General features: G+C 41.9%; 1 pseudogene; it reads right to left on the bottom strand.

The window, feature by feature from the left end:
* Positions 1-27200: 27200 nt before the first annotated feature.
* Positions 27201-32611, bottom strand: LOC102957172 (annotated as a pseudogene).
* Between the last annotated feature and the right edge of the window lie 39478 nt (positions 32612-72089).

Below are 72089 nucleotides of genomic sequence, written 5' to 3'. Positions count from 1 at the left end.
CCCTGGCATGTAATTCAGGAAAAAACCTCAGGAATTGTCTGTGCATTGCTGTTAATTTCCTAATATTTTTATGATTAGTTGCAATTCTTGTAAGTCTTAGAGGTTTTTTTTTTTAAAGAGTCTTATTCTCCATGTTACAATATTTGAAATATATGTGACATTTGGGGTGTTCGTTTTGATTGACTTTTTTTGATTTTTTTAAATATTTATTTTTGAGAGACAGAGAGAGACCAAGCACGAGTGGGGGTAGGGCAGAGAGAGAGAGGGAGACACAGAATCTGAAGCAGGCTCCAGGCTCTGAGCTGTCAGCACAGAGCCCGACACGGTGCTCGAACAGTGAGATCATGACCCGAGATAAGTTGGGCACTTAATTGAGCCACCCAGGTGCCAAACCTGTTTCTCTTCTTTTTAAATAAATTTTATAAAAATGTTTATATTTATTTTAGAGAGAGAACGAGAGAGTGTGAACAGGGGAGGGAGCAGAGATGGGGGACAGAGTATCTGAAGCAGGCTCTGCACTGACAGCAGAGAGCCTGAAGTGAGGCTCGAACTCACAAATCATGAGATCATGACCTGAGCCGAAGTCAGACACTTAACCGACTGATTGAGCCACCCGGGCACCCCAATACATTTCTATTCTTTAAGAAAAACAAAAGACGGGGTGTCTGGCTGACTCAGTTGGTACAGTGTGCAACTCTTGATCTTGGGGTTGTGAGTTCGAGCCCCACTTCGGGTGTGGAGATTACTTAAGAATTTTTAAAAAAACAAGGAAAAAGAAAGCAACCTTCTCTTGTTCAATAGCACAAGACTATGCCAGGCATTTAGTCAGAGGCAGTATCTCAGACAAGCAGTATTTAAAAATGAATTGAGATATATTTCCTGTATATGCTTGGTCTTCATCCACAGTTCTCCAAACTCTTGGACTCTTCCTGAGCAATAAGAGCAATGGGGACATCTTTTGTTACAATAGTTGGTCTCTTGTCCTCAGTTTCTGGAATGCATCAGAACTGTAGATGTGAGGGGCGCCTGGGTGGCTCAGTCCATTAAGCGTCCAACTTTGGCTCAGGTCATGATCTCCAGGTTTGTGAGTTCCAGCCGAGTGGGGCTCTGTGCGGACAGCTCAGAGCCTGGAGCCCGCTTCGGATTCTGTGTCTCCCTCTCTCTCTGCTCCTCCCCAACGGGTGCTCTGTCTGTCTCTCATAAATAAACATTAAAAAATTAAAAGAAAAAAGAACCATAAAAGTGAAATGGGTGTTGTGTTATTCGTAACGTGCCCCTTTCCATCACAACTGGGTTTAGTTTATGTTAATTAGGTGACTTTTGGAAAGTGCTTTAGGATGGGGGTGAACCAGTGGGATCCAATCAGGAAAAGAGGGTTGGAACTTTGAGCCCCACCCCCTGATTTCAGTAAGGGGAGGGGTTAGAGGTAGAATAAATCACCAAAGGCCAATGACTTAAAAATCATGCCTGTGTAATGAAGCTTCTGTAAGAAACCCCCAAGGAGGGGTTTTGGAGAGCTCCTGGGCTGGTGAGCTTGTGGAAGTCCCGAGAGAGTGGAGCACCTGGAGAGGGCATGGAGGTTCCACACCCTTTTCCTACACCTTGCCCTGTCCACCTCTTCCATCTGGCTGCTTCTGAGTTACATCCTTTTATAAACAAACTGGTGATCTAGTAAGTCAGATGTTTCTCTCAGTTCTCTAAGCTGCTCTAGCAAATCAGTCGAGCCCAAGGAAGAGGTCCTGGGAACCTCTGATTTACAGCGAGTTGGTCAAGTACAGGTGATAACCTGGGCTTGTGACTGGCATCTGAAGTGAGGGTGGGGGGGCCAGTCTTACAGGACTGAACCCTTAACCTGTGGAATCTGATGTTATCCAGCGGTGGGTAGTGTCAGAATTGAACTAAATGGTACGACATCCAGCCAGTGTCCTGAGGATTGTATCCCCCAAACACACACATAATGGAATTTTGTCCAGGAACCCAAAAGTTGGGGTAAATAACCCTAGAGACTAGAGCGTAGATTAGGCAAGATTTTGGAATGCCACACAATTTGTTGTTAAGTAACTCTTTTATTGAACAAACCTTTTATAAAACATCAGGAAGGTGCATGAGTCATTAAAGTACAGCTTGATGAATTTTCGATGATAAACACTCCCCAGTACCTAGTACCTAAATCAGGAAACAGCATGTGACCAAGTCTCCAGAGGACCCCTCCTGTTCTTTTCCATCACTACGTCTCTCAAGGGAACCACTACCTTGACTTCTAATGCGCTGTTTTCAACTTCACAGTAGAATTCTACAACATATGCTCTTTTGAGTCTGGCTTCTTTTTCTCAACATTATCTTTATGAGAATTAACCATGTGGTTGTGTGTAGCAAGACTTAGTTCATCCTCCTTACTGTATATTAATTTATTATATGAATATACAAAGATTTATTTATTCTACTGTTGAAGACCTGAAGTTTCTAATTTTTACAGTGAATAGTCATGGCACAACATTTTTGTTCATTTCCTTTAGGGCATTTACAAACTCATTTTTTTCTGTTAATGTTTAAAAGTTTATTTATTTATCTTGAGAGAGAGAGAGTACAAACAGGGGATGGGCAGGGAGAGACAGGATCCCAAGCAGGCTTTGCTCTGTCAGCAGAGAGCCCAAGGGGGCTTGAACCCACGAACCCTGAGATCATGACCTGAGCCCAAATCCAGAGTCACACGCTTAACTGACTGAGCCACTCAGACACCCCACATGCTTATTCTTGTTTGGCATATACCTAGGGGTAAAAATGCCGCATAAGAGGGTACCTGTGTGTTCACCTTAGGAGATACCATTAAGTTAATGGTTTTCTAGTGTTGTAGTCCTGCCAGTAGGGCAGGAATGTTCTGATGGTTCCTCATCCTCACTGATGCTATGTAGTATTGGTGGTATTTTTATTTTAGGCATTCTAGTGGGCATGTAATACTGCCACCTCACATTCCTTTACGTTGTCCTGATGACTGATTATTTTCATATGTTTATTAGCCACTTAGATACCCTTTTTTTGTGAAGTACCTGCATAATATTTTATTCTCTCTCCCCCCCCCCCTCCCCCCCATTTCCCGCCTTTTATTTACTGATTGAGAGAGTTCTTTATGTAATCCAGAGTGAATCCTTTGTCAGGCATCTGAATTTCAGATATCTTCCTTGTACTTTCAGTGGTTTCTTTTAATGAAAACATTTGAAATCTTGATTTGTCAAGCTTTTTCTATACGGTCAGTTGTTCATATGTTTGTCCTGTGTAAGAAATTTCTGTTTACTCAAGATATCAAGATATTCTTCTAGGGTATTTTTTGTTTTCTTCTAGGGTATTTTGTAGAAGCTCTACTTGTTTATCTTTACAATCTAGATCTATAACCCATCTGAGATTCTTATGTCTATTATAAAATAGGGAGCCGAGATTATCATGACACTGTTTATTAAAAAGATCATGCTTTCTTCACTTAACTGCAGTGTCACCTTTGTTAGGAATGAATGACTTCATGTATGGCTCTGTATCTGCATGCTGGTTTTTGCTTCATTTGTCTGTTTGCGTGTATTTCCAATGCTTTAACGACCCAGAGCGCCATAGTACATCTTGATACTTGCTTATGTTAGTCCTCCGACTGTTTTCCTCAAGATTGTCTTGGCTCTTCCTGACGTTTTTCGCTTCCTGTTTATTTTATTTTATTTTATTTTATTTTATTTATTTTATTTTATTTTATTGAGAGAGAGTGCGTGCATGTAGAGAGAGCACGAGCTAGGGAGAGGGGCAGAGGGAGAGAAGAGAGGGAGGGGGAGGGAGGGAGGGAAGAGGGGCAGAGGGAGAGGCAGAGAGAAAGAGAATCTCAAGCAAGCTCCATGCTCAGCACGGAGCCCAACGTGGGTGTCAATCCCACAACCCTGGGATCATGACCTGGGCTGAAATCAAGAGTCAGATGCTTAACTGACTGACCCACCCAGGTGCTCCATTGTTCTTTTAGATTTGGAGATCAAATTATGCTGGCCTTAGGTGCTCCCGTAGGTAGCTCAGTTGGTTAAGTGTCCAACTCTTGATTTCGGCTCAGGTCATGATCTCACGGTTTGTGAGTTCAAGCCCTGCATCTGGCTCTGTGCTGACGGTGCAGAGCCTGCTTAGGATTCTCTCTCTCTCTCTACCCCTCTCCCACTTACGCGGTTGTTCTCTCACTCAAAATAAATAAGGTAAAAAAACCCAAAAACCTAACAAATTATGCTGGCCTTATAGAAATGAATTGGGATTTGTTTTCTCATTTTTTTTTTTTTCCTGGAAGAGTTTTTCTAATGCTGGTGTTATTTCTTCCTTACGTATCCAAAAGAGAATTCAGAAATTATTATTAGGGTCTATGTATTTTTCTGTTTTGTTTTTTTGTGGAAAGATTTTAAATTCCAAGTTCAGTTTATTTAATACATAAAGTATTCTTCACATGTTCATCATGTGTCTGTTTTAGTAATTTATATTATTTAAAATTAGATCATTTTGGTTAAATTGATAAATTTATTAACACAAAGTTATTGTATCCTATTTTATTTATATTGTATTGCATTTTAATATCATTAGACACAAAGTGATGTCTATATTTTCTTTCCTTATACTGGTTATTTGCTTTGTCTCTCTCTTGCTATGGATTCTTCACCTTATTAGTCTTTTCAAAGAATCAACTTTTGAATTCATTGATTTCTGTATTCCAAGTTTATATTTATTTCATTATTTTCTTCTATTATCTTAGTTATTTTCCTCCTCCTGCTTTATTTGGATTAATTTGTTCTTTTTAAGATTTAAACTTCTTGAGGTAAATAGATGTTTCAACTTTTCTTCTTTTCTAATATATGTTTTAGTTACATGCCACAAGTTTTTTTAAAAAAGTTTTTTCTTTTAATGCCAGTATAGTTAATACAACGTGTTATATTAGTTTCAGGTGTACTGTATGGTGATTCAGCAACTCCATACGTCACCCAGTGCTGATCACAACAAGTGTACTCCTTAGTCCTCATCACGTATTTAACCCATCCTCCCACCCACCTCACCTCTGGTAACCATCTGTTTGTTCTCTATAATTAAGAGTCTGTTTCTTGATTGTGTCTCTCTCCACCCCCTCTTTGCTTATTTATTTTGTTTGTTGAATTCCACATATGAGTGAAATCGTATGGTATTTGTATTTCTCTTACTGACTTATTTTGCTCAGCATTATACTCTGTAGCTCCATCTGTGTCATTGCAAATGCAAGATTTCATTTTTTATGGCTGAATAATATTCCATTGTTTATATAGACCACATCTTTATCCATTCATCTCTCAATGGACACTTGGACTGCTTCCATAATTTGGCTGTTGTAAATAATGCTGCAGGAAATATAGGAGTGCACATATCCCTTTGAATGAGTGTTTTTGTATTCTTCGGGTAAATACCCAGTAGTGTAATTGCTGAATTTGTAGGGTAGTTCTATTTTAACTTTTTGAGGAACTTCCATACTGTTTTCCAGAGTGGCTTTACCAGTTTTCATTCCTGCCAACAGTGCACGAGGATTCCTTTTTCCTCACAGCCTCACTAACACCTTTTGTTTCTTGTGTTTCTGATTTAAGCTATTCTGGCAGATGTGAGGTGTTATCTCATTGTGGTTTTGTTTTGCATTTCCCTGATGGTAACTATTGTTGAACGTCTTCTCATGTGTCTATTGGCCATCTGTATGTCTTCTTTGGAGAAATGTCTGTTCATGTATTCTGCCCATTTTTAAATTGGATTATTTGTTTTTTGGGTGTTGAGTGATATGAGTTCTTCATATATATTGGATACTAACCCTTTATGTGATAATGTGATTTGCAAATATCTTCTCCCATTCTGTAGGTTGCCTTTTAATTTTATCAACTGTTTCCCTTGCTGTGCAGAACCTTTTTATTTTAATATAGTCCCAATAGCTTACTTTCGCTTTTATTACTCTTGCCTCAGAAGACATATCTAGAAAAATACTGCTATAGTGTATGTCAGAGACATAGAAATTATTGCCTGTGTTCTATTCTAGGATTTTTATGGTTTCAGATATCATATTTAGGTCTTTAATCTGTTTTGAATTTATTTTTGTGAATGGCAAAAGAAAGTGGTCCAGTTTTCCTAACACCATTTGTTGTAGAGACTGCCTTTTTCTCATTGGATAGTCTTTCTTGCTTTGTCAAAGAGTAATTGACTCTATAATTGTGGGTTTATTTCTGGGCTTTCTATTCTGTTCTGTTGATCTATGTGTCTGATTCGTGCTAGTACCATACTGTTTGATTAAATATAACTTGAAGTCCAGAATTATGATACCTTCAACTTTTCTTTTTCAAAATTTTGGCTATTTGGGTTCTTTTGTGGTTCCATACAAATTTTAAGATCTTTTTTTCTAGTTCTGTGAAAAATGCTGTTGGTATTTTGGTAGGGTCTGATTAAATCTGTAGATTGCTTTGGGTAGTATAGACATTTTAACACTATTTGTTTTTCCAACCCATGAGGATAAAATGTCTTTTCATATCTTTGTGTTATCTTCATTCTCTTTCACCAGTGTTTTATAGTTTTCAGAGTACAGGTCTTTTACCTCTTTGGTTAGGTTTATTCCTATGTATCTTACTCATTACTTTTGATGCAATTGTAAATAGGATTGTTTTCTTAATTTCTCTTTCTGCTGCTTCATTATTGGTGTAATAGAAATGTAGCAGATTTCTGTACTTTGATCTTGTATCCTGTGACTCTACTGAATTCGTTTATCAGTTCTAGCAGTTTTTTGGTGGAGTCTTCTGGGTTTTCTACATATAATGTCATATCATCTGCAATAGTGAAATTTTACTTCTTTCTTGCTAATTTGGATGCCTTATATTTCTTTTTGTTTTCTGATTGCTGTGGCTAGGACTTCCAGCACTATGTTGAATAAAAATGGTGAGAGTGGACATCCTTGTCTTGTTCCCAACCTTAGGGGAAAAGCCTTGGTAATGTTGATGTTAGCTGTAAGTTTTTCATATATGTGAATGCCACAAGTTTTAAGTGTCAGATTTTCAATATCATTCAGTTAACATATTTTCTAATATTCCTTCTGATTTATCGTTGAATGTATTGTTTAGCAGTTTATTATTCAATTTTCAAACATTTGTGAATGTTCTTGTTGCCTATTAGGTATCTTATTAGGTATTTTTAGTTTATATCTGGTGCCATCATAAAACCCATTTCAAATAATGTCCGTCCTGTGAATTGTGTGGATGCTTGGAAGCTTGCTTTATGTAGGTCTATATGGTCAGTTTGGTAAATGTCCCACATGCGTTTGAAAGTTACATATTTGTCAGCATGTTTTTTCCTCCTTTTGTGGAATTTCAATTACATATATGCCTTACTTTTTCACTATTGTCCATTTGTTTCTCATACTCTTTTTTTTTTTTTTTGTATTTTTGACTTTTTTTTTTTTTGATCCCTCTGTGCTTCAATCTGGATCATTTCTGCTGGTACCTCTTTTAGTTCACTCATCCTTTTATAGCTATATGCAATCCATTGTGTCTATTTATTGCATTTCTAATTTCAGTTATTTTATTTTTTACTTCAGAATTCCCATTTGATTCTTTCTTAAAGATTCCATTTATCTGACAATGTTCTATATCCTGTCATCTATGTTCTTGAAAACAGTAACACAGTTTTAAAATCTAATAAGTGGGTCACTTGTGTATTTGTTTCTATTGTCAGTTTCTTATTCTTAGTAATATTTACTAAGTAATTTTTTTAGTAATTCTGAGTCCAGTTTCTTATTCTTACCAATTATTAAACAAACGTTAGACATTTTACATGAAAAAAAATAGAGGCTCTGATTACATCACCATGTTGAATGTGGCTTTTCATTCTTTTTGAGTTGCTTGTCAAAGTTAATGAGTTTAAGATTGTGGCATCATGGCAGGATGATGGCACTTCAGTCAATACTAGAGATGCATTCACATTATGTCCATGCATTCACTTTCTTTCCCTCTCCACTGCTGCAATCCTGGATTGGACCCTAATTATATCTTATTTAGAGTTCTGGCCAATATTTCCATTTCTAGTCTCTTGACTCATTGCAATCTGGCAATAACCATTTGATTAAGTTTTGCAAAATCCCCTCTTGTCACATCCCTCCTTCAATGACTGAATCCAGAGAACTAAGATCCAACCAGAAAAGCCTACCATGTTTTCTTCTCTGACGGATTTCCAAATGTAAGAGAGGGCAAAGAGACGAACAAAATTGGAAGCTGGACATATGTCCTAACCTCCTAGCTTTGTGTTTCTAGTATAGTTGTGAACGGAACTCTGCCTTGTTTAGTGATAACTGATGTTTTTTCAGAACATCATTCCCTTAAGAACATGTTCTTATCAGGAGTTACCTTTTGGGGAAACAGTTCACTCTTTAAATTTGTTACAATGAGCATAATTTATAGCAAAATAAAAATTTTCTATTAAAATGGAGGAATACTTCACAGTCTTTCTTAATTATACAAACAGTGTAGGGTTTAGCATCGCTTGTTACTTGTGTATAATATCTCAATTTAAATACCCTCTGTCTCCAGGTACAGAGAAGAGTCATCACACAGGAAGAAATTGTAATTCAAAGTAATTTTTTTCTTTTAATGAAAGCACATTCCTCTCTTCACCTCTGTGACTATAGATTTGATACTCTATGTAAATGTGTCTTGTAAACTCTAACGTGCTATAAAAATGAATGCTATTTTACTTAATAATTAACATTAATGCTAATAAAATATTGTCCCCTATTAAAATGCAAATGCTCTAGGGAGATGAGACATTAAACCAATTATGCATGACTTGGTGAAAAATATTTCATCAGCAGCATTCCTGTGCAATAAATGAGGTGGTGTGATGGAGTAGAGGAGAGAGAGAGAGAGGCAGATAGGGACGGAAAAGTCAGGCCCAAAAGTTCTTCAGGACAGAACTGCATGGAGGACCTGGGTGACTGGGCAGCAGATTGTTATAATCACCTGGGGGGCCTGTTTTCACCAAGTCATTGAGAAAGGGGGGTAGAACTCATGTCCTAAGTTTGACTTTTCGGTGGTGGTTTCTGATGGGCTCCGTTTCCCAGTCAATACCCTGAGAAGGTTGGAATAAGGTTTCCAACCGTGATAGTCTCCGACAGAATCTGTGATGCAGTGATTCAAGGGTCCATGACAAGGAGGTAGTCTTATTAGGGAGTCATCTAATGTAGTCCTGGGATGGTTGGGAAGGCTTTCCAAGTAAGGGCCTGAAAATCTGAGAACGAGTTATCTAAGTTGAAGGAAGAGGAGAGGGAGACCCAGGGGAGCGTTTCTGATAGAGTGAAAGGGAGACCAGCAGAGGGAGAGAGACAGAAAAGAGTACACAAAGGTGAGGAGGAAGGGTAACAGGGACAGGTGATAACACACAATTATGTTTTTGTGTTGAGTATATGATATGACAGTAGGGGCTGGCAGAAAATAAGAGGCAGGACAGGTAAGCAGGAATGAAATCACGCTGGACGTCTTGGCTGATGTAAGGTGTTTGGTTTATTAGTCTAAAAGCAGGGGTGAGGGGCGCCTGCGTGGCTCAGTTGGTTGAACGTCCAACTTTGGCTCAGGTCATGGTCTCAAAGTTCCTGAGTTCAAGCCCCACATTGGGCTCTGTGCTGATAGTGCCGAGCCTGCTTCAGATCCTTTGTCTCCTTCCCCTGTGTCCCCACTTCCAAAAATAAATAAGCAGTAAAAAAAAAAAATAAATAAAAGCAGCAGTGAACTTTGATGACTTTTAAGTAGGGGCATTTCAAGGATACTGAAGGGGAATCGGTGAGCCTGTGGAGATCTTTCATATCTTATTATGGAGATGGAATTGTCATTTTTGGTCAAAGTTTAAAATTTTCTCCTTCCTTAAAAAATAAGAGTTAGGAAGTGTTAGATGGGGGTCTAAATTTCAAACGGACGCTGTAGATAAAGCTGCTAGCCTGGCACCTGTTCCATAAAAGGCTTTCAAGAAAAGGCAGCTGGGAAGGTGACCACGATGAAGGTCATTCTCTTGCCCATGTGGGACAGCTCGCCTCTCACCCGTCAGAAATAGAGGGCAGACTAGACATTACAGCCTGCCCTTTTCTCTCACGTTTCCTAGTAGTTCTAATCCACACATTTCTCTTCCTACTTCTCCTCTCTCTTCCCTCCAGCTGAAGCCCTAACAGGAGTTCTAGGTAAGCCCTGAGAATTTCATGTGGCAGTCATTTTTCCACTGGTATATTATTTAGCTTTCTAGGAATACCTTAACTTGGGAACTGTGTAAGGTGCTCAGCAGGTGGGACTGGGCATTATTTCCCCTGAGAGACTGCATGATGGAGAGCTGTGAAGTCTGGGAACCTCTAGAAAAGCTATTGGTTCCTATCTCCTAGATGCACACAGGAAGCTTCCAGTAGAATTTTGGAGAAAAGACGGTGAAAAGCACCAAAATGAGGTGATAGATGTTTGAGAGGTGTCAAAGGGAAGTGATATTTCTGATGCAAATTTATATGGCTTTTAACTATTTTCAGCTTTATTTGCTACTCCCTGTAGCATTTATTTACTTTGTGGGTTTTAAATGACTGATCAATGTGAACTTTATTTGGACTTGTGGTCACAGATTATTTTGAGTGCTAGTGAATTTTTGGGGAGGATTACATTTGAAAGATAGACACAATATGCAAATCCTCAGGTCCTGTGTACAGTAGAAAGAAAGGTAGGAGGCGAGGAGGAAGGAAAGGAAATAACATTTTGTGTACCTACTATCATGCAGGTGTCTAAGCGCTTATATATATTAGCTCGTTTAATTGCCACAGAAATCTGCTAACTTAGACATTTTTGTCCATTCGTTACAGATGAAAAAGCTGAGGCTCAGATAGGTTAAGAGACAGCCCAAATTTACACAGATAGGAAGAAATAGAGCTGGAATTTGATCTGATGGAGTAGATATCCATGTTGTTTCCATTGTCAATTTGGGAAGTCATTTGGGTACCATGGATTTCTATAGCAAATAGTGAGAAATGGCTGTAGTTATCACCTTTTGGGAGGAGTTAATATTCACTGGTTTTGTATTCCTCCCTTTGAATTTGACTAAGGTCACTGGGACTCTCTGAGTTTCAGTTTTCTCATCTGTGAAAAGATGTGACTGGATGAAATTAGTGACTTAACATTTTTTTTATTTGTATTTTTTAAAGTTTTTTATTTTTGAGAGAGAGAGAGAGAGAGAGAGAGAGAGAACGAATGAACGAACTGGGGAGGGGCAGAGAGAGAGGGAGAGAATCCCAAGCAGGCTCCATACTGTCAGCGTGGAGCCAGATATGGGGCTTAATCTCACAAACCGTGAGATCATGACCTGAGCCAAAATCAGGAGTCAAACCCTTAACCAACTGAGCCACCTAAATTTTTTTTAAATTTCAAATTCCAGCATACTTAACTACAGTGTTATGTGAGTTTCAGGTGTACAATACAGGTTCAGCAATTCCATATATCACCCCGTTCTCATTGCCACAAGTGTACTCCTTAATCCCCATCACGTGTCCTCCCCCTCCCCACCAACCTCACTTCTGGTAACCATCTGTTTTGTATAATCGAGAGTCTGTTTCTTGGTTTGTCTCTATCTCTCTTGTTTTTTCCTTTGTTCGATTGTTGTGTTTCTTAAATTCCACATATGAGTGAAATCATGTGGTATTTGTCTTTCTCTGACTGACTTATTTCACTTAGTGTTATACTCTCTAGCTCCATCCAGGTCATTGCAAATGGAAAGACTTCATTCTTTTTTATGGCTGAATAATATCCCATTGTTTATATAGACGACATCTTCTTTATCCATTCGTCTCTCAATGGATACCTGGGTTGCTTCCATATTTTGGCTGTTGTAAATAATGCTGCAGGAAACATAAAGGTGCATGTATCCCTTTGAATTAGTGTTCTTGTATTCTTTAGGTAAATACCCAGTAGTTCCTATTTTTAACTTTTTGAGGAACCTTCATACTGTTTTCCAGAGTGGCTGCACCAGTTTGCATTCCTACCGATGGTCCAAGAAGGTTCCTTTTTCTCCACATCCTCGCCAGCAGTTATTTCTTGTGTTTTCCATTTTGACAGATGTGAGATGTGAAGTGATATCTCTGTGGTTTCGATTTGCATTTCCCCGATGGCAAGTGATAATGAACATCTTTTCGTGTGTCTGTTGGTCACCCGTATGTCTTTGGAGAAGTGTCTGTTCGTGTCTGCTGCCCATTTTTTAATTAGATTATTTGTTTTTTGGGTGTTGAGTTGTATAAGTTCTTTATATATTTTGGATACTAACCCTTTATCAGATAGATATGCCATTTGCAGATCTTTTCTTCCATTCTGTAGGTTGCCTTTTAGTTTTGTTGTCTCCTTGCTGTGCAGAAGCTTTTTATTTTGATGTAGTCCCAATAGTTTATTTTTGCTTTTATTACCCTTGCCCCCGAAGATATGTCTAGAAAAATGTTGCTGCAGCTGGAAAGTAGGGATTTTTAAGTTGTGATATGTAGAGTGCCAGGTCACCTTCCAAGGAACTCAGGCTACTAGGGGAACAGATGTTCACATCGGAGAGGTTGTGGGGGTGGTGGTGAGCTTAATGGCTCCCACCTCAGAAAGAGCTTATCTCCTTCTATCTCCTTTATATATTAGTCCACGTTATACTTTTGAAGAAAGGATTTCATGGTCAATGAAGATAAAAAGGGAAGGGGACAAATAGTGAATGCTACCTGGTTTGCATCTTTCGCCCTTGTTATCATCCATGCTCCTGGCAATAAATCTGAATTGACAAGCTTTAGGTCTCAAAGCCTGGAAGCTCTTGAGAGGTTCAAACAATGAAAGCTTGTGACCATCAGTGGACTCATTTCTGTGAAGAAGGAACATAGCTAGGAGGAGGTAGAATGTACAGGAGGAGAACTGAGTTGTTCACTGGCTCTCAGTCAATTTGCTGAAAATCCATTTGCCAAAAGGCAATTCACCAAAACATCAATTCCCTGTAAACCTGTTCAGTGAAAATAATTTTGCCGAAAAGCTCAACTGGCCTCATTCCCTGAAAACTGTGAAGCAAATATTTTAAACCAGATCTAGGACGGTTTTCTCTGTTTCCTAGCAAGAGTGGATGAGTTTTGCTTAAGGACTATAGCAGAGGCAGGGCTTGGGGAGGGGAGGGACTGGGGCGTAAGGCTGCAAAAATAGCAAAGTTGATAAAATTAAAGTCTCATTTTCAGAATACAAAATGTTGATTGTTTTGAAAGTTCAGAGACAAATGTAAAATGCAAGAGAAACTGACATTCAAATTAGCTGGATTAACGAATCCATATAAAAAGTGTGCAGTGACATTTGGAGGTTTTTTTTCACTTCTTGGCTATTACAAGTAATGCTGCTATGAACATTCATGAACATTCATTTTTCCTTCTTTAAAAATTTTTCTTGTAGACAACTTGCTTTCATTCCTCTTGGGCAGATACCTAGGATTGGAATTGCTGGGTCATATGGTAAGTTTATATTTAACTTTTTAAGAAGCTGTTAACTGTTGATCATTGTGGCTGTAACATTTTACATGTCACCAGCAATGTATGAGGGTTCTCATCTTTCCACGTCCTTGCCAACTCTTGTTTTATCTGACTTCTAGTTTCTAGCCATCCTCCTGGGTGTGAAGTACTATGTTATTGTTTTGATTTGCATTTCTTAGTGAATAATGATGTTGAGCATCCTCTTATGTGCTTGTTGGTTGTTCCTGTACCACCTTTGGAGAAATGTCGATTCAATCCTCGGCCCATTTTTAAATGGGGTTGTTTGTCTATTTATTATTGACTTGTAAGAGTTCTTTATAGTCTCCAGGTACAAGTGCCTCATCAGATATATGATTTGCAAATATTTGCTCCCCTTCTGTGGAAGTCTTCTCACTTTATTGATGGTGTCTTTTGGGTCACAGAAGTTTTCAATGTTAAGTCTGATTTTGCAGTTTTCTCTTTTGTTGCTTGTGCTTTTGTGTCGTATCTAAGAAATCATTGCCTACCCCACAGTCATGAAGATTTTTCTCTTGTGTTTTCTTCTAAGAGCTTTAGAAGAAGAAGAGTTTTAGCTCTTCCATTTTGGTCTTTGATCACCTTTGAGTATTGGTGTATGGTGTGTAGGTGTCCAAATTCATCTTTTTTGCAGGCGAATAGTCAATTGTCCCAGCAACATTTGTTGAAAACATTTTCTTTCCTGTTTAATTTTCTTGACCACTCTGTAAAAACAGTTGACCATAAATGTAAGGTTTATTTTGGGGCCCTTAGTTTCATTGATTTATATGTCTGTCCTTAGGTCGGTACCTCACCGTCTTGATTAGAGTAGCTTTATAGTAAATTTTCGAGTTGGGAAGTGTAAGTCCTTCAGCCTTGTTCTTAGTTTTCAGTATTGTTTGGCTCTTCCGATTTCTGTAAAAAGAGCTAGCACAGCCTTGTTTTCCTTTGACAAATCCCAATTTGTCCAGGTGTTTAATTCTTTTTCTGTGTGTCTGTATGGTTTGCTGATATTTTGTTGAGAATTTCTTCATTGCTTTTTGGCTAGTTTTTTGTTTTCACTGAACTATTTTCTTTGTGCTCTTAATATTATTCTCACGAGGAAGTGGGCGAAAAACAAATGAAGATTCATTGAAGGTGACCATGTTGGAAGAAACTTTTCTATAATACCCATGTGCTTTGGGACAGGATGGAGGTGGGGGTGAGACTAAGTCATAATGTTTCACATCCACCCTTCTCAACAATCCCTCAGTCCTGGGCTTTCAGATAGCATCCTATAGTGTGTACATGCAGGTGGCCTTTGCCTACAGGAGTTAAGCAGAAGATTTTTCTTTTCCACAAAACTTTGTTTCCATTACTTACTATGGGCTCGGTCTTGCGTGCTAGGTACTTTACACGTTATCCAGTAGAATCTTTATTCACCTTGAAACACATGGAGGCCAGATAATTTGTTCAAGGTTACCCAGTGTAGAAGCAGCAGGGCAAAGATTCAGGGCTGCTGCATGTAAAACTTGTGCTATTCTCCATGCTATGAAGGGGAACTCTGCCTTCTCTTTCCCTCCCTCCCTCCCTCCCTCCCTTCACCTCTCCCTCGCTCCCTCCCTCCCTCCCTCCTTCTCTCTCCTATTTATTCAAGTCACATTTATTGAGCCCTTACAATAATACAATAATAATACAATAATAATAGTAAAAATTAATATTATGAGCTAATATTTATTAAGCACTTACTATGGAGCAGAAGATATGTTTTCTCCTTAATGATTATGAGTATATTTAATTCTTATAAATACCCGTGAAGTATATTCTTTCATTGGTTTCATTTTACTGTTGGGAAAATTGATGTATCAAGAGTTTACATAATCTGTCCAAAGTCACAGAGCTACTAAATGATGGAATGGGGAGTTGAATCCAACTAAGCTCTTCAATGATGCATGCTGCAGTTATAAAGAAAATATAACAAATACACTAGGCTGATAATGGGTAAATGTTTTTAAATGCTGCTTAAGAGACTGAAGAAAATGATCAAAGTACGCACAAGCTGTCTGAAATAACTAACTGTGCTCAGAGAACCAGTGGAAGGACTCTCCTAAGAATATGGTAATTGGTCATGATTTTATTTTATTTTTATTTTTGAAAAATGTTTATTTATTTTTGAGAAAGAGAGAGAGTGCGCATGGGGGAGGGGCAGACAGAGAGGGAGGCAGAGGATCTGAAGCAGGCTCCGCGCTGTCAGCACAGAGTCCAGTGCGGGCCTAGAACTCATGAACTGTGAGATCATGACTTGAGCCAGGTGCCCCTGTCATGATTTTAGAAGAAGAGCAGGAGTTTGCTAATGCCTGGCAGGGGCAAGGAGAGGTCAAGTACTTCAGGCGAGAGGAGCTGCATGACAAAAGGCAGAGAGATGAGAAGACAGCGAAGATGGCCATCATCTTCCAAGCGTGGTGAGAAATTGAGAGCAAAGCAGTGCAGGACTGGCGGGGGAGCAGTGAGCAAGCCCGGGAGCATCGCTGGTGCCAGAGCTGGGCTGCGAAGGGCTCACGCCGACGTGTCAGCATCAGAGCACCATTTCTGAGCACAGGAATGACATGCCCACGGTGGACTTAGAGCAGATCCCAAGGCAGTGGCCAGGAGACCAGGGGAGCGGAGCCTGGCCATGGCCGGGGAAGAGGAAGGAAGTTGATACAGGGGGAATCTCATTTCTTACTCTGACAACACCGTGTGAATCTGGGGCGGCTACTTGTTTCTATTTGGGGGGAATAATGAAACAAATTGTGTACAGGATTTAGAGGTGGGTTCAGTTGGCTTCCATTCCTAACTTCCCACAGCTTGGGTGTGGTGTGAGTCCCTGGGCTGATCTCATTACCTGTCTCAAGGTAGGTTTCTGGAACAGAGGTAGAAGTACCTGGCTCTTGAGGAGATGCTCAGTATAAGGTAGTTACATGGCATTATCTTCAAGTACTTCGTATTTACCTGGGATTAAAAATACATGGGGTGTGTGTGTGTGTGTGTGTGTGTGTGTGTGTGTGCGCGCGTTTTAATAGCTTTATTAGACTATAGTTTACACAACATAAAATTCACCCATTATAAGTATCCAGTTTATTTTAGTAAGTTTATAAAGTTAGGCAAGCATCATCACCACAATCCATTTTGAAACACTTCCCTCATTCCAGAAGTTTTCTTGTGCCCGTTTACAGTGAATTCCTGCTCACTCCCACCCATAAGCATCCATGATCTGATTTCTGTCTGTACAGATTTGCCTTTTATAGACATGTCTTACAGATTAAACACGTTAGTCATTCTAGACATTTCATGTAAATGATACATATAGGTTTTTTTTTTGCATTTGGCTTCTTAAACTTTGCTTAATATTTTTGAGACTCATCCATGTTATAGTGCATATCATAGCCTGCTACTTTTAGTTGCCGAGTGGTATTCAGGCACATATGTGGATAATACTGCATTTTGTAAATGCGTTCATAAATTGATGGGCATTTGGATGTAAAGTGTATTTTTGTACACCATTGTGTGCTACTAGATCACCAGAACTTTCAAATTAACTGAGATTTATTTTCCTTTGATTAAGAGTTTTGAAAAAAGCAGATAACCATGTGGCAAAGACCATATGAGAGACATAGAAGGGAAATTTATTGTCTGTTCTATCTAGCCACGTCTTTATCACCTACATATCTATCAACCATCACTGTTTATTTTAGCATTCAGGAGCAGAGGAGTAAAGTAGACATGTCTACCTGTAGCTCTCAAATCCTTAAAAAAAATTCTTTTACTTATGTGATATCTACAGTAGCCCTCCACCCCCCCCCCCCCCAGCTGTGGTTGCAGGTACCCACAAGCAGCCACCTTCAGCCACCTTCAGGAGGCAAATCATCCTTCTGACATATCGTCAAAAGGTAAACAGTAGCCTAATGCTATGTGATAATGCCTATGTCATTGACCTCACTCCATCTCATCATGGAAGCATTGTATCATCTCATATCATCACAATAGGATGGGTGAGTACAGTTCAGTAAGATACTTTGAGAGAGAGCCCACATTCACATAACTTTTACTATAGCATATTGTTATAATTTTTCTACTTTATTATTAGTTTTTGGCGTTAATCTCTTATTGTGCCTAATTTGTAAATTGAACTTTATCACATGTATGTATGTGTAGAAAAAAATGTAGCCCATATAGGATTGGGCACTGTCCATGGTTTCAGGCATCTGCTGGAGGTCTTGGAACTTATTCCCCGCAGGTAGGAGGGGACTACTGTATCGCTGAGTTATTCAATTTCATTCATTTTACTGTGGCTGCTAACCATCATGGTGGTCTTGTTCACTTGAAGAATATTTCTCACAATAAGGTCGGAAACTAAAAATACATTTGGTTGATGCAGAGACAAGATGGAAATGAAATCCACCAGAATTCTTTTCTTTTTCATACTTCAGGCTAGTGGTATTTTGACTAGAGTAAGGAGGAAGCCTGTTTCCCTCCATCACGTGTGGCTTGGCTCTACTTGCACCCGTCACCCTGTTTTGAATTTCTTGTTCGCTTGTGTGTTTCGTTGATTAGGCCTTTACTTCCCAGGGGGTTAATTTCTAATTTTTGTAAATCTGACCCATGGTGCGGTCCCTGACATGGTAGATTCTCAGTGAAGTTTGGTTAACATGTAGGTATGTGCTAAGTAGACTGTTTTAGAATTCTGAGGTTTGTTTTTGTAAGCGGTGGCTATTTTGAATGTATTCTGGGTGGGTTGAAGTGAAGGGCCCACTTCCTGGTCCCATTTACAATTTCTACTGCTATGGTCAGTTATTAGGAAGAGACACCTCTTGGTTCCCTTCATTTGCCCAGGGGAGTTCAGTGGGAACCGGCCACTTCTCACCCACTAGCTTTCTGTGGCTAAAGAATCTAGATCCCTAAATAGCCTGGTCTTTGTGCACTGGGCTTCTAAAGCTGGCATCTGTTTTTCCCTTCAGATCGAAAACTTTGCACTCAGGTCCGGTGCATGTGATGCCCAGCCTCTACTAAGGAAGACCTGAGAAAGAAGTCAGATTTCAACACAACGGTGACAACAACCTCTTTACTCGTCTATATCCTCAGCCCCACCCAAATCCCCTGATGGCTTCCGTGCCCTTCTTCACGAGGAAGCCAGAGTCATCTTTTCAAAGCTCACATCTCCGGCTGTACTCCTCTTGAAACTCTCCAGTAGCTTTCTTCTTCCCCAATAGTCTAAACTGCTTGGTTTAGCAACCTACTCACTTCCAAAGGTGACTTCTGTCTGCTTCTCTAGTCTCATCTCTGGCCCCTCACCTTTTATACCTTTGCACCATGAATACTCAGAGGCTACGGCCGAGGATGTGGGTGTCTTGCTTACAATGAGAGGATGTGGGGATAATGACGAATAGTATAAACAAACCGCGTCAGTAATGGGGAGCCAGTCTGCCAAATGTGCCATATGTCCCCCCGAAAGCCAAAGAAGGGAGACAGGACTCTTGTTTTCCCCTCAGTAGGCTTCAGGTCCCACGTGCCTCTCAGAGCATGCTGTCCCTCTCAGTTGCTAACTACCTCATGTTTCTCAAATTGTGATGTGGTCCCAGCTCTGTGCGGAAACTGGCAGTGGTGGGCTTTCCTGAGAGGCCACAACGAAACTCCTTCCAAAGGGATTTTCTAAGGATAATTTTGACTGTCTGCAGGTTTCTTTCTTTTTTTCTTTTTTTTTTTTTTTTTTTGGTGCTGACTCTGGATCTCTTTAATGGGTAACAGTCCCCTCCAGTATCAGTGCAGGTCTGTAAGCTTTTCCAGGCTTCCAGCATATCCCTCCCTGTGACAAGTCCTTCTGAGTTCTCGTTATTGGCTCACATTCAAGCCTCATCCCACACAGACTCCCTGGAAGCTTTCTCTTTTCGTCCTCCGACTGAGCTTAATTACCTACCTTTCTGGGCTAACATAGCAGCTTCTGTGCCTGAGAATCTATTAGGAGTGGTGAAGGGTTGACTTTATAATGCTAACATTCCTTTTGTACTTACTGTTTGAAACAGATCTTTCTGTCACAAGTGGATCTGTTTGCCCTGAGAGACAGTTTTTACTGACAAGGCAGAATGAATACTTAATTAGTTCTTTTCAGCAATTTCCAAAGGAAGGTGTGCTTTAATGACCACCTCAAATCGTGGCAAATGAATTTGTATTCCTGGCTTTCTCTGGGGAATCATTATGGACGCATGGTTCTGGTAGGTCCAGTGTGTTTCAATCCATTATAATCACTGCTTCTTTTGGTGCTCCTCTGTTCACAACCCGGGGCAGCATGAACTCCTTCCTGCTGGTGCTTGTGTCCTTTGGACATACCAATTACTATTTGGAAGCTTCTTTGCCTTTGAACATGACAGCGTGTTCCAGGCTCACCTCGTACCTTCCCTGATCCGGTCCTGAAAGCAGCCAGTTCTCCAAGAAACTCTGATTTTACGGAGCATAATCTGAGCATGGGGGGTGAGTTTGGTGACAGGTGATGTTGTGGGTAGGCAATTTCAATGGGCTAAGGTAGATAATCGACAGTCATTAAAACCATTCATTCATTCAACCATTGTCACTTAATTCCAGCATTACTTCTACAGTTGATGTTTTATCCTGTAATTGAATCTTATGTTTTCCTGGACCATCATTAATATAATTCCTCATTTGCTTTATTGTGCAGTACAAGAAAACAGCTTCAAAATAACAACACGAATTTTGTTAATAACGTAAAGTAGGTTTGGTTAATGTTCTTTGTAGTTCTTTTTGTCCATGGAGCATATCCCACCATAGATGTTCAGTCAAAGTACTGTGGTCAGAGCATCTTGGGGGGAAAAATAATCGTTTTTCTGTGTGGTTATGTTACTAAATTGATATATGGTTAGATTTATTTTTCTCGGTTTATTTTCAGTTTTAGAAGTGCTTTTAAGAATTAGCTTTATTTTTAATAGGTAATGAACTGACATTATTCAAAGGGCATAACGGCCTAGAAAGGTATATACAAGAAGGTTTTCATCTGTCTCTTTCCCCTCCACATATCCCCTAATGTGTTTCCTGTAAGGTGACTGCTTTTGTCAATTTCTGATTTATAATTCCTCTGTTTTGTTGTTATTGTTGTTTTGTAAATGTATGAAACATAGAGATTCTTGCTTTTTTTTTCCATAGACAAAAGGTAGCATATTATAGCTGTTCTTTACTTTCCAGTTTTCACTCAGCAATATACCCTGGTGAACTCTCCATATTACTATGTAGAGATTGTCCTCATTATTGTGTGTGTGTGTGTGTGTGTGTGTGACCACATAGTACAGTGGACCCGTGAGCAACATGGATTTGAAGTGTGTGGGTCCACTTATACGTGGATTTTTTTAAAAAAATAAATAGGGCACAGTACTGCAAATGTATTTTCTCTTCCATATGATTCTTAATAACATTTTCTTTTCTTTAGTTTACGTTATTGTATGAATTCGGCATATAATACATAATAACATACAAAATATGGGTGTGTATGTGTACACACACATACATATACCACATCTTCTTTATCCATTCATGACTTGATGGGCATTTGGGCTCTTTCCATACTTTGGATATTGTCAGTAGTGCTGCTATAAACATTGGGGTACATGTGCCCCTTCGAATCGGAACTCCTGTATCCTTTGGATAAATAACCAGTAGTGCAATTGCTTGAGTAACTCTATTTTTAATTTTTCGAGGAACCTCCGTACTGTTTTCCAGAGTGGCTGCACCAGTTTGCATTCCCACCAGCAGTGAAAAAGAGATCCTCTGTCCCCACATCCTCACCAACATCTGTTGTTGCCTGAGTTGTTAATTTTAGCCATTCTGACAGGTATGAGGTGGTGTTTCGTTGTGGTTTGGATTTGTCTTTCTCTGATGATGAGTGATGTTGAACATCTTTTCATGTGTCTGTTAGCCATCTGGGTGTCTTCTTTGGAAGAGTGCCTATTCATGTCTTTTGCCTATTTCTTCACTGAATTGTTTGTTTTATTGGGGTGTTGAGTTTGGTAAGTTCTTTATAGATTTTGGATACTAACCCTTTATTCGATATGTCATTTGCAAGTATCTTTTCCCATACCGTCGGTTGCCTTTTAGTTTTGCTGATTGTTTCCTTTGCTGTGCAGAATCTTTTTATCTTGCTGAGGTCCCAATAGTTCATTTTTGCTTTTGTTTCCCTTGCCTCTGGAGACATGGCAAGTAAGAAGTTGCTGAGGTCGAGGTCAAAGAGGTTGTTGCCTGTGTTCTCCTCTAGAGTTTTGATGGCTTCCTGTCTTACATTTATTTAGGCCTTTCATCGATTTTGAGTTTATTTTTGTGTCTGGTGTCAGAAAGTGGTCCAGGTTCATTCTCCTGCATGTCACTGTCCTGTTTTCCCAACATCATTTGCTGAAGAGACTGTCTTTTTTCCATTGGTTATTCTTTCCTGCTTTGTCAAAGCTTAGTTGGCCATATGTTTGTGGGTCCATTTCTGTGTTTTCTATTCTTTCCATTGATCTATGTGTCTCTTTTTGTGCCAGTATCATACTGTCTTGATGATTATAGCTCTGTAATACAGCTTGAAGTCTGGAATGGTGATGCCTCCAGCTTTGGTTTTCTTTTTCAGGATTGCTTTGGCTATTCAGGGTCTCTTCTGGTTCCATACAAATTTTAGGGTTGTTTTAGCTCTGTGAAGAATGCTGATGTTATTTTGATAGGGATTTCATTGAATATGTAGATTTCTTTGGGTAGTATCGATCCGTGCTTTTTAATACCAGATTGTTTTAAGGAATTTAATCTGCCACTATTCCTTTTCTGAAAAAGAAAATAGAAACAAAACTAAACTCAAACACCAAAATACCTCACACTCTGTTGTGATCACTGAAATAAATGAACACACTTTTAATGAGTGTTGCAGTGCCTTCTTAGGTTGAGTTTGCCCTTGAGAAGGGTACAGTCCACACTACACCCAGTGACCTGGTCAGTGGTGTCATTGTGGTTTTGATAAGCCCTATGAGAAGAAATGAAGGCTGAGATAGAGGCATCTAACAGGAGGATGCGTCCTTGTCATGGTTTGGGGGAACACTTTTCTGTGACATCTGTGGGAGACCTGAAAGATGGCTGATGATAAGATGGAGAAGTCCTGAGTGGGCAGAGGGACGGGGCAAGAGAACTATTCAGAAAGAGGAAATAAAGTTTGTGGATTCTGAGGTCAGGAGAGTGGTTGTTGCAGGTAACAAAAAGAAGGTCAATGTGGCTGGAGGGCAGAGGAGCAGGATGAGAGGTGCGTGTTCCTGCCGAAGAGATACGCAGGGGTTAGTTCTTGAGGCGGCACCAGGAGGCACCACATTTTCTGAATCTTTTGCTTTTCTCCATGGTGCCCAGAACACAGCTGGATAGAGTTGAAAATAACTACATTATTTTTGAGTTAACTGGGGTAGGTCATTTGAGCACCAGTTTCTTGGGTTAAGATTTTGGACTGGTAATGTCTTAAATTGGTATGGGATCATTAGGGGGTGATTCTGTCTAAGAATTGTCTTTCACACCATCCTAAGACAGCATATAAACAAATATGCAGACAGTCTTCCATTTGAAGCATGTTAGAGCTGGAAGACCTAGGATCACCTGCTGTGATAGTCTAAAACACTAGTTCTGTTTGTGAAGTACGGGAAGTTCTGGTGCCTCCAAGTATGATCTTTGCATGTCTTGTCCAATTTCATCCTTACAACAGCTCAAGGAGGTGAAAACTAAATGGGTGAACTTGTCTTTCTGTCCCCTTAGCAAGATGGACTCTCCCCATATTGGTGCAAATGGGTAGAATGATCACTTTATTCTCCCCAGGAGTGAGCAAGTCAACTTTTTGGGAAAGAAGCCAAGACCAACAAAATTACCACTCAGGTTATGGTGTGAAGGTCTGGTAGCAATGCAGGGAGGATTATCTCTATGGGAGATGTGTACCTTGATGGCTTATTATCACCACCACCATCATCGCTGCTACTACATGACGAAAGCAAGCAGTGTTTACCTAGTGTTTCCATCATATCTTGACACCATGCTAAGCATGTTACATGGATCAACTCATTTCATATTCAGAAGCATTCCAGAAGGTAAGAACTGTTGTATTCCCATGCAGAGATCATGGAACTTGGCCACAGCAAGGCAAAATAGTACCAAGTGCAGTCCTAAGCATCTCCCCAACGATAGCTTATTTAACACTTACAACAACGATATATGTGCTGGGGACCCCTACCATGTCTGTCCTGTAGGTGGGAGAACTGGGTCTCACCGTTGATAAGCTGCAGGGTTGGCATTTGGACCTCGATCATCCTAAGCATGCACTCAGCCTTCAGAGCACCAGTGCTACAGACATTGTGGGGTGGGCGGAGGTGAAGCCTTCCTCTTCATTCCAACATATGACTACCACGGTCTGGTCACCTCGTTGGTCTGAGCTCAGTCAGTCTCCTTATGTCGGGCTTCTGTGCTCCCCATCTGGCTGGTTTGTTCTGAGGATCAACAGAGGTATAGTGAAAATCTGTAGCACTTGACTGAGTGTTTAAGGGGTTCTGTGCTAAGTTGAGTCCTAGCTCTGCCACTTACTATCTGTGACCTCATCCAAACATGTGGAACTCTCTGGACTCTACTTGCTCATTTCTGTGACCCCTCAGAGGTGCATGCTAGCAACACCCCATGAAATTATAGTCAACAGCTAATAACAACTCTTTGCTCTTCATGCAGTCTGATTTACTTTCCATGTCTGTTTTATGAAACAGTACTGCTGTGATATCCACTTGACAGATGAGACTCCGGAAGATGGAGAAATTTAGGAAGCTTGCCAAGGCTCTCTCTTGCTATGTACAGGAGCCAGGATTTGAACTCAGGCAGGCCTACCTCTTACCTGGCCCAGCCAGCACCAACATCTTTGAAACCAGGCAACTCCAGGTTTGAATCCAAGCTCTGCCACGTACCAGATACATGTCAGAATAATTTACGTGACCTCTCTGAGCCTCGGTTTGCACATTTGTAAAATCGTGGTCACTGGGAGGATTGACAGAGATGGTCTATGCAAATGCCAAAGCTCAGAGCCCAGCGCATAATCAGTGGCTAACAAATGTTAGTTCCCTTCCTGTGGGAATGTTGGCGAGATCAATTGCTCCCCGAAGGCTGACACAGGAAGTGCCTACCTCAGTCCACCCAATGAGACTTTGAGGAATTAGGTTGGGCAGCTTTAATTGATCATCTTGTAATTTCCACAACTGGATGCAGATCAGCTGCACTGTATCCTAGACTAATTACGTTTGTCACTCCGCCGGGCCTGAAGAATACATTGTTGTATCTTTGCTATTAAAATGGGGTTCATCTAATTAAAGCCACGGAGGTTTGCAAACAGCCTATGGTGTTTTAATTCCAGCAGGCTGTATTTAATCAGAACTATTGCCTATGTGCCTACTGATTATGTTTCTTTTGGATCAAATTCTGAGCTTAATGTGCCATAGGGTTGCACTATTGACTGAAGTTGATGGGGGACTAGTCAGGGAGATTACAGTAGTTTGCTGGGAGCTGAGTGGTTACTATTTGCATGGCTAGTTATCTCAGCATTTATTCTTGCTATTTAAAAAAAAAAGCCTTAATAGGTAGGAGAAAATTATTGTCTTTCCCCCATTGACTTGGCATACATGCATTTCTTCATTCATTTGACACTGATGTATCAGAGCCTAGTGCTAGCCAGGCACCGTATTAGGTACTGTGGGACAGTGATAATGCTTAAGAACTGATTCTTTTTTTTAAGTTTATTTATTTACTTTGAGAGAGAGAGCATGGGCAAGGGAAGGTGAGAGAGAGAGAGGGAGAGAGAGAAAATACCAAGCAGGCCCTGCACTGGCAGTGCAGAGCCCGACGTGGAGCTCGAACTCACGAACCGCGAAATCATGACGTGAGCTGAAATCAAGAGTCGGCGCTTATCTAACTAAGCCACCCAGGTGCCCCAAGAACTAATTCTTGATGTCTAAGGGAAAAAAGATCCCACAATATGGGACATTAAGAATAATGCAGTGAATCACAACGTTACCAGAGACCTGAAATTAAAAGTTGCTATGATTTATGGCCCAAAGAGAAGAGTCCTAGGAGGCTGGAGTTAGCCTGTCGTGGGATGAAGCTCTTACTTTTACATTCTCCAGCTGTGTGCCCTTGGACAAGTCACAGCTTCAGTGAGCTCCAGATGCCCTGACTGTAGGATTGGGGTGACAATGCCTTCTTCATAGTGTTGTTGTGAATATCTGAGGAGACAGAGTATGTCAAGTGCAGGTGTTAATACTGCGATTTATATGCTCATTTCTACAGTATCAGTGTTAACTAGGTGATGCTGGAAAAGTTAATCAATGCTAGAGGAAGATATACCATCTGTTTAACTTTTACCATGTCCTAAGTGTTGTCCTAAATTTTGCCTAAACTATCTAATTTAGTTTTCATAATAACAATATGAAAAAATACTAGTTTTAAGTCTATTTTTCAGATGGAAATACTGAGGTGAAGTGACAAAGTGACTTTCTTTTCTTTTAAAAAAATTTTTTAATGTTTATTTTTGAGAGAGAGAGAGAGAGAGCGAGCAAGGGAGGGACAGAGAGAGAGGGAGAAAGAATCCCAAGTAGGCTCCGTGCCGTCAGCACAGAGCCTGATGCGGGGCTTGAACCCACGAACCGTGAGATCATGACCTGAGCCGAAACCAAGAGTTGAATGCTTAACCAACAGAGCCACCCAGGCGCCCCCAAAGTGACTTTCTTAATATGACACTGTCAGTAAGTGGCAAAACCAGGATTTGAACCCTGGCAGCTGGCTCCCAGCTCCCAGCTGGCTTGGTGCTAACCACTATGCTGTGCTCCTCCTGCTATGCAGTGAGGGTGCAAGTATGTATGGCCCCTTACGTTGGTCTGGTGCTTCAGATAAAAAACCTGTATTATCTGACTCTTTAGGAAAGTCGCGGCAAGTGTTACGATCTCCACTTGACAGATATGGAAACTGGAATTCAAAAAGTTAACCTATCTGCCCCAAGTCACAAAGATAACATGCCCCAGAATGTGGTATTCACTTTATTTTTATTTTAGCAAATTGAGATACTTCATACATTATTTGATAGATTGTATTTTCATTTAACTTTAGTTGTGGTAATTTTACTGTATCATAAAGCAATTAAAAAAAAACCATGACTCGTGTAAGGTACAAAATACTTTATGAATACACCTTAAGTTTTAAACTACTTCCCTGTTGGGCTTTTTGGTTTTCACTTATTTGGGAAAAAGATATTAATTTGCTCCCACTAACAACCTATTACATACGCCTAGATCTTTATCTTGTTTAATGATTACTTCCTCAGACTAGATTAATTCTTAGGAGTGAAGTAACTGGGTCAAAGGTTGTGAACTTTTTGCCTATTACTGAATTGTTCTCCAAGACCACTAACCATGTAAGGCGTACGTGCTTGCTGAATGAAAGAGAAAAGCTGTGCGTGAAATCCCTCCTGTATTAGTCTGGGTTTGGCCAGGAAAATGAAACCACTCCCTACAAGTTTTTTAGGGAATAGAGTTTATTATAGGAATTAGGCCTGCATGAGTTTGGGAAGGGTGTAGAAGTTGAGGGTCTGGAGGGCTGTGCTGGAAGTTGGGAAAATCCATCGCTAACCACATCATTCCAGGCTGGGTAGAGAAGCGAGAGCCCACGGAGATGTCGGAGAGTCTACACCACCGGTCACCATGATTGCCACCATGATTGCAGAGCGGGAACTTATGAGCGGGTCTAAAACGTCACCGCCTCTGGCCACTAGGGTCCCTGGCTTCTGCTTCACTTCTGCCTTCCACATTTCCCATGAGTTCTTCCCTTCGGCAAACTCTAACTCGGAACTGCCTAGTAAGGAGATTCTAGGAAATGCAGTTCATGTCGTAAAAGGATTGGTGCTGGCATTGGCCTCTGACGGTCCATGATGCCTTCTTTTCATAGGCTCGGCAGAACTTGATGGGGCCTTTTACTGTCCCTTGCAAATACGAAAGGGAAGAAGTGATTATCTTATTTTAATTTGCATTTTTCAAACTTGTGAGTGTGACTCTTGTTTGTCAAGTAGTTATTGGTCACCTGTTTATTAAACAAATATTTCTGAACACACAGTATAAATCAGCTATAGTTCTGGGCTCTGGGGAAAACTTGATGAATAAGGCAGGCAGTTTCTGTGCTCACGAAACTTACATTCCAGGGCAAGGAGATTAGAAAAAGGAACAAAATAATTTCAGGTAGTAATAGATAACATAGGGAAAAACCGTGGATGACTTCGAAACGAGTAAAAGAGGTCACTGAATATCCTGTCAGTGAATGTGGAGTCTCTGGAGATTATTTGATACTGTAGGTGGGGGAGGAGTCTTTGTGTCTCTTCAACGAAAGGCCATTTTACAGCTGTGTAGAGAGAGAAGTTGTAGAAAACTGTTAGCAAGGCAGTGAATTCCCATCCATAAATACGCAAACTGTGTCTGATGGAATGCATTTGATTATCACCTGTCAATGTGGAGCATTTTTGCCAGTTTGACGTCACTTTATAAATTGATTTTAACATTCTTTAGATGAATATCCATGTGTGGCACTCGGACTTCTCTGTTGCACTGGTTGTAACATTTCACTGGTTACCTCATGAGTTTTTGAGTTAAAGAGGATCTCTGATACATGTTCATTTTATATGTATAGGAGAGCCATGATCATCTCTGATATTAAAATGTATAGCAGTTTGGAACACATAAGTGAGCATGGTAATTTCAGGTGGTAATAAATATCATCAAGAGAACGAGATAGGCGTTGTTCCAGTTGGTGACTGTGGGGAGCAGGGGAGGCTGCTAATTTGGAGTGGGTAATCAGGAAAGGTCTTGCTGAAGAAGTGGCATTTGAACTGAGACTTGTGTATCCATTCAAGGAGATGTCATGTGCAGGCAGGAGGGCAGAGTTCCAGGCAAAAGGAACAGCTTGTGTAAATGTCCTTAGACAGGGACAGGCTGTCATGTTCAAGAATCCAATTGCAGTGAGTAAGGAGGTGAGTGGCAGAAGGTATGATCAAAGATGCTGGGAGGGCCAGATCACGTTGGGCTGTGATGAGGATTTAGAATTCTAAGCTCCATGAGAAACTATTGTGGTTTTGCACAGTAGTTGTGTAAAATGATGTGAAGTGTCATCATATGATTTGTGTTAGGGAATGAATTTATGTGTCTTCTTCTACCAGCGTTCCATTCTCATTTACCTCCTCAAATTATTATTGAACTTGACATTTTAATTAGCTTATCAAGTCTTACATTGATTAAAAAAATAATATTATTTTGATTAATTGTAAACCAGTATAATCATGAAAGTAACACATAACCATTGGAAAAACATTTGCAAAATAAAAAAATGCATCAGGGAGAAATAAAAACACATTTAGCTTTTGGAAACGTGTATACACAGACACACACACATATGTTTATATTTAGCTCATGTAATATTTTAAACTTCTGTAGTATCTCAGGGTCTTGGCCCCCTTGAACCAGCAAAGATAAGTTACAAGAATCTTCTAAGGTAACTGATCTACTAATATTGAGCAATTTACAAAGTTTTCCCGTGGCATCTGTTCATTGGGGAACAGCAGCTAATAGGTACTAACATGCAAGTGGCAGGTGCCAGAGATACCTGAGGCTTTTGCCCCAAACACAGTTCGTTTCAGGTCACACATCTGCCCTTCCTTCCTCTGAGACACACCCACTGGGAAGGCTCTTCTGGCCTGGCAGCCCCAGAAGCAGGTGGTAACCTTCTACGCCCACCTCCCACCAAGGAGTACATCTGGGAACTAACCAGTGGAAAGTAAGCTTGTACAAAGGAAGCAAGAGGAAATTCAGTCAAAGTGCCCAGAGGCCTGTATGATAGGAAGCAGGAAATAGGCATTCTTTTCCTGGGCTTTCAATGAAATAAAGGTCTCTTCTTAAAGATTGCTATTTATGTCTGTGGGGTTACATGCCCCTAAGATTGGGACATGGGGTCAGAGAAAGGCCTCCTTTTTGGGTGGACACTACCCTCATGTTATAATGAATGAGAGCAACCAACGAAAAAGGGACTGATAGCCTCACAGTGAGGTCTCTGGGTCCAAATTTCTATTGATGAACATGATGTGGGGAATAATTCCAAGGGACATTTTTTTCTGGATGATCTTTCTTTGTATGTAGAAGGAAAACTTTTTAGGTAAAGGGGAGACTTCAGCATTGAGGTAACTTGGGAATCACTGAAGTGTAATTGAAAATGACCAGACCTTGTGGTCAGGACTGGAACATAATTATGAAAAGCTGTGACTTTAGTATTCTAACATGGGGTTAAGAGCCTGGGAGTCAGGCAGACCTAAGCTTAAACCAGCTTTGCTGCTTAGTGGTTGCATGATCTTAGGCAATTTAATTAATTTATCTTTTCTGCTGGCATGATAATAGAAGGACAGAGTCTGCACGTACCCCAGGGAAAAGGAACAAAGTCCTCAGAAATTAGCAAGGTTCATGTAATCCCATCTAGGAGAGAGGAACCCAGAAGAGAGTTGGCAGAGACATTCCACAGGCTCCAGGGACATGGGTTTCATCGTGGTAGGGGCAGAATGAATTCTTTAGTTGGGGCAAAATATTCGGAACTACAGGTACCATTCATTGTTATGGCTAACTCTGTCACAAGCTACTTTCTTATTACTAATTCAGTATTCTAGGAATTTTCACATGGGTAAAAATGAGTGTCTGGAGAGTTGACTCAGATAATCTGGTCACTGGATTGCCTTAAACAGGCTGAATAATTTGAGGAGTCTCGGTTTTCCTATCTGTAATTTGGAAATTATATGTATTTCCCAAAGCTTCTGTGAGGATTAAGTGGAACATGGGTGTTTATCTAATTCACCTTCTTTCTTTATCAATGGATTAATTTGTTCAATTAACAATTCTGTCTAACAGACACTGCATCATGCACCTAGGACTACAACAATGAGCAGAAGAGATATATAGTCTCTGCTTTACTTCTTTCATGAGACATATCCTACAGGAAGATAAAATTTAAAAAGTCATTCAAAGAAACATATTAACAGGGAATTTTTTAAGGGCTATGAAAGAGAAAGTAACAGGTACATTGACAGATTCCGTTTAGATTTTGTGTAGAGGTGGTCAGGTAAACCATTCTCTGAAAAATAGTAAGGCATTAAGCTGATGATTGAGTGGTATTAGAAATTAACCAGATGAAAAGTTTTGTGAGTGGTGCAGAGAGCATTTTAGGAATGGGAGATGGCCTGTTCAAAGATCCCAAAGTGGAGGAGACTTACCGGCCACAGTGGAAGTGATCCAGGGGATAGGTGTCTCTGGAGGCTTGGAAGTTTCAATTCCATTATCCCCTTTAGCATGTGTGCCATAAGCCTCTATTCAAAGGCCCCAAATCACAAAGTATCCTACCAAAGATATCCGTCTTTCTCTTCACCCATGCTCACTCCCTGAAAAATAGTGAATTGGCTTCTTAGGCCTTGGAACTGGAGTTGCTAAACTGGGGTGATTGAATGTTCTAGTTTGTTCAGGACAGTAAGCCCTGGTGTCTGCACATTATCCCCGAGTAATTATCCACAGCATGTCCTTTCTTTCTGAAGTGTGTCGTGCTTTGGGTGATTAATTGTGTGGTCATCTGACTCTTACAACCCTTACGACCCTTACTTAACACATGGGATTTGGCCCCGGCCTGGGAGAACGCATTCATTGTGTTTTCTGGAGAGATGTTCCTTTTTGTGATAGTTCCCTTCTTTGGTCAGTTGGGATTGTATTTAAAGCTTCGAGAATGCTATCTGTTCAGACAGTGGCCATTAAATAGTGGCGAGCACTGTTGTGGTGGTCATCATAATCTTCTGTGAGGATAATGATTCCTGCTGATAGGGGGGGTCCGCAGTATGGGAGAGCCACCAATCACCCAGAATGTTTACCTTTTCTGTAGGAGCAAAGGAAATAATTTTTGGATGGCTACTCTAAGCCAGCCTTTGGGCTGGATACTCCTTATGCATTTCAGTTCATCAGTGTTTCTTGTTGTCGTTTTCGTTTTATTTTTTATTTATTTTTTGGTGAGAAATAGAGACTTTATTAGGCACAGGGTGTGACTGCTGGGCAGAGTTACCAAATGGCTACTGTGCTTCCTCCCAACCTGCAGAACAGGGGAAGGAGGGGCAGAAGAGCATGTGTTTTCTCTGCCCTCTCCCCTCGAGGCTGCATGCAGATGGCTCCACCCAGCGGGATGACCTCTCCACTGATGAATGGGTTCTCCACGACAGCTTATACCAGATAAGCATACTCGGCGAGACCACCCAGTCTGCTGGGGAGGGGCGCTTGGCTGGCCAAGAAGTTGCATAGTTTTTCTGGGAGGCTGGTCGCCAGCAGAGTACCAAGTAGGCCGGGAGCAGTGGTCACCACTCCGATGCCCATGAGAGCCGGAAACTGAGCAGAGAGCAGCATCATGCCCACTATGCCCCCTGTGGAAGCAGAGGAAGCAGCTCGTTCAGCCTGGCCCTCAAAGGCAACCATGCCGGCAGTGTTGATGATGACACCGTGTTGGCCTCCCTGGTCTGGTTCATCCAGGCCAATCTCACCAGACCTCAGGTGCATCACATTGAAGGTGGCCATGAGATTCACACTGAGAACTCACTGGGAGTCCTCCAGGGTGTGGACCTGATTGTTCTTTAGGTTGTATGTCTTGATGGCCACCGCAATGCCTGCACGTTGACTGCCACCTCCACATGGCCAAACTTTTCTTTTGCTACAGTCAGAGCTGCTCTCACGTCCTTCTCCGAGGTCATGTCAGCTGCGGCAAAGGTGCAGCTCTTCCCTAACTTCTTGGCTTGGGCATCCCCATCAGCGTTGGGCAGGTCCAGAAGCACAGCAGTGGTCCCTGGTCCTGTCAGTCTCTCCACTGTGGCCAGACCTAGACCAGAGGCTCCTCTGGTTATTAGAGCAACCAGGCCCTTCATGCTCCAACATGCCGCAGCCATCTTTACGTCTATGTTTCTAAATACGTGGCTTCCTCCTCTTGCTTGTAATTCTGGCTCCGGCCCTTATTGACTGGGTGACTTCAGGCAGATCACTGACCTCAGTGGACCTCAGTTTGCTTTTGTGGAGGAGGTTGTTTAAAATGGAGGTTCACATTCAATGGAGGTGTCAGAGAGTAAACTCAGAATGGCATTGTAAGGAAAGCTATAATTTTATTGTTCCTTTTGTCTGAAGAAAGAGTGCTTGCAGAATAGGCTTTGAGATCATGCTCCTGAGACATCACTGCCACCTCCAACGCGATGCTTTATAACCATGTGCAAGACACCCACACCAACTCTGTCCATGAATCATACCCAGGGGTAGGAGCTTGACCACGGAGCCAGATAGCACCACTGGACTCTGGTTTCACATTCTGGATTTAGAAGCTGGGCAAGAGTGAGAAGTGGTTTTTCTGCTGGCTGCCCTGTTTTTGCTTTGTCTTCTCCCTCTAGCACATGACAGGATCTGGCAGAGGTAGTGGTCAGGGGAGCATGATGGGGGAAGTAACCTTTTCTCTCATTGGGGGAGATTTGCTCCATTGAAACATGAAGTGCAACTTCACACGGCTGGGCCCTTGCTGGCTGGCAAAGGGCAGTGTGTTAGCGAACAAAAGTGTTCTTATGTTTTTGTCAATGGAAACTAAGTAAACCGCAGGAAGAGATGACAGTACCTTTCCCACTTCATTCACATGAATGATAATGAACTCCATTGTACAGCAAGCCTTTGGGCATTATCTGATGCTGCTATTTCTGCTGGTCAGAATGTGCACATCTCCCGCATGACTCAGGGTCGCGTAGTCTCTTTCCCACTGGGTGACTCCGAGAGCTTAGCATTCTGCAGAGTCCGAGCTCCAGCCTGGATATCCAGCCCCTCAAAATGAGCATGGCCATGTGGGCTACAAACCTTCTGACATGGGAAGTAGTTCCAGTGGGCATTTAGATTACAATGGGCTTTTCTTATGGTTTTTAAATATATAGTGGCTGTTTGGCAAATGAAATTCTCTCTCTCTCTCTCTCTCTCTCTCTCACACACACACACACACACACACACACACACACCCCTCAGTGATCAGAATTTCCAGTGAAGCAGAATTTATGAAAATAATTCTGTAGGGTGAAGGGAAAGTAGCGATATCTAAGTATATCCCATGCTACAGACCCTATGCTAGATACTCCCCAAACACTCTCTTGTTCCCTCCTTACCAAATCCTCTAGGTAGACAGATGTTATTATCCCTACTATATTGGTGGGGACACTTAGGTTCAGAGAGGTGAAATTATTGGCTTAAGATTATCACAAATAAAAAGCATGGATCAGGAAACTGACACTAATTGAATTAATCAGTTACATGTATGTTATAGACCTTTCCTCACTGGCTTCTCATGGTAACTTTATTATCCCTATAGATGAGAAAAAAGAAATCAGAGTTCCATGAGACATTGTTTAATGTCACATGCAGGATTGGAAGCATGTTTTTTTTTTTTTTTAAATTTCTTTCCCTGTATCACACTGTCACATGATTGGTTCCATTTTTGGAACCAGAGGCCATTCATAAGCCAACAGGGTTATCTGAAGGAAGTGATCAGAAGGGAAGCTGGCCAGGGCTGACTTAGCATAAGCTCTCCTACCTCTGTCAAAAACTGTGTTCAAGGGGCACCTGGGTAGCTCAGTCGGTTAAACATCCGACTTCCGCTCAGGTCGTGATCTCACGGTTTGTGAGTTGGAGCCCTGCATCAAGCTCTGTGCTGACAGTGCTTGATTCTCTCTCTGTCTCTCCCCCACTCGTTCTCTCTCTGTCTCTTAAAAATAAATAAATAAACATTAAAAAAAAGGAACTGTGTTCAATCATGTCTTTGTGCCCTTAGCAAACTTTGAAGACCTCTTATGCACAAAGCATGCAAAACAATGATTTTAAAGCTTGTGTAACAGGGGTGCCTGGGTGGCTTAGTCAGTTAAATGTCAGAGTCTGTATCTCGGCTCAGGTCATGATCTCACAGTTTGTGCGTTTGAGCCCCACATCGGGCTCCGCGCTGGCAGTGTGGAGCCTGGTTGGGATTCTCTCTCCCTTTCTTTGCCCCTCCCCAAGATTGCATGCTCTCTTTCCCTCTCTCAAAGTAAATAACTAAACTTTAAAAAAATTAAGCTTGTGTAACAAAAGATGATACATGTGTGTTCACTATACTGAGGCAGTAAGCAACGTAGTACAGTTTTGAGTAGTGCAGTTTTGAGAGTGTTTCAGATATAAGGAATCGTTCTTGGTAGAAATGCACTTGTCACCAGGTCAATTTCCAAATACAGGGTGTCGAACTTAAAAAGAGAAACTACCATCTATCAAATACTAACTTGGAGTTAGGACCAAGCTGTATGTATCAGCTCTATGTGTTATAATAACCTTGAACGTAGGTGTTATTTTCACATTGTCTAAGACAGAAACCTGAGACAGAGAGATTAAGCAACTTGAAATATCAGATCTTCAGCCAGTAATAGATGGAGCCAAGACTGAATGAATATTCAGTTGTTTCAGAGTTTACGTGCTCTCTACTCCCATGGCCTGCTAATGTGTGCATAAATGAAGCTTACCCCCTCAGCTCAAATTTTGAGTCTCCTCATTGGGCTTTGTGATAAAACCCATGAGGTATTTTGCAGCAGTCTGAAACAATTAGCTCTCAGATCGGGGCTAGTTATTCACCTATGGCCCAGTGACACTAATTTTATTTAAAATTTTAGGTTGTGACCCCATTGAAAGGTGAAATGTGTCTGTGCTGCATTTCCTCTGTAAGAGCCCGAAGTCCCTAACACATCGTAGGTACTTGGGAAGTGTCTGTTTAATATAATGTGATTTTTTTTTGCATAATTGTTTTGTTTTTTGTTTCTGTTTGTTTTGTGTTGCTTTTTTGGCTAAAAGAAGACTAGAAACAGGCACCAAGAAGGGAGGCACACTTAAGACCACAAGATGCAGCCATTAGCTGGAAGGAAACAGAAGAAGAAAACTATGAAAAGTAGATTTATGATTTCAGAAGGGTTGGGGCGAATAACCCCAGGGATATCAGTAGTCTTAGTCACATTCTGCCTTACCTTTTTCACAGAAAAGATGACGTCTGTTCACACTGGGATAAAGAGAGAAGATTGCTCACTGCAGGGCTGACCGTCCTTGGCTTGTAGCCAGCTCAACCCTGTCCAGCCTTGCCACGTATCAAGGGGATTAAACTCTCGGCACAGCTGTCTGGTGTGCCTCAGCGCATTGGTCAGGAAGTACCACCTTAGTGCCACAGAACTGTGCAATAAAGGGTGATGTCTTTGCTTCTGTAACCTAGTGCCTCGTGCTCAGTCAGCCCTCAGAAATGTTTGTTGAATTGAATGGGACGGGGACTTTGCATTTTCCAGAAAAGATAATATTTAGCCTCCTTTGCTCTAGAAGATAGGACAATATGTAATAATGCATGTTAGGGTTTGAAATGAAAACTAAAGAAATAGTCTGGTGGATTTATAAGGTTTCTCAACTAGTCAGTGACAAAGCTGGGAGAGTGCACATTTTCTCCTCCTCCTCCTCCTCCTCCTCCTCCTCCTTCTTCTTCTTCTTTTTTTTTCAGTTAAATGGTTACACTCTAGTCCTGCTTGGGAGGTTTACATTGAGTGGCCAAAGCTGCCAGATGTTTCCAGCAGATAGACCACTGTGAACAGTGTGCATGCAGACACCCAGAGTTTATTTCTGTGTGTGCCGAGAGGTGGAGAGGAGGGCGGTCATGAGCAGTGCATGCTGCATGGTCTGGATTCTATTTTCGATTTTTGGTGATACGGTGCTGTTTTGTGATTATTTGTGTTCTTTTTTAATTCTAAAAATTTTTCAAATAGATATTTCCAATGTCAAAATTAGAGAAGACCTGTGTGCTTGTGTCTGTGTGGTTTCTTTGCTGGGGAGTAATTGGAAACCATTGCAAGCTGATGATAGCAGCCGTTACGATGTGACTAGCCTGGCATGAATTTTTCCCAAAGATATGCAACACCGATCATCCGAAGACTGACTACTCACTACCAGAAAAAAAAAAAAGAAAAAGAAAAAAGAAAAAAGAAAAAAAAAAAGAATGATCTTGAAGAGCTGAAGCAAGCCTGTGAGGGCTTTTTATGTCCTGAATTTTTTCTGCAAGAGGTACCTTCTTGAAAGTGATACAGAAGGGCTGAGGTTCTATTTTTTTCTATTTTTTTTTAAACCATGCTCTTGGGAAGTTGCAAAAACTGAACAGAAAGTATGAAATCTGGAAGTTTAAAAAAAGGCACAAAACCTCCCCAGAGTGGCAAAAAAAAAAAAAAAAAAAAAGGCCGAAACTGAGAAACAGAGGACATTTTGCTCACTTTTAATCGTCCCAAATCCCACTCATTGAATCCATTTTCCTTTTTTCCTATTAAAGAATTAAGAAAGCCTACCAGTTAGTGTCCCAGGAACTTTCTCCTACATTGTTTCCACATTATGAGAATTATTCTTGTAATTTATCGTTGACCACAACTTGCCAGAAGTACCGCCTTGAGCAGAGCGAGCTGTATGGACCGATCATCTGATGGCAGGGTCAGCAGCGAGTCCGCTCTTGGGCGTGTGAAAGCTGTCCTACTCCATCCAGGCACGGTTTGCCGAGCAAAGACACCTGAGGTTGCCGCGGGGTTGTTTCCGGACGGCCGTCTTTGGAGCGTCTGAGTGGACACAACCCTGGGTTAGATCTGGAGTCCGTCGTTGGCTCTGCCAGTTAAGTGGCCGGGTGGCCTGGGATCTCACCTCAGCTCTCCGAGCCTCAGAATTTCTCAACTGTAAGATGGGGGTGCATAGCCTCCAGCTACCCCACGGGGTTGTTGTGAAAATTAAATGAGGAAATAGAAGCAAAGTATTTGGCTCAGAGTAGATGCTGTCATTGCCCTCCTCTTGCCATCTTTTGGTAGACCTAGTGGGCTAAGCGAAGTGGATAGGTGTTTTAACCAGGACCGTATTGCGTATGTGAGATGTGTGCACTGAACTCAATCCAGGACTCAAGGGGTTGGGGCGGGGTGTAAGGGAGCTGACATTTGCTCGTTGTCTGCAGGGTGTCAGGCTCTGTGCCAGGACACCTCACGTAGTCCCAGCCACTTCTTGCAATGACACTGTAGAGTGGGAGTTATCACACGCATACTCATCCCCTTTTATGGATCGGGAAACTGAGGCTCAGGGAGTTTCTTGCCTGGGGTCACGTGGCTAGATAACTGGCAGGCTTGGGAAAGGAATTCAGCTTTCCCTGGAGTTTATATGCCATGGACGAAATTCATAACCTCGGACATTCATTTGAGGAAGTTCCCTATAGATGGACCATGTCGAATTTCTTTCATTTTTTAACAATGGCTGGATCATAGGTTTTCAGCTATGCTGATTAACTGTGACCCCACTTGTAGCTCTCTTCTGCCTGAAGACAGTGTTTGTCCCCTTGTCTTTCTGATGTCAAGGTTAGAAAGCTGCCTCCGGAGGCCTTTGCCCTCAGTGCAAGAGGCAGAGACAAAGGGACCTGGAACCGGCTTTCAGCTTCAAGTGCTCAGATTTGGCCAAGTTCTTTTTCATGTTTTGTGAGCCTTCCTCACTCTCTCACATCTCTGCCTTTATGTAAACTGTTTCTTCCATTTTTAGAAAGTCTTAGCCTTCTAGACCCTGCTTGACTATTCCTTCCTACGTCAAGGCTTTCTGTCCTTGCTGGTAGGACTGAAGCAGGTAAGACATTCATCATGTCTTAGCAGTTATTACGATGCAGGGTGTTCAGGCAGTCTGCTACCTCGCTCCTCTGAGCTGGGGGCTTCTCGAGGGTTTGGATTGTGTCTTATCCCTCTTTGTATCTACTGTCCCCATGGCATGCACATAATTGGTGTATCCACACTAGTAATCAGGGAGTCAAAAGAGACTAGCATTGGCCTCTGAATTCCTGTGACATATCTGGAGCAGTGTTAGCCTCTAAAGAGGCTGGCTGTTTTGTGCCTGCCTTTCAGGTCTTTGCCTGGGCTCAGCATCCTTAATTTTCCTCTTCTGCAGTCAGAACAATCTCAGAGTAGCTCTAATTGATGGCTATTTTGGTTCAGACTGTACCTTGACTGTTTATTTCTAGTCTCTGCCTGGGGCTCCTGGGGATTCTGATTTAATTGGTCTGGGTACTTGGCTCACAAGTGTGAAGTGTTTGTTTAAATATAACCAGCACAATACAAGAGGTGCAGGCTGTAGCTGAGATCCCAGGATTTGAGGAAGAGATACACATGCGTGCAAAAGAGAAACCATTCATGAGTGTGGGGGTGGGGGAGGGCACAGCAGTTGAAAAGGAATGAAAGCCACTTCCCTTTCTCATGTGAGTGGAAACACCAGCGGAAGTTACTGGAGCCACTCTTCTCTATGGCCATTCCTCTATCGGTTTGTTCATTCGTTCGTCCTGTAGAGCCTGGGTTATCGCAGGAGGCCCTCAGCGGCTGCTTATCCTCTCCTCTGGCCCCCGTGCAGTCTGTCTTGTGTGGCACTGCCCACGCTTCCACTGTTACTCCCGGGGTCAGGTGCGGGCTCCTTAGCATGACGACCATGATCACTGATCTCATCTGCCTACTCATTCCCCTCATCTCCTGCAGTTCTACACTTGCTCCTCTCTGAACTCCAGCAATATTGCACTCTTTTTTTCCCCAGAAGTTTATGTATTTATTTTGAGAGACACAGAGACAGCACAAGTGGGGGAGGGGCAGAGAGAGAGGGAGACGGAGAATCCCAAGCAGGCTCCCCACTGTCAGCACAGAGCCCATCGTGGGGCTCGAACTCACGAACTGTGAGATCATGACCTGAGCCAAAATCAAGAGTTGGACGCTCAACCAGCTGAGCCACCCAGGTGCCCCAGCAGTGTTGCATTCTTAAGGATACCATAGAAATGCCAGTTTGTTTTGCCTCCGTGCTTTTCTGCACGCTGTTCCCTGCCCTCTAGATTTTTTTTTCCTGGTTTCCTACTTAGTTGCCCAAAGTCCCCTCAATCCTATCTCGACTGCTTTCCCTGACATTGCCAAGCTAAAGGAGGTGAGTCCTTTCCCCCACCACAGTGTTGTGGGCACACACTCGTCATACTCTGATTACATTGTACTCAGCGTGTTGACATGCATCTTTTTTCCCACTGGTCTGTGAATTTCTCATAATCAAGGCCCATGTATTATGCCTCACAAGAACAGTTCGTGACGTACAGTAGGTGCTAAATAAATGCACATTGAATGAGCACATTAATTGTATGTTGTGTGCTAAGGAGTTTGGAATGTCACCCTGGATCCAAATCCAGTCGTCAAGGGTTGAAGCAGATAGCTGCAGGATTGGGGTTGTGGTTAGGATAGAATGGAGAATGAATGGTGCCGGGCAGCACTGGAGGAAAAGACACCAGCCAGCCTTCCCACCCTCGCCTCTAGTCCCTTCCACCACTTTTATACTCTACCCATCCAGGGGAATGTTCATCTCATACACTTCTATACTCCTTGGAGACAGAGCTAAAACATCTGCCTCTTCCCAGGAGCTGTCCCTGACCTGTTTCCATTACACTTTGTAATGTTCTCAATTGTATAATATGTCTAACATTTATTGAGCATTTTATTAGGTACGGAGAACTTTGGACTCTGAAAAATTAATCACCACAGAGGCTCAATGAGACACCTTTTTTTGACATTTGAGGCAACTGAAGCTCAGAGAAGTTAAGTCACTTGCCCAAATTACCCAGCTAGGAGTAGTAGATGGATACGAGTGCAAGACTGGCTCTGAGTCACGGCTCTTACCTACGGAAACATCTGTGTCACGGGTTTTTTTTTCTTTGCTCACAGCTCACAGAGTAGCACACCTGAACCAAACTGTTGGGTTTAATCCAGTTTTACACTTCCATCCAGTATTGTGGTTAGTGTGGGGACAGTCGGAGTCTTTAGGATTGTTTGTAGTGTTGCCCTTCTTGTTTCCTCTGGGCAACACTGCTGAACTCCCCGCCCTCCTTTGTTTTGTTTCTTTTTCCCTAGTCCCTCCATGATATCCAGGTTTCAGTTGTATTGCGTTATTTTTCTCTCTTCCTTTGAAATTTTGATTGGAAGTCTTCATCAGTCTTTGTTGTTGCCCATGAAGCTGTGGTCCCTGGTACTGGTGAGATGGTGACTTCCCCTTCCAGGGAACCCACTATTCTGACATGCTGACACGTCAAAGCCCGATTGTCAATATCATTTTGATGGCAGGTCCACACTTCCAAATACTCCTTTCCCTGCAAGGTCCTGGCCTTCAGTTAGAAGAAGAGGGGAGAGTATAATCTGGGTCTGGAAATTCTTTAATACTTTTACCTGAGCTCAATTGGACTTATATTATGATAGGATCTAGACATTCTGCCTATATTGCTTCCTTGCCGTGAAACTTCTATAAAATAGGAACACTATGTTTCCTAAACTGTGGGGAGGATTCAGTGTGAGAACAGGCATGAGAGCTCCTTGTTCAGTCCTGACGTATAGTCCTGCTAAATGGTAATGACTTCCTTTCTCTTCTTCATAAAGCCACCTTTGAGGGTCCTCACAACTGGCCACTTTGTGTGAATCGGCCCAGTTGGGTAGAGCCTGGCAGGCTGGATGGTGAATCAGGCAAAACTTAATTACCTCCCAGCTTTACCATGTTACCAGATACTTGCTCAGTCATGTTTGTCGTGTCACATAACCTTAGAGCCGGGGTTAGCAGAGCTCTTCTGTGAAGGGTTGGGTAGTAGTTTAGGCTTTTCAGGCCATGGGGTCTCTATCACTTCTACTTAATTCTTCCTTTGTTGTATGAAAGCAGCCATAGACAATATGTAAATGAATGAACATACTTATGTTTTGATAAAATTTCCTTTATAAAAAGAGGTAGCAAGCCAGATTTGGTCCACTGGTCATAGTTTGCCGATCCCCGTGTTACTAGAATGTCCTTGGCCAACTTCCTTCCATATTATAGCTATACGTCCCAGAAAGACAGCACGTTCATCCAGTAGCTTCAGTTAGCCTTCATATGGTTATCTGTGTTCTCTCTTGGTAGGCAGATATCAAACACAACAGCAGCTGGTAACTGGGGCCTTCTGACCCAACTTGCTAATGCCTGTACATCATTCTTTGTTTGGTTCAAGGCATACTTACTGCTTCCTGAGCAGGTCCCACCTCACACCCTGGCCAAAGTCCCCTCTTCTCTTTCACTCCAACATGGAAAGCTTCCCTTTCTCCCACCAGTATCATCTTGATTTTCCTCCATTCCATCAAAATTAATTCCCCCTAGGATTATTTTGTCTACCCATATCCCACGTAGGAATAATTTTTTCTGAGGCGGAGATTTGACATCCTGTTTTTAGTATTAGACAGATTGGGTTTTAGTTCTAGCTTCCCTACTCACTAACTGTGTGACCCTATGCAAGTTCTACAAACTCTTTTAACCCCAGTTTTGTTTTTGTTTTTGTTTTTTTTTTTTAATTTATAAGATAGAGACAGTAGTAGTACCTACTTCACAGGGTGTTTGCAACTCATGAGGGAATGCTTGTACCACCAGCACATTGTGTGGCCCACAGGAGACTCATACTCCATTTGTTCATCAACTATTTACTGGTTATCCACAGTGTGCCAGGAACTGAATGCCAGCCTTTGTAATAACATCTAAGGTCACATATGTAAATAGCAGAGCTAAGACCCAAGTCAGATCTACTAGACCTTCCCAACCCCGTGATCTTTATTCAGTAATGACCTTCAAAATAAATGTTTTTAGGAAATTTATGACTTTTCACCAGTATTAGAGTTTTTGGTGCACTGTCTTCACCCAATCTTCTCTTCATATCAAAGTCTTTTATAGACCGTATAGTACTTCCAAACATGCACAGAGTTCAGTCTCGGTAAATATTCATTGAATGAATGAATGAATGAATGAATTTGGTGAGCAAGCCACTAGTGAGGGGATTTTTCTTTTTTCTTTTTTTTTTTTTAATTTTTTTTTAACGTTTTATTTATTTTTGAGACAGGGAGAGACAGAGCATGAACGGGGGAGGGTCAGAGAGAGGGAGACACAGAATCTGAAACAGGCTCCAGGCTCTGAGCTGTCAGCACAGAGCCCGACGCGGGGCTTGAACCCACAAACTGTGTGAGATCATGACCTGAGCCGAAGTTGGCCGCTTAACTGACTGAGCCACCCAGGCGCCCCGGGGGATTTTTCAAAAATAGAGTAAAAGTGTACACAGGACTTGTATATTCTTTACTCATTCCTACCTTCTATCTGATCCTCAGTATTTCTCCCATTACTCGTATTTGCCTTGAGGTTGATCTTTTCAGTCATTTCTTACAATTACCCAAATCCTACCCAGAATTCTCATCGCCTCCCAGACCATGATGTTCAAACCACACGTCACACGCCATGCGTTTAAATATTCAGTGGCTCAGGTTGGTGCCAAGCCCAGTTTTCCCAGTGTCCCTTGCTGTCTCTCCCATTGCTTTTGACAGGAGCCAGGCTCACCGCAATACACTCGGCCTGTCAAGGAGGCTGAAGAAGCTGCCCCAGACCCAGAGTTTTGGTGGCTGAGCTGGTATTCATTCGCCACACAGCCTTTAATTGAAAACAACACATAGATTCTAATTTGTTTAAAATGTCTCCAAGTCCTGGCATACATTGAATCGAACCCAAGACCCCAAGACCTATCATCCCTAGAGAAACACAACATTAGAGGGGACAGAGCTTAGGGTAGGAAGACCTATAGGAATGCAGAGGTCTGTTAAATGGCTCCAACACATTCTATGAGGTTTGGCAAAAGCCAGAGCTCTTGTAGCCAGACACGTTCTGCATGAAGTTTAAACTGATTTGACATTGTGGCAGGGGAAGTCCTTGCTCTCAGGATTTATTAATTCATGATTCACTCATCAGGATTGTGTTTTGTGTAAGGTGTCCAAGTGTCTAATGATTCCTGCTGAAATACTGCTAATGCTTTGCTTTTCCACTTTCTCTGCTCTTCCCGTTCTCGATTAAGATCAAACAGCATTTGAATCTGTCTTGATTTGTATTTGGGTCTGGAGGTCAAATCATGTGACAAAATACAAACTTGGCTAGATCTGTTCCCACCCCCCCCCTCTAAAATTACTAGTGTAACTACCTATTTTTAGCTATTCAGTTGAGTCCTTCAGTTAGGCTCAGATATCATGTGCAGTGAAATTGTCAAAGACATTATTTTCCTTTAGAGATCATTCAAGCCGTGCAACAAAGACACCTCTTATAAGCTTCAGGCCCTTACACTCCCAGGAACATATACTGTGTACTGAGAAGGTACTATCTTGGCGAGCACTGCATTATGCCACCGATGGTGCTAGTGGGAAAGTGGAGAGTTCTTCCCGACTTTTCCCTCTCAATATCTAATAATTCCCCAAGACGTGCTGATTGCACTTTATTCATATTGCTTGACTTTGTCCGCTTCTTCCAAACTCCTAGTTCATGCCCTTGTCACTTACTTTTTAGAACATTGTCATAGCTAGCTGACTGGCTTCCCTGCTGATCGTCTAGTCCTTTTCCATTCCAGCCTCCAGCCAGCAGTCCTGTGGATCTGTGCAAAGCATGCGTTTTATCATGCTATTCAGTTACTTAAACATTATCAGTAGTCGTTTCTCCCTGAAGATAATGCCTCAAGTAATCGGCACAATCTATAACATCCAGAACAACCTGGTCCGTGTCTTTCACTCAGCATTACTGTTTACAGTCACCTCTTCATTCTTTGGGATTTACTGTATTGAACTCTGGACTGTACTCAAGACAAGTCGTGTTCTCTTTAATTGCTATGGCTTTAATTTGATTCTTCTGTCTTGAATGGTTCTATTGAGCTGTCTTCCACTGGCCTTATTCATCTTCAGGACCCTGCTTAGCTTCCACTTCTTCCAAGAAACCTTCCTAAGTATGGATTATGAGCTCCTCCTCTATGCCTCTGCAGTACCTTGGCCTTACTCCTATCATGGCACTTATCATACACCATTATAATTCCCTGTTTTCTTGTTTAAGCAACTAGGTTATAAATTTCCTCAAGATTGGACCATATCATGGTCACCAGTGTATTTCCAAAGCCCTACAAGAAGTTTGAGGGAAGGAATAATTTATTCTATCGTTTTACTTCCCTTGCTATGTATACCAGATGGATTTCCTTTTTTGAACACATTAAGCTGTATTTCTTTCATGATTCTGCCTTTGTTCTAGATGTTTCCTAGAAATGTCTTTTTCACTCTTTTTTTCCATGTGAGTTCATCCAGGGCCAATCATGTAAATTTTTAATATTTTTATTTTACATTATTTATTATAACCAGAGCAGCTAAGCTGACTCTACGCATCCAGTGTAGGATAGAAACAGCATTGTTGGTATAGAATGAAATGCCTTAGAAAAAGTACTAAAGTGGGAATCAGGAGTCCAGACTCCTGGTCACAGTTGTATTGATGACTTCCTATGTGACCTTAAGCAAATCAGTTCCCCTGTCTGGATCTCATGCTGAGATGAGGACTCAGATTAGATGATCTTTAGGGAACCTTCCATTGACAGTCCCTATAAATTGTGGTATTTGAGATGGGAAAAGGGAAGGACCTTCGTGGAAAGATCTGTCTCTGCTAAATAGGCCAAATTAATGAGCCAAATGTCCAAATAAAATCAGTCAATAAACCCTTGGTTGGCCATTGCTCTGCCACTATGTGTGCTATGTTTGGCTTAACCCCAGAATTGACTGCTGTGGTCCCTGAGTGCAGGCTTTGGTTTCAGGCAAAACTAGACAGGATTTCTAGTGCTACCTCTGTCACTTACTTGCTATGTGACCTTGATCGGGGTTCTTCTTTCTAAGCTTTGGCTTCTTCCTCTATAAATTGGGTATCAAGAGTATGTAATTGTTATGGTTGATGAGAGCATCAGGATTTGAGATAGTGCCTATAAAGCACTTAGCTGACTTTGGATAGTAAATGCTTGTGGTGGTCGTGGTGACAATGATGTTGTATCTTGATATAAATAGATTGGCACGTGGTTAAACTAAGAGGATTAGAGGAGGAGATTCTTGGGATAGTTACTTCCATATGGTGAGTATTAAAACATTGTTGACGGAAATGGTACATTGCACCCAGCAGGAGCTCAGTAAGTATTTGCTCAATAAATAGAAGAGAGCATTTCCTTTTTGTGTGGATAATGAGAAAATAGTCCTGAGGTTTAACTCTGGCTATTTGAAGGATTTGGAAAGGATGCTTCCCTGTTAGAGATACTTTGAGTATTTAGTATAATGAGGGTCCATGGAGCCATTTTTAGTTAGTCCTTCAGGGCATATTTTAAAGCCAAGATTTCACCCTACAAAATAGTTCTTTCTCAGCCTTTGTTTTTCAAATGCAAACAAAACCACACTGCTTTAATTTTCAGCATCTATAACCTTTCCAACTAATGTTAAAATAATGATGGAATTATTGTAAAAGGTCATTTGTTATCTAAAGCTATATGTTGACCCAGTAAAGGGACATGCATTTCTAAGCCATGAAGAATCTTCTTGTTGAGTCCATCTTTATTTTGGAAAGGCACAAAAGCTAATTTTTCTCTTCAAGGGTGGGGAAAATGCTGTGTTTGCTTATACAGGGGGGAACATATACCTCTGATAATCATAATAATCTTGTATAGCCTTCTGTAGCTCCTCATTCCTTCCTTCCTCCAGCCATGGAAAAGTTATATTTCCATCTTTCTGGAGCACCTACTCTCTGCCAGGCACTCTTGAGGGGGTTTCCATATAGTGACTCTGATCCTACAAGATAAATATTACCATTTTCATCTTCATATGAAGAAGCAAGTGTTCTTGGAAAGTAGGTGATGGATATAGGTGATTTGATTGGGGGTTGGTCTGTTCCTAAAATCCATCCCTTTTCATTCCACCAGACTGATCCTTATGTGAGAGTTGGACATTAATTATCAGCGCCACCTGTGATGATGAGTAGAAGCACTGAGAGGGTACAAGAGCACAAGGTACATGATGAGGAAGTAGTTCCTCTGGGACCAGCTTTCATGTCTCCAGCTTGTTCATTCATAACATGGCTGCCTTCTGCTCATAGTTGGGTTAAATTGCCTCATATCCTTCAGTAAAAAGAAACACAAAGTCAACACACTGATGGGCATGAGATTTTGGGAATTATCTAATGTTGGTTTGGTCGTAACAGAGTCTCACTCCAGAACAGATTGATTGTCCATACAGAGGCCTTTTTTTTTTTTTTTTTTTTTTTTTTTTCCCCCCCAGCATCACACTATGTGCTCAATGAACGTGCTGGAGTGTATGATCTGAAATATGGTCCCAGCAGTACATTTCAGGGGCCCTAGGCTTGGCGGAGTCCAGGACAACATAATTCCTTCACTGAACAATCATTGTGGATCTCCGCTGCATTTCAGGCAGTGTGTTGTGCCCTGGATGTGGCCTAGGCTTTTTAACCCCGATTGCCACTAGAAGTATCTGGGAAGCTTTGAAAAAAAAAAATGTTTAGGCTTCACTCCCAGAGACTCTTATTTCATTGGGTTAGAAAGGGACTTAGGCATCAGTATTAGGTGGTTCTATTGTGCACTCAGAGTTGAGAGACTCTAGTCCAGAGTTAAAGAGACCAAGAAGTAATGACAAATGGGGGAAGCCGGGAATCATGTAGAGAGTAAACAGTTCCCTGGATGTTAGTCAGTTGTGTGCCATGCTTATGGTGTTGGTCTGTCCTCACACCAACTGTACTGTCACATACAGATTTCTTTAAATGTCTCATCCAAAAAAATAATCTCCTTAAATAGGAAACTTTACATACTTACCATAATTTGAAAACCAGTATTACTTGCCATTAATGGGAGATAAAACATAAAAATAAAATAAAGGTAAAACAAATGATATGTATAGTTCATACACAGCATTTTGAGAAACATTGGCACAAGGGCAGGAAGGTGGGCTTTTGCAGGATGGGACCTGGAAGGTCCCAGTTCTATTTTGCATTATCTGGGCACTCCCAGGCAAGTGACCTAGCCTCCCTCAACAAAATTTTTCTTATGTATAAGATGGAGTCAATAATGCTTGCTGTGTCCTATTTTTATGCTTATGAGATCATTCTATGAGAGAGGGCCTAGCTCAATTTTGGGTGCATGGATCGATGCTCATGAAATTGTAGCTTCTCTTGCACTAACTGGCGTTTCTTATTAAAAACTTATCACTAGAGGTGTATGTAATGCACTCGGGGGCTGACTTTCTAAAGATCGGGGAGCGCTGTCAGGTCAAAGTGCGATCTGACCCAGGTCTTAAAGAGTGAGTGAAGGGTTGGAAGGGTATGATGCCACTAGGACATACCATGGCTTCAATGAACACCAAGTTGGGGATTACTAAAAACTATTTCTCAGTATTTTATGTTTATGTTTACAGAAACTGAGTGTATTCTGGCAAGTGTCTATTCATTTGTGACACAGTCTTGTGACATTTCTCTCACCTGTCTCCATTCCTGGGACAGAGGGCTCTGCTGAGGTAGCTCTTTCCAGTAATTATGGTGGGATTTCAGGTTGATCTGGCTTCAGCAAAGATGAACCTCATTTATTCCTATTTTCATTGCTCTGTTCCTGCTAGTGTTAGGCATGATCCTCTCTGAGAATCCTCAAGCATCTTATGGCTCATTATATAAATGCTTGTCCATATCCAGCATTATGTCTGACAGATTGCTTGGGTAATAGATAGTGAGTGGCTTGCAATGATCTATTTGGATAGAAAAACGTGTAAGTCTAAAGTTTTTGCCGATCATCAGTAACTGTGTCTATAGTCTCATGCATTTCAAATTAAAAACTTTAAGGGTGTGGTTTTATCAGTAATATGAAAATTGACGGACTGATTGAGTCATTTTGATTCTTTATTCGTTCAAAAATGTCAGCCAGCATCTACTTTTGGTAGAAATTTCCGCTGACCTCAAGAAGCCAAGAGTCTTGTGGGAGATGCAGACAAGTATAAACTGTAACAAAAGCCAAAGCACAAATGAAAAATAATGACAGCCAGGATGTTGAGCAGAGGCCCGAGAAAGGTGTGCTTAGAGAGCCGTGGGTATGTAAGGAGTGAGCAGAAAAGCTGATCACAAATCCGATTTCATTCTGTAGTCAATGAATCCTTGGCATTTATTCAGAGAAGCCATCGTTTTCCTTTTCATGTATCCATCCTAAACATGACCTGATGATCTGGCTAATGACACGCAAGCTCTGTAAGGGCAGTTTCGGTGGCTGCTGTGTTCATCACTGAACCCTCCGTGCTTTGCTTAGCCTAGTACTTGGCTCGTAGTAGGTGCAGAACGCATGTTTATTTAATGGCCATGTGGATGAGCCCAAACTGGCTGCAAACGCAATGAAGAGCTATAATATGGGTCTGAAAAGGATATAATGTTGGTGAAATATTTAGTATCCTGGAGCACATTCTAGCTTCTGGAAAAGAGATTTCCTTTCCAGTTTAAATGTCCTGACTTGTATGGAGCCTCATTGCCACCTTTCATAAGCGAAGGGATTCCTGGACTATAAGCACAATTCCAAATGTAGAGACATTCCCGGCAACTGAAGGAACGCCCTTGAAAGTCAAGGAGGCTTTCTCCAAATGGACCAGATTTATAGGGTGAGAAGAGATATGTGAATCTAGGCCAGAGGCCAAGGTTCCTCATTTATTCCATCCTTGGAAGTGAGGGCCTCAACAAGATGTAAAAACAACTGGCTTCTGCATACCTGCCCTTGAAGAACGTTCAGTCTGGAAAACTCCATACACAGCCCTCTGTCTACACCGCCCTAGTGTCTGGATGCTTTAGGCATAGGTCAATCTCTTGGTGTCCTAGAAGGAGCACAGACGTTGCAAGAGTGGCTTCGCAGTTCAGCTCTGCTACTTTCCAGCTGTGTGGCCTGGGTTTCCTTGGCTGTAAAATGAGGGATGGGGCCTTCTGATACCCAATGCAGTTGTGGTTGAGGGCCCAGAATTTGGAACCCAAATCATCTGTGCAGGACTCGACTCAGCCCCTATACTTACTGGCTGTGCGACTTACCAGGGAGTAAATCCATCCTGTGTTGTCAGAAGGGACCCTTCCTCCTGCCAGGAACCAGGTCTCACTTTGACGCTGAGATCCTTCTAGAATGTGAACTCCCCACTAGATCGTGGGCTCTCTGAGGGCAGGGGCTGTGTCGTACCCTGTGTTGCAACCTGTGGTTTACAGCAGAGCCTCAGTCAGTGTTTGTCAGTGAAGGAACCAAGCTTCAGCTCTCCTAGGCGCTGAAGTGAGCTTTGGGGCCTGCCTGTCCGTGGGTGTCCTCTAGATGGCAGACTCCGCCCAGTTTTGGATGGGAGGCAGCCCCTCTGGCTGGGCGATACCCTGGCGTGGAGTGGTTTACTGGAAATCCAGTTTCATCCAGTGCACAAGGAATCCTCAGACTGGCTGCCAGGCTTCTGGGAATGCCAGCCAGCCAGGGTGCATCTCTCTTCTTTGCCAGGGAGAAGTGGGTGTGAGTTTGTGATCTCCCCTCTCCCTCCAGCATGTTTTCTGAACAAGGGAAACGGCCTCCTCAGAGGTGGGGAAGGGGCTAAACTTTCTTTACAGGTGTTGCTGGGTGGCCTTGCCTGTATTTTCTCATCTGATTCTTATAACGACCTCCTACAAGAAGTAGTGTTATTATTTCCCCGTTACAAATGATGAAGTGGAGAATTTGAGACATTAGCGCATCTCATCAAAGGCAAGCAGCTCTTTTGGAAGTGCCAGGTTGCTATTCACCTGGCCTCGCTATCTTAGAGAAAAGGTGGAAAATCAAGGGTGTGAGAAACAGAAACCCAATACCTAATTATTAAACATTTGGATGTACAATAAGATGGTAAAAGTCATCAGCTCCAGGCAGTAATGTCTGCTTTAGCCAGAGAAGATGAGCTTGGCAAGGCAGGGTTTTCTGTGTCTGCGATTCTGTCACAGCCTCCAGGGAGCCCCCTCTAAAGGGTACAGTCAACTGCACAAGTTCTAAATGCTTCTGGCTTGAGGAACTCTCATCTGAAATGAGCTTCATTGTCTCCAAAAACAGATTAAAATTTTTCTCTCTCCCCCATATTTTGGAGTTGGCTGACACTTTTAGGAGAGAGGTGAGTGGGAAAATGTAGCATTCATTTATTTAACAGATACCGATTGAGCTCCCGTTAAGATTTGGACCATATGCCTGTTCTGTCAGGCGTAATCCACGCAAAGTTGAAGCCTGTGGAAACCCTACCTTAATAAAAGACATTAAGAAATGTGCAAAAATAACTACAGTTTAAGGTAGAAAATGCCACGGGCCTTGAACATACATCTGAGTTCGGGAGGAATTACATATTCTTATTTAGGGGACTCTGGAAAGGCTTCATGGAGGAGGTGATACTTGAACTGTAGGATAGGGATAGGCTTACAAGAAGAAGTCATGGCATTTAAAAGCCGAGAAAGGTTACAAACCAGTACGTATAGCTGGGAAACAGTGAGTCCTGCAGTTACGTCTGGCTAGAGAAACAGGGGAAGTTACAGTCAGGGAAGAGCTTGGAGAGGTGTTATACGGCACATTCATCTCCCATTATGATTATGTTTCTGTTTGTCCTTTTCCTGTGAAGTTTATACCGTTGATGTTATGTTATTAGGCATGTAAATTTGGAATTATTACACATCTGGCAAATTGGCTTTGTATCATAAAATATGTCTCTTTACCTCTAATAGCGTTCCTTAGCTTACTTAGATTCTGTATCGGTTGATATTAGTATAGCTACACCAGGTTCTTTGGTGAGTTTTTGCATGGTTCATCTTTTTAAATCCTTTCAGCTTTAGTATTTCTGTGTCCTTATATTTAAGGTATATCACACGTAAACAACATATAGGTGTTTTTTTCCCCCTAGTCAGACAGTGTGGATCTTTCAATTAAAGAATTTAGTCCATTAGCATTAAATGCAATTACTGATGTGTTCGTGCTTTTAAATCTTATTTTCCATTCGATCCACTCATTTTATGTTTAATTTTTCTTTTTAGAGTTTATTTATTTTGAGAGAGAGCATGAGCAGGGGAGAGGGGAGAGAGAGAGAGAGAGAGAGAGAGCGCGCGCGCGAGCAAGAGCGTGTCAAGCAGGCTCTGTCTGCACCGTCAGCACAGGCTGGATGCAGGGCTCGAACCCACCAACTGAACCGTGAGATCATGACCTGAGCCGAAACCAAGAGTCAGATGCGCTTAACTGACTGAGCCATCTGGGCGCCCCAGGATTATGCCAATATTTCTAAATCCCATTTCTCCTCTCAATTCTGCTTCCCCCTCTTTATTAGAATTTTAGTTATATTTCAAGTAGTTATCCTAAAGATTGCAAGATAATAAATTAATATTTTTACCATCTCCCAGTGACTCTGGTGCTTTGAACACTGTAAGTTATTTTGTTCTCCGTTGCCTTTTTTTTTTTTTGGTGGCTTATATTCATTGTAATTTTACATATATTTTAAGTCTATAACATTTTAATTTTTTTTGTGTAGTCTGTATTCATTTAGTCTTACCAACATATTTACCATTTGTTACTCGTCCAGTTCTGCCTGCACTTCTGTGTTTGCATCTCGTATCTTTTTCTTTCTGCCTGAACATTTCTCTTAAGTTTTCTTTTTAAACAGATCTGCTGGATATGAATTATCTATTTTTGCTTGTTTGGAAATGTCTTTATGTTACCTTTACTTTGAGGGTTATTTTCTCTGAGTCTAGAGTCCTACATTTCTGTCAATTACTTGTTTTCCATTTCTTTACAGACATTTTTCCATTGTTTTCTGGCGTCTCTTGTTTGTGTTGAGAAGTCACCCTTAAGTATTATCGTTTCTCAGTTGAAGTTAACATGTTTTTTCCCTCTGTTCTAATTGTTTATTGTTTGTGTTGTTTTCAGTTGTTTGTGATATTCGTAGGTGTGATTTCCTTTGTATGTATCCTCCTTGTGTTGCTTAATCCTTGTTTGTTCTGGAAAATTGTCACCTATTTTTTTTTCTATTTAAATAATTTTTCTGTGTCTTTCATCTTCTGGGACTTCAATTACGTGTATTTTAGAACTTTATACCTTGTTCATATATATCACTTACATAGAAATACATAAAATATATGTAGATATATGGCCTGTTGATTGATCGACAGATCTATCTTATCTTAACTCTGTATGTATTTTCCATAGTTTTTACTCTCCTTGCTTCAGCCAGTGTATTTTCTGTTGGTGTATCTTCCATTTGGCTAATCCTGTTTTCTAATCCTACACCTCACTTGCTCCTAAGCCTACTTACTGAGTTTGTAAGTTCAGTTATTGTATTTTTCAGTTTTAATATTTCCATTTGAACTTTTTAGAAGTTAAAAAAATTTTTTAATGTTTGTTTTTGAGAGAGAGGAGAGAGAGGGAGACACAGAATCCGCAGCAGGCTCCAGGCTCCGCGCTGTCAGCACAGAGCCTGATGCAGGGCTCGAAGCCATGAACTGTGAGATCATGACCTGAGCCGAAGTTGGATGCTTAATCAAGTCACCAGGCGCCCTCTAATCCCCTCCATCTTGAGGGTGGGTGGCGCCTATAAATTTGGTGGGATATCACTCCCTGATTAGGTAGGTTACACTCTATAACACATGGGGTAAGAGAGTCATTTCTGTAATAAGACTTCTTCACAGCACACTGAAAAGAGACGCTTTCGCTGGCTTTGAAGACATAAGCTGCCAATTCGTGAGATGGTCACATGGCAAGGACCTGAGGGTGGCTTCTAAGAGGTGAGCAGCCAGGACAATGGAGTCTTCAATTCTTTCAGCAATCTGACTGAGTTTGGAAGAGGATCCTTAGCACCAGATAAGGATGCGGCCTCACTGTCTTTGACCTTATGAGCCCCTGAGCAGAGAACCCAGCGATGCCGTTCGTGGACTAGACTTTTAGAAACTGTTTGATAATAAATGAGTGTTGTTTGGACGCTCAGGATGTGTGATGGTTTGTTATACAGCATTCAGAAATGGTCACCGATGGACCTATTTCTGTATTTTTTTATATTCATCTTGTTTTTGTTGTGTTTGTTATTTTTATATTGAAGTCCTGGCATTGTCTGTGAAAAGTTGTAGAGGCTCTTGAAAATGCTCTCTTCCTCTGAGAATGGTTTATCCTGTTCTCTAATAGGCATCCAGGGTAGCAGTGAGCGATCATCATTTATGAATGGGTCTCATTTCATTCTTGGTTGCCATATTCATACAGCTATATCTGAAATTGTATTTGCCCCCACTTGTGGGTGTAGCCCCCTGGGGATTACAGACTGAAAGCTGGGATATTCACGAGGGCTGTCCTTCAAAGTAGTTACTGAGCTCCAGTTTTGGACCCCTCAGTCTCTTGGTGTTATGGACTGAATGTTTGTGTTCCTTCAAGATTCATATGTTGAAGTCTAATCCCCAGACGTGATGGTATATGGAGATGGGGGCTTTGGGAGATAATTAGGTCATGAGAGTAGAGCCCTAATGAATGGGATTAGTGCCCTTATAAGAAACAAAAGGGAGATGACCTCATTTTTCACAGAGTGAGGATGTAGCAAAAAGGCATCTGCCTGCAAATCAGGAAGAGGTCCATCACCACGAACCAAATGGGCTGGCACCGTGGACTTGTAGTCTTCAGAACTGTGAAGAATAAATTTCTGTTGCAAGCCCTCCCTCCCCCGTGCCCCCCCCCTCCCAGTCTATGGTATTTTAAAAACAGCAGCCCAGACTGACTAAGACATTTGATATGCGCAAAACTCTGCCCTGCTTTGCAAAGCCTTATTTACTTGTATACTTGGTAGCTCCCTGAGTACTTTAGCAATTTATGTTTTTCTACCATGCTCTCCATTTCCTTTTGAGTTCTCAGTAGCAGGGTTTAACATCCATATTTCTTTCTTTTTTTTTTTTTTTTAAATGTTTATTTATTCTTGAGAAAGACAGAGACAGAGTGTGAGTTGGGGTGGGGCAGGGAGAAAGGGAGACACAGAATCCAAAGCAGGTTCCAGGCTCGACACAGAGCTCAACACGGGGCTTGAACCCACGAACTGTGAGATCATGACCTGAGCTGAAGTCGGACGCTTAACCGACTGAGCCACCCAGGGACCCCAAACATCCATATTTCTAGTAACACTCCACTCCAGGCAATGGAGGCTTTTTCTGAAATGCTCCCCCAAATTGTTCCAGCTTCTGCCCATTGCCCAATTCCAAAGCCATTTTCATGCTTGTAAGTATTTGTTCCAGAAACACTCCACTTCCCAGTACCAAAATTTAAATTAGTTTAAGTTCAGCCAGAACTAGTAGGAAATAAATAGTAAGAGCTGTAATGCCATGAATTGGCTTATGTGACTGTAGGTGCTGGCTGGGCTAGTACAAAATCCACAGGGCAGGCCAATAGGAAGGGCAGACTGGAACTGTTGGACACAAACTGAAGCTTCTGTCCATAAGTGGCAGTTTTCCTCCTCTCAGGGAAGCCTCAGCACTGCTTTTCATTTTCAGCCAATTAAGTCAAGCCCACCCACATTATCTAGGAAGATTTCCCTCCCTGAAAGTTAGCTGCTTATGGACTTGAGTCACATCTACAAAATACTTCCACAGCAACACCTAGATTAATGTTTTACCGAATAACTGAGGGTTGTAGGCTAGCTATGTTGATACATCCAGGAGACCATCAAAATTGGACATGAACTTGACCTGCCTTTGCAAATAACTTGTCCTGTTTTCTCTGTGTGATCAAATATCTTCAACTTTTGGTTTAAGTGTTGCTTCTCCCGTCTATTGCCTCTGCCCCACCTTCTCCATAGAAAAATCATTTCTTTCTGGGGTGCCTGTGGCACTGTGTGCTCTTCCTTTGTAGCATTTACTACGTTTTCTTACAACGAGGGTCTAGGGTTACTTACCTACTTTCTGAGCTCTGAAAGGCAGAGACCAGGACATGGTATTTGAAGTCTGATACTAACCAAATGCTCCATAAATATTATTTAAATGTTTATTGATCTGTACCAAAGTCGAAGGTGTGTATCTATTTATCTTAAAACCTTAATCGAAGGAAGCTCTCTTGTGAAGGCCCATTTGAGTGGGCCACTTAATTATGCAAATATATAGTGAGAGAAGACCACTGTGTTGAGATAATGTGTAGCAGAGATGTATAACTTTATTAAGAGTGCCATTGACTAGATCAATGGTGTGCAAAGTTGATCTCTGTGGAGGAGAAGGAGGGGAATAGACTTGCGTGAGGATCCTGTGGCTTTTTAAAAGTGAAGGGACAACAAACTATCCCTTCTCCCTGAGATTCTAGTCAAGAGAGAATTACTGGAATGAAGCCGGTGGATCTGGAATATCTAGTTGCAGGGCAAGTCAATGAGACTCACCAAATTAAAAATCTCCTTAAGGATGGGAGGAGGTCAGCGGATGGCCTGGATCTGAATCACGTTGGAGATGGGCTGAATGCCTCACACTGTGAGTGATGTCAGAATCTCTTCCAGATTCAGCCACCTCGAGACTGTGCGGTGCCCGAAGGAGCAGCTGACGTGGTGATGGAACTGGACCCCGGTCTCAGCCTGGAATCCCTTTGGCTAGTGTTGCCTCTGAAGGAGTGAGGTCATTTTCCTTTGAAGAATAGTAGTGCTCTGTGTAAGGAGCTCGGCTAGTGAGGGAGTATTGCTGTGGAGACCAGTATTCCATTCTAACAACTTAGGATGATAAGAGGTCTTGCCAGTAGCTGCAGGTTGGAATTTGGTACCTTGCCTACTCTGATGTAATTTATATTTAACAGCTTTATTGAAGTGTAATCGGTATACACTGCACATATTTTAAAGTGTAAAATTTGAGGAGTTTAGACATATGTGTATGCACCCGTGTGTAACCATCATCCTATCTGTTACCTCCAGAAGTTTCCTGTGTCCCTTTTTCGCTGTGGTAACAACACTCAACATTAGATCTACTCTCTTAACAAATTTTTCAGGGCACTATGCTGTATAGCACATTTCTAGAACTAATTTTGAAGGAACTACCCTTTTGGACCATGTATGCCTTGTATTTTGGTAGAATTTCATGGAAGAAGAGAGTCCCAAGGGAAGTGACTTCCTACTGATCTGTCTGGTGAGGGATCAAGCACCCATAATTCCATGACCCGAGGTTGGTAGAATTTGTCGTGTCAGTTTCAGATTGATTGTGAACGGAGAAGTGAATGATCATGTATGCTCTTCCCCGACTGCAAGGTTTCACGGAGAAACGTGGACTTCAGAGTCAGAAAGACTAGTATTAGGAATCTGATTCTAGCACTTACTACCTGCATAAAAGTGAGCAATGGTTTAACCTCTCTGAACATCTGTTTCCATTTCTGTCACATGTGGACACTTCATGCCTCTTTCAGAAGATGACTTTTCATGGGACGGTGCAGGTCTGTTGATTCCCACCTAGACTTCTCCTCACTTTTTGCTGTATGTCATTATCGTATGGAAGCCATTCACAGACCACTATTTTTAAATCCTGCCTTAGATAAAGCTGAGCACTAGATCCAATAAACGATATTTTCTGCCAATATGCACAGGAATCTGTTCTCCATCCAGAATTGAGCATGAGAACATTGCTATTACACATCTTTTGCAAAGTCCTATTTCCCCTCTACAGCTTGGATTGTCCTTCTCTGTCAAATGGAGACAGTACTTGGTATCGAAATAGCATCAAAATTCAGAAGGAAACAAAACAGAAGTTGAAGAGAAAGTGCTGTCAAAGGAAGTGAAAGTATAGGAGGCTGTGGATTGTTCAGGATTGTGGTTTCAGGTACTAGAAGATCTATTTTTACACTTTGCCTTTTTATTTATTTGACATGGGAAGGGTTGGTGGGAATTTGCTGCACGGAAGTATTTTGAATGGTACTGAATTCACTATGGAGCTGGCTTTGAAATTTACATCTTCTGGTCCTTATGGTTCATTTTGCTTCCTTCTATAATGTAAGCTCCATAAAGGTAGGGGCCAGGGTTTATCTTGTTGATTGTTGATCTCTATTTATAAAGTTTACTCATTCATTTATTAATTCAAAAATAGTTTTGTACTCCTGCTATTTTATAGGAGTGTCCTACATGTAAGGAAAAGACATAAAAATATTCTCCCTTAACATGGGGAGCAGATAAAGATCAATCTTTTCTGATATTGTTTCCTCACACATAGGGTGTTGTTATGGATGATTTGGGGGCGATACTCTTCTAGATAGAATGATCAGGGAAAGAATCAGCATTTCACAGAACCATGAAAAAGCATGTAAGACAGAGGGAAGATGAATGATAAAATTCTGAGATTGGGAAAAGCTTGTCAGGATCTAATAACTTATAGAAATCAGGGTAGCAGGGGGATGGGAAGTGATGACCTGGCCCTTAGATTCTTAATAGACACCTAATCTGTTATTAGTCTGTGTGTCCTTCTGAGGGTTAGTTCTGTAAGTGTCATTCTTGTTGGCCTAGTCTTGAAACGCTTTAATTCCCCCTTCTTCATCATCCACCCCACCCATCAGGTATCAAATGCTGTGGTGTTTCTGTAAACTTTGCCATTCTCACGCGTACCCATATTGATTCTTTTGCCCCCATTGCTGCTGACTGCCCAAGTGTTAGTCTTCTGAGCTCTCATCTGCACTACAGCAATAGCCTCTTATAGTCTACGCTAGCCTTGCCTCCCCAGTACCCTGTTCTGTCTTTCCTCCATTAGCAGTAACTGTATGGTGTAGAGATTGGCCACATTTACACCTCCAGCAATGATCCCTTTTGGGCTAATGCTATTCCCTTGAAATCTCCACACTGTGATTGGGTGAAGGAAGGGTGTGTAACTCAGGAAGCGATGGGCTTTCCTATGGTCAAATTAATAGGCCACGCATGGTCATATAACTCAAGTTGGTCCACTCCATGTGAAATCCTGGACTCACTGATGGGGTGAAGAAAAATTCTCTCTTCTCTTGGATTTGTTATAAGTGCATGAGGCCTAATATTGCTGTGGCTGTTTGGCCCTAATGTTGGGGGCCAGCCTAAGGAATAAGCTGAGAGATGAGACAGGGAAACCTGGGAAGTTGCAGAGAAGAGGACTCACAGATCTTGATAACTTTGCTCAAGCCCCCACCTCTGGACCTCAGCTCAGTTCTGTTAACCAGCCAATTTCCTGTATCACGTGAGGTGTTCTGAATTCGATTTCTTTTTCCACATGGAGCTTCAGCACCTGAGTGGGCTCCCCTCTCGGTTGTGACTTTATCTACGATATGCTAATGACTGCCAAAAGAATTATAATAAAAACAATAGCTGGTGTTTATTGGGAACTTACTATGTTCTCATGTTGTTCTAGTAGTTTAAATGTATTATCTTATTTATGGCTCGCAATAACCTTATGAGTTAGATATTATCACTAAGGCCATTTTACGGATGATTAACCTGAGGCCCAGAAGGGTTAAGTAATTTGATCAAGGCTGCCTGGCTAATATGGAATAGCAGGTATATTACTTACATACGGCTGCATGACAAATTACCCCCAGATTTAGCAGCTTAAAACAACAAGCATTAACTATATCACCCTTTCTGTGGGTGAGGAATCTGGGTACAGCTTAGCTGGGGTCTCTGGTTTAAGATCTCTGGTGGGTTGCAGCCTTGCTGTTGACCAGGCTACAGTCTCATCTGAAGGCTTGACTGGGGCAGTGGGGAATTCACTCTAAACTAACGCATGTGGGTGTTAGCAGGCCCCCGTCTCTTGTCATGTGGGCCTCTTCCCCGGGTGGCCTCCTGACAGGAGGTGGTTTCCCCCAGGGCTGTGAGATCCGAGAGTGAGTGAGACCAAGAACAATGTCAAGGGTGCATTGGTGCCTGCTTGAGAGGGAGAGGCAGAGGGAGAAGGGAAGAGCAAGACAGACAGACAGATTGGAAGTCACGGTTGTTTTTTGTAACCTAATCTCAGAAGTGACATCATCTTTGCTGCATTCTGTTTGTTGGAAGTGAGACCTTAAATCCAGTGCCTCTCCAGGGGGGAGAACAAAGACGCAAGTTCCAGCAGGTGGGGCTCATTGAAGGCCATCTTAGAGGCTGCCTACCACAGTCAGTGCCTACCACAGGGTAGTCTGAGAGCACACTATACTGGTCAGTTCTTGGACTTCACGGACTTTCTGATGTCCTGCCCTTCCAGGGTCACTCCTCTCTCAGAATTCCTTTATGTGTTCATGATTAGCTCTGACTCTGCTACCCATCCTGGTCTGTCTCCCACATGTCTATCCACCAGTGTCTTAACTGTCACAAAACCTAAGTTGTCTCTCCATTGCCGATCGAGCTTTCCGTGTCCCAGCGTCTGATAAAAGCTTTAAAGCAATAGCTAACAGCATCCAGGTATTCTTTGCCCATGGAATAGTTGTCCCTGTGTTTTCTCACTACCTTGTTTTTGCCTCTGCTGTCACTTCCTCCCTGAATGCCTTTGAAACTTCTCTAGCCACCGTGTGTGAAAACCTTTTTTACAGGAAAGCTTCTGCGCAGATCTGGTTCCTTCTGGACGATGTCCCAGACTCACCTGTGCCATCTCTGCCGGGGCCGCTCTCCTTTTTCTGTACTCCACTGTGTTCCTTCTTGTCCTGTTCTCAGGTCTTTCAGTGTCTTCCTCACTTGAATTACATGGCCGGCTCCGGATAAATTCCTCGGATACAGAGGCTGTCTATCAGGAACGAGTGGGGAGAGTTGTGCCCAAAAGAATGCACTTGCTTTGTGGCGCTGTGGGCAGGATTAGATGAGCCCAGCTTACTGCATAAACCCAATACAGAATGCTCTTTTCATTAACAATAAAACAAAACAGAAGCAAAACCTTACTCTGAAGGGACTCTTTTATGCGTTCTGCTCAGGTGTCTGACTTGAAATTTCTCCAGGGACTTTGCTGCTTAGATTTCCTCGGTTCAGATTTTAGTGCCTTTTATTAGCCTGGATGTCTCCGGGCTCCTTTGGGCAGGTTTTGTTTCACTTCACTTCCTCCTGCAGCCACGTCTCCTACACCTAGAAGTGTATCAGTCAGGGCAGACAAAATTATGCCATAGTAACAAGCAACCTCCAGATTGCAGTAGCTAAGACAATAAAAGTGTGTATTTCTTACATGACATGTCTATTAGGGATCAGCTCCTTGCTTGTTCTCACTCAGGAACCTAGGCTAATGAAGTAAACATCCCCTAGCAAATTGGAAGGAAACCGTGAGATCAAGAGTCCTGCACCAGGTCTCGCACCCATTGATTAAGTACTGCAGCCTAGAAAAGACAAATGTTACTTCTGCTCCCATGTATTGGCAAAAACCATTCTTGGGAGCTGTTAAGGGTTGAGCTGCCTTCCCCCAAAAGATGTACGGAAGTCCTAATCCCTGAAGCCTGTGAATATGATCTTATTGGGAAATAGGGTCTTTGTAGATGTAATCAAGTAGGATGAGGTCATACTCACTTAAGGTGGGTCCTAATCCACTATGAATGGTGTTCTTATAACAAGAGGAGAAAGCAGGCAGACCCGGGAGGGGAGAATGCCATGTGGTGGTGGCAGCCTGGTGCTGCAGCTGCAAGCCAAGGAGTGCCAAGGATTCCTTGCATTCCAAAGACATTCCAGTGTCATTCAGACTTCCAGAAGCTTGGAAGGGCAAGAAAGGATTCTCCCCTCCAGGTTTCTTTAGCATGGTCCTGCTGACAGCTTGATTTTTTTTTTTTTTTTTTTTTGGACTTCTGTTTTTCAGAACTGCGAGACAATACATTTCCATTTCCGCTGTTTTTAGCACCCAGTATGTGATACTTTGTTATAGCACCTCTAGGAAATGAACATATATAGTCTTAGCCAAGCACAAGGAGGTCAGGATGAAGTTCAGTCCTCCGGGTGTGCCGGAAAAAGGAAAGGACTCTATCTCAGTAGCACTAACGGCTACAAAAAGGAACATCATTAAATTGTACTGCAGAATCTTTGGGTTTCATCAGTGCATGTAGCAAAATCTTGTCAAAAATACCTACCTGAGAGGTCGCTCTTCTCTTTTCCAGTGTCTTCCCTGGCAAGTACTCTTTCCTTCCCCTTGCAACCTACAAACAAATCCCTTTTCTTTTTCTTGCAATTCAACTCTCACTTCGTTCAGCTGAATAAAAAGCCCAGTGGTGAGGCAACATGAGCCCCGTGTTGCTCCAACTGGAAGAGTCCAGCCATTGAAGGATCTCACACTAATATGGGGGCACTGGCCAGGGGGTGCTCTGGGGTCCCACAGCCATCGCTGGACTAGGTTTTAATACCCAGCATGTTCACAGTACACTTCTACCTCGTAATGAACTTTATAGTTTTTCAGTTGTATCATTTATACTTACACTCTGCATATCAGCAAAGACTTTCCCTGCCCTGCATTTCCACTGCCTTGCACGTTACTGGCACGGTACCCGTTTGACTAAATGATTGGATGATTTCTATTTCATACTTTTGGTGTCGTGCCTTGCCTAAAGGTGTAAATATCGGCTAATGAGTTTTTGCGGTAGGCAAACCTATTCTAGAAGTAGATATGCGTGGAATCATCTTGTAAAGTAACTTTATTGGGGCGCCTGGGTGGCTTGGTCGGTTGAGTGTGCGACTTCGGCTCAGGTCATGATCTCACAGTCCGTGAGTTCGAGCCCCGCGTCGGGCTCTGTGCTTGACAGCTCAGAGCCTGGAGCCTGTTTCAGATTCTGTGTGACCCTCCCCCGTTCATGCTCTGTCTCTCTCTGTCTCAAAAATAAATAAAAACGTTTAAAAAAAAAATAAAGTAACTTTATTAACAGTAGGTACAAGAGTCTTTGTCTTTTCCTTAGTATGTTAAGATTATTAAAAAGGCCTGGCTATTTTCTTTTGTGCAACAAGACAACCTAGGGACTGGAACAGATATCGAGGAGCAGTTGCAGATGTGATCTGAAGTCAGGTCTCACACTGGCTGAAGGGGAATCTGAGACCAGGTGGCAGGGGTTCTAGATAGAATATTCTGCCTGTCTCCTCCCTAGTCCCTTCAGCATATGATGTTATTAGCACATCTTTAGTTGAAAGGACAGCCCAGAAGCACAGAATGCTTAAATTCTCCAGGTAGCACATGATACATAAATATTTCATATGTACTAAGCAATCACAAGTCCTCGCTTCTTCCTGGCAAGTCAGGTTGCATATATTAGTTAATGTTTGGCTTGGATTAATATTTATTAGATTACCATTTACATTAAATTATATTAAAATATTAATTTAAGCATACATTGAGCAAACCCAACTCCCAACCGTGGGATATTTGCAGTGTGTTTGTTGAGTAATTAGACATTTATAAATAATTACAAGGTATTTCTTTATGTATAGCCAGATATGCCAAAGGTACCCTTTGAGGAAAACAAGTTAATACTCTCTGAAGGTGATTTTGGTATTTTATGCCATTTATGTATTGAGTGCTTAAATATGCTAGGCTTTGCTCTAGGCAGTTCACATTATTTTCATATTGAATACTTATACACCATCCCCTCGAGGTAGGTATTGATAGTCTTGCTTTATAGATGAGGATACTAAGTAATTTGATGAAAGATAATCACCGGTAAATGATTAGTGGGAAAGTTTGACTTTGAATGAAAGTCTGACTTTGCAGCGCTTAACTTTTAAGCACCGTTTCATCAAACCTCCAGTGTAAAGCAGGCTTTGCATTTATTCTCCAGAATTTGTGAAACTCTCCCAAGAAAGAACTTAAGCAATTGGCTAACACACTTCTTTACGAAGGAAAAACCTGAAGCTTAGAGCATTAGGAAGATTTCACTTGAAATAAGTGGGGAGCCCATCCCAGAAGCGTAGTTCTTAACCTGTCCAGAATAGGGGCTCTGAATTTTTCGTCTTTATCACCCAGAAGCTAATGCAAGCCTTAGTTCAAGTAGAGACACGTTATCACTTGTTTGAGTGAATCATGAGTGAAGCTACTCCCTACTTTTGATTCTTTGAAGATCTTTAGAATCCTACTTATACGTGTCTTCTCGTACCCGACAACAGGCCTTCCGTGACCGGCCCCACCAGCTCCCCCACCGATCTTCCGCACTTGGGGACAGGGACTTTGTGTTCCAGCAGAGGTGAGCTGGCCGGCAGTCTCCGAACGCGCAGGCCTGCCCCAGTCTCTCCGACCTGGTCCGTGCTATTACAAAGGCTGACCTGAGGCTCCCTCCCTCCTCATGTTGGGATGATGAGGTCTTCATTCAGCCCCCGGAAATGATCCCAGACACAGGGGTCTCTCCCTCCTCAGGGTTCCCGTGGTGCCTTTGCTCTCTCAGCCTTAGACCTTTCACACTGTAGTGCAGGCCGAACCATCTGACAGAGATGTAGAGGGCGAGGCCTGGGATTTAACAGCAGGCATAATGAACGTAAGTCCTTCTTACTGAGTGTCTACTAGGTGGCAAACCTCCTCCATGAATTATTTCATTCCCTCAAAATCATGAGAGGAATGTGTCTACCTTTTAACATGGACACATAAACACCAGAGTGTTCTAGATTTCAAAATCCAAAGATTCAATTTTAAATATATTTCAAATTCATTCTTATTTAACAATATGTTTTAATATTCTCATTCATTCCATTGACAATCATATTCTTAAAAAATATAAGTCAGAGCATACTTAAATAAAAAAGTGAAACTCTTTCCCCAAACTGTGGTTATTGAGCATCTGGTAAGTTCCCAGGGAAGTCAGACCCTGATATTCTTGCAAAGGCTGGGTTGAAGAAAGTGTTGAACAAACAATATATTATGGGGAAAGCTTACTGATAGTGAGAGGAAAAAAAAAGTTTTGTGGTAAGGCTGAAAATTAAAGCTGAAACGAAAAAGCAAGGGAAGGCAATAGCTTTCTTTGAGCACCTCCTAGGCACATGCTATTTTACACACTTGAGAACATTTGATTCTTGTAACAATGCTCTGAAGTTGGCTGTGGCGGGTTGATTGTGTCTCCTCAGAAAGATAGGCGAAGCCCTAACCGTTGATACCTCAGAATGTGACCTCACCTCATTTGAAATAGGGTCTTTTCAGGGACCCTGTCTATCAAGGTTGATAAGTCTATCAACTTGACAAGTTGATAAGTCTATCAACTTAAAATGATATCATGAGGGGAGGCTCTAATCCAGTATGATCCACATCCTTATAAAAAGGGAAAATTAGGAGATAGACACGCGGAAAGGGAAGAGGATGTGGAGACACAGGGCTAATGCCGTCTACAGGCTAAGGGATGCCTGAGGCACCCCTGAAGCTGGGAGAGAAGAATGGAGGAGATTCTTCCTCATGGCCCTCAGAAGGAATCAATTATCCTCTAATACCTTGATATCATACCACTAGCCTCATTTGTGACACAGTGAATTTCTGTTTAAGACTCCCAGTTTCTGGTGTTTTGTTATGGCCCTAGAAAATGAAGACTTTGGCATTTTAATCAGTTTTTGGTCAAGTAATATGACACATGTGGACTAACGTCTGGGTTGGAACAGAGACTTTCAGAGCACCCCCCCTTCCCCCCGATATTATTGGCTCTTAGCTGTAAAGGACACTGAGAACACAGGATAAGCACAAACGTAGAGGACTGAGCAGATGGGGAGGGAGGGGTAGTCCCAGGAGGAACTGGTGCCCAGGGAGCCCGCCCAGCGTTAATCATTTCTATTTCTTCCCACACGACTGATTAAACCCAGCCTCATCGCCAGTATGGCCTTTCACTCAGAGAATTTTCCCTTCCTGGGTCACACAGATTGACCCTTTTCCACGTTTCTGGAGGATTCTCTGTGTCAAAGGGAATTCGAGCCGTTTGTTCAAATGTGTCTGGTTTGCGTGGGGCGTCAGACTGAAGGATGACACTGCAAACCTGAGGGGACGGCCTCCAATTAATCAGAGAGCCAGGCCTCACCTTGCCAGGGTCTCACAGAGTGTGTCACAGTCACAACTATTGATTCCTGGTCCGTCGATGCTGCAGCTCCAAAAGCTCCAGGTAAGGGCAAGGGATGGCACCTTTGTTCTCACTGCCACCAAAGCGGCAAGTCCTTTAAAGAAGCTGTTTATTCTAGACAGTTTGTTGAGGAGTCAGGCTCTATAATTTTCCAGCCGAATGGAGTCTAAGTTCCATTGTTGTTCCAGCATTATCTTTGGGCCACTTGATGCAATATCTTCGCTTAAGCCAAGATTTTGTTAGTACCCTAGGCATTGTGATGGCTGCCACCTGATGGCTTCTTCCGTCTTGTTCACCCCTGTGTCCCTAGTGGGTAGCCACGTATAGCAGAATCTCAATAAATATATTTGTTGAATGAATGAAAGATCTGAGGGTTTGGAATCGTATAGGTTGAGTTCAAATTTGAACTCCATGTGTTCTGTTCCAGGCACGGTGCTACATATCGGGGAAACTAAGTTGGGCAGGGAGCTGCCTTCCAAAAGCTCACAGTGAGGGTGGGGCATTCAAGTAGGGAGGCAGGGAGACAGGTGTAGAAACAGATCTCTCGGAACCCGCATGTAAACTCAGGGAGAACATTTTAGTGAGTCCCCTTTGCTGGAAAGGAACTTGAGTCAGAGCTAAGAATAGGAACCTCAACTGTATCTGACCGAGCTGTACTCAGAAAAGCAATTCCTATAATAGGCCACCTACTTAGAAACAGACATTATCACATTGCTGAAGGAGATAAGATGTTTTTATGGGTCAGCTCATTCACTGCTGAGGAGGCCCTGTGAGAAATTTTGTGTCCTTGGTAAGCATCGACGTGTTATGTTCTACGACCTTAACATGAGTACTCCTTTTTATAATCATACTCAGTTCTTTTAGGGTACTGTATGAGTACCTGAATGATTGACTGGCTGGTTATTCTTTCCACAAGCATTTATTCCTTACTTACTATAAGTCAGGCTCTGGAGGAACAGAGGTGGACAGACGCAGTGCCTGCCCTCAAGACTCATAATGCAGAGTCAGTAGACAAGTAGTCGACATATAACTACCCTGGTAATAGGTAATATCCTTCCATAAACACATACAGAGGGGTAGTTTATGAACAAAGATGAAATCACGGCTTAAATGATATCTAATGAATTTAATGAATGGCTATAAACAGCAGAACACTCGGTTGATGTGGACCTCTGCAGTCCTTAAAAATGAGGAAGGACTTATAAATAATTTGGAAAATTCTCCATTGTAAAAATAAGTTAAAGGAAAGGGCACAAAAGTATGTATAGAATGTTATAACTGTGCAAAATAAGGATCAAAACAAAATAAGAATATACAAAGGAAAAGTTGGAAGGTTTTACACAGATAGGGAAATAGAATTATTTCTAGGTGTGAGACTGTTTGCTTTTGCTTTTTTTTTTCTTTTGAGTGTGTGTGTGTGTGTGTGTGTGTGTATTTGCTTTTTTTTTTTTTTTTAGGTATTTCAATATGTAATTAGCATTCAGAATTTTTTAAATGGGACTAAAATGCCAGTCGGCCTTTGTTTTGAAATGTCCCAGTTACTATAAATCAACAAAGCCATCTAAGTGTGAGGTGGGAGTGGGCATGTTTTGGAATGGACGGATGAATAATGTGAATCCACTGATCCATGATGATCTTCATTAGACAGAGACTTTGTTACACACAGATGAGGCCAAATCCAGGATGCTGAATTGGCCGGGAGATCTCATTGTGCCTCCCAAGAGCAATTGCCAAGCTTGCAACCTAAGGAAAAACAAATCAGTCGGGGAGAAAAAGAAGTGATAAAATCTGCTGCATCAATTGAATCATGATCCGTTTCACTCTCTCTGCTCTGCTTCCTTCTGTCCTTTGTCTCTTTTCCAAGCATAAACAGGGGCACAACATACTTAGGGTACCAGGATTTATCTGCATTTAACTCGAAACCGGACATTGTCTAACCAACCTTTTCTTTTGTTCATTTATTATCAGGGGTCCCAGAATGAAAAGTGTCTCAGAACCAGTGGATAATGTGGCTAAATCATATTTTCCATGCTCTGTTCTCCTATGATTCTTGCTGTTCTTGCATTCACATTATTTATGGCTCTGGGAGTTATATGAAAATACATTTTTTTTGATCATGCAGTGTTCATCACCTGTCTGCTTTCTTCTGGATTCCAGACTACATTGTGGGATGGCGACAAGGTCAATAAGTCGAGATATTCAGGATGAAGAAATGCCCTCCTGGGTCAAGGAGAGACCTGTGGAGAGGCAGGCTGGGCTTGGAGCTTAGTTCTTTTGACTTTTGGCCAAATGGGCCCATGACATACTGTCTACTAGACTGTCAGGTTCATGAGGTCAAGAACAATGTTATTCATTCATTCATATATACCTTCTTAGCACTTAGCATGGTGCCTGACACACAACCTATATTGAATGAATAATAAGTAAGTACACCTTCGGCATTTTACAAATGCCCAGTAACAGTGAATGCTGTCACTTTTACAGGTCTTTGTTGGCCAGAATTCTATATTGCCTAAAATGCATGAGAATTGAGTATGTGACTTATTATGTAATATTTGTAAAGGATCAATACAAATTTGATATAGTGATAATAGTGGTTTATTCATTTATATACTCGTGTTCTAGCATGGATTGGATGTTGGCTCTATGTCAGGCTTTCTGTTGGGGCTCAGGGAGATAACTATTCCCATTTGTAATGATTTCCTATCATATATAGGGAGTGTCACTAACCTACCACCCCTGGATTCTCTCCATCCTTTACTCACTCCTCCCCGGGAAAGGAGTAGCTTAATCTGATTGGTACCTCAGTAAGGTCCAATTGTACCCACGGTGTTTTTGACAAATAGGATGCTATGTGGAGCCTCTGGAAGCCCCCCAAAGAAGAATCACAGAGGCACATCTGCCAAGGGCTTTGGAGTAACACAACACTGTGCTCATATTTACTAATAACTATTCTTCTTTTGAGAAAACCCCTTCAGTTGATACTGAATCCTGATAGAGACTAAACATTTGACCAATGCACCAAATAGGAGCTGCTTATCATGAACTGGCTGTTACCTGTTGCACTAAGACATAAGGTTGAATGTGTGGAGTAGCAGTCCACCATCAAGAGAAAAAGGTAGCTATGATCCTGGGCTGCAGGGGTCAGGAAGGTGCAGTCAATTGCTTAGACTCCTCTGACACCTATCATGATGTATTTTTGCACCCTCCCCCAAAACTTTGGCTCAATGAGAGTTCCCTGTGATCAGGTAAACTTGATTCTGGGGACTTCCAGCTGCTGGTGATGATGAAGTCACTTGGTTGGACTAAATGCCCCGCAGATAACAATGATAGACTATGGGCAAAAATATGCATATGCCAAACTATTATTTGATGGCACTGGAGAGTAATCAGAGGCAAAAACTGCAGAGGAAAGGGGAAAGAGTTCAGGGATGGCAGAAGAGTCAGAAAGGTGAGAAAGAAGTCCTGGAAAGGGAGGGAGCCCCAGAGCGAGTGAGCCCCAAAGTCAGTGCATAAAATGTTCCTCAATCCTTGGCAGATTGCTGAACTACATGTGTTTGAGGGGAGGAGACTCTAGCAAGCTTGGTGAAAAGGCTGAACTGGAAGTTAAAAGCCCTGAGCAGAGATTCCAGCTTCTGTAACCTGTAAGAGAAGACAGTTTGGAATTTGAATTCAGCCTACGTAACTGCTTGCCAGAGCAAAAATCACAGAAAGCTGAGTGTCTAGAACATGCCATTTACCATATCCAGTATCTAATGCAACATTCGATGAAGCAAGGGTAGTGATAGAAAAAGCAGGCAGTAGAGTCAATGCAAGGGTTGGGGTTAGGGTTAGAGCTTCGGTTTGTGTTTGGGTTAGGAGAAGGTTACAGTGAGTGAGGGAGACAGCGCGTGTGAGGTTTAAGGTGAGGTGCGGGTTAGGATTGTAGGTTGCACTTGAATTAGGTTTAGGTGTATTGAAGGGGAGCTACAGCAACATGCCTTTGGTTCTCAAGTCCTTAAACCATTGGCAAAAGCTAAAAATAAGGGGTGGGGTGCCTGGGTGGCTCAGTCGGTTGGGCGTCCGACTTCGGCTCAGGTCATGATCTCACGGTCTGTGGGTTCAAGCCCCGCATTGGGCTCTGTGCTGACAGCTCAGAGCCTGGAGCCTGTTTCAGATTCTGTGTCTCCCTCTCTCTCAGCCCCTCCCCCACTGTCACTTTGTCTCACTCTGTCTCTCAAAAATAAATAAATATTTTTTAAAAAGCTAAAAATAAGTAGGGAAAAGGATATTCTTTAAATAATAACGAAAGCTTGTATGTTGTCTTGTTCCCGTGGCCAAGTGTTCTTGCCAACCCTCTACTCCAGATTTAGGCTTACGTGGCAGATGCTGTTGGTGCCCTCGCCTCCAGGCCTTCAGCCTGCTGTGACTTCAGCTGAGGCTCTGGCGGACCATCAGGAAGCACCCTGAGACTTTCCACTTCAACTTTCTTCTTCTTCTGAAGCCTTGGAAGCTCAGTCAGTCAACTCACAGGTGTAGCACAGAATCCAGTGGCCTCTAGCTCACTTGAAGACAAGCGTCTAGATGTCAACATTGGTATATTTTTGTGGGTCTGTTTTAGGGTTCTCTGTTCTTTACGTTGATCTGTGTGTCTGACCTTCTGTAAGTACTATACTGTTGTGATTACTGTGGCTATATAGTAAACCTTAACATCAGAAAGAGTAAGATCTCCCATTTCATTCTTCTTGTCAAGATCATTTTGGATAGTTTTGGGCTACCCTGTGTGGAGCCCTGTGCTGACAGCTCGGAGCCTGGAGCCTGCTTCGGCTTCTGTGTCTCCCTGTCTGTCTCCCCCTCCCCTGCTCATGCTAAGTCTGTCTCTCTCTCTCAAAAATAAATAAACATTAAGAAAAGATTATTTATTTTGAGAGGGAGGGTGTGAGTCGGGGAGGAGCAGAGAGGGAGAGAGATAAAGAATCCCAAGCAAGCTCTGAACTGTCAGCACAGATATGTAGACTATCATGTCACTTTCTTTTCTTTCTTTCTCTTTCTTTCTTTCTTTCTTTCTTTCTTTCTTTCTTTCTTTCTTTCTTTCTTTCTTTCTTTTTTTTTTAAATTTTTAACATTATTTTTGAGAGACAGAGAGAGAGAAGGAGAGAGAGGCAGAGAGAGATGGAGACACAGAATCCAAAGCAGGCTCCAGGCTCTAAGCTGTCAGCACAGAGCCTGACAGGAGGCTTGAATCCATGAGCCGTGAGATCATGACCTGAGCCAAAGTTGGATGCTTAACCGACTGAGCCACCCAGGGGCCCCTCATGTCACTTTCAAATAGGAATCACTCTCTTTTTTCCCTTTCTGATATGTATGCGTGTTTTTCCCTTTTCTTGCCCTGTTGCACTGGCTAAAACTTCCAGCTTCATGTTGAATAAGAATGTAAGAGTGGACATCCTTGTCCCGATTTCCCCCCGAATTTTAAGGGAAAAGACTCAGTCTTTCATTATTAAGTATAGTGTTAGCTGTAGGTTTGTGGTTTTTTTTTGAAATTGTGAGTGAGGGTTGAATTCTGTCAAATACTTTGCTTGCGTGAATTGACATGATAATGTGATTTTTCTTCTTTAGTCTGTTAGTAAAAGGTATTATATATATTGATTTTCAAATATTGAACTAGTCTTGCATCCCTGGAAAAAACCGCTCCTTAATATGTATAATGCTTTCTGTATGTTGCTGATTTCCATTTGTTAGTATTTTGTTAAGGATTTTGCATTTACTTTCACGAAGGTTAGTGGTCTGTAGTTTGTTGTTTTTTTTTTTTTAAGTAGGCTTAATGCCCAGTGTGGAGCCTAACACAGAGCCCAGTGAAGGGCTTGAACTCATGACCCTGAAATCAAGACATGAGCTGAGATCAAGAATCAGACACGTAACTGACTGAGCCACTCAGGCACCCCAGTGGTCTTATTTAAGGTTTTGGAACTGTATCTTTTTTTTTTTTAATCTATTTATGATATCAGGGCTTAATAAAATGAAAGGGAAGTATTCCCTCCTCTTCTATTTTCTGGAAGAGATTGTGTAGAATTATTATTAATTTTTTAAATATGTGGTAGAATTCTCCAGTGACACCATCTGGGCCTAGAGATTACTTTTATGGAATTTTTAAATTACAAACTTAATTTCCTTTAATACAAGGAATACAAGGCTATTCAAGTATTTCACATTGAGTACATTGTTGTGGTTGTGTTTTTCAAGGAAATGGTCTATTTCATCTAAGTTTTCAGATTTATGTGTGTAGGGATGTTCTTAATACTTTTTTATAGTTTTCATGCCGGCAGGGTCTGTAGTAGTATCCCTGTTTTATTCCTGATATCAGTCATTTGCGTCTTCTCTCTTAACCTGTGTCTGTTTTGCTAGAGGTTTGGCAACATTATTAATCTTTCAAAGAACAAGCTCTTTGTTGATTAATTTTTCTCTGTTGTTTTTAGTTTAATTGGTTTCTGTTTTTTATTTCCTTCCCTCTCACTTCGGGTTTACGTTGTTATTCATTTTCTAGGTTCTTGAGGGAGGAGCTGAGATCACTGATGTGAGACTTTGCATACATATATGCATTTAG

This window comes from Panthera tigris, chromosome F2 (genome assembly GCF_018350195.1).
Source record: "Panthera tigris isolate Pti1 chromosome F2, P.tigris_Pti1_mat1.1, whole genome shotgun sequence".
In the NCBI taxonomy this organism is placed as follows: Eukaryota; Metazoa; Chordata; class Mammalia; order Carnivora; family Felidae; genus Panthera; species Panthera tigris.
Note: the sequence above shows the minus strand (reverse complement) of the source record. Positions and strands in the feature narration are given on the sequence as shown.